This window comes from Erythrolamprus reginae, chromosome 2 (genome assembly GCF_031021105.1).
Source record: "Erythrolamprus reginae isolate rEryReg1 chromosome 2, rEryReg1.hap1, whole genome shotgun sequence".
NCBI classification, from domain to species: Eukaryota; Metazoa; Chordata; class Lepidosauria; order Squamata; family Dipsadidae; genus Erythrolamprus; species Erythrolamprus reginae.
In genome coordinates this window covers 275464349-275536437 of record NC_091951.1, presented here as the reverse complement: position 1 = coordinate 275536437, position 72089 = coordinate 275464349, and positions in this window count along the sequence as shown.

Sequence of the window (72089 nt, the reverse complement as noted above, 5' to 3'; positions counted from 1 at the left end):
CATCCTCCCCCAGGCTTTTATATTTTATGTTTGGTATGTATGTGCTGTATGGTTTTAATTGCTGGGTTTTTATATATGTTTTTTAATATTGGATTTGTTTTACTGCTATATTGTTTTATTATTGTTGTGAGCTGCCCCGAGTCTTCAGAGAGGGGCGGCATACAAGTCCAATAAATTATTATTATATATAGAATTGAAAAATAGAAAGTCTATTCTAACTCAATGTTATTATGAAATTTCCCACTGACATGACTGTAACTTCCAAGTCTGTATTTTAATTTCTCATGTGGCTATGTGAAGTATCAATTCATATTTATATTTAGCTTATCTTTTTACTTCTAATTGACTTCAGCTAACTGAATAAATAAATAAAGGAGAGCTAGTATTATGCTTACAAAATACGTTATTTTAAAATGCATATTTTAATTTTTCCTGGTTTTTTAAAAAATAAATGCACTTGGCTTATTTCATATAATTCTGTTTCCCACATAACAGTATTTAATAAAGAAACTTTGGATTACTGGTCTGATTCTATATTTTTGGATTTTGTGGTTAGATTATGCAATCTTCATAAATGACTTTCTCTTTTACACTCCATGATGATTAATTCCTTTTATTTGGTTTAGTTTGAAACACTATGTGAAAAATTTCAGTTTGAATATATCACTATAACAAAATAATTTTCTTGTAAAAAGAGAACTGGTTTTCAACTCCATTCAGCAACATGACAAGATGTTTAGACCATTTTGCCTGAGATTGTAGTGACTTGTTTTCTTCTAAAATTAAAAAGGACTTTAAAAAAAAAGCTGCAATAGAATTGTAATATTTGGGCATTGTTAATTCTAAAGTAGCAATGCTATGCACAACTCTTTGGAAGTAAAGGAAATTGAAAAAAAAAACAGTACATTTCCCCAAATAATGCACCCATGATTGTTCCATGGCAAGTTTGGACAGACAATGACTCTTTTATTACTTCTTGGATACTTTATGTGGCTTGTGTGGTACCAGTATGCCTAATGTTGTCCCTGTTGTTGCCCACTTCTTTTAATTATAAAATAATTGCTTTTAACTTATCTTTTTACTTCCGAAAAGGGCACAATCTGAACTTAGTTGGGGGAAAGATCAGAAGTAATGTGAGAAAATATTATTTTACTGAAAGAGTAGTAGATGCTTGGAAAAACTTCCAGCAGACGTAGTTGTTAAATCCACAGTAACTGAACTTAAACATGCCTGGGATAAACATATATCCATCATAAGATAAAATACAGGAAATAGTATAACGGCAGACTAGATGGACTTTGAGGTCTTTTTCTGCCGTCAATCTTCTATGTCTCTATGTAGCTAACACCCAGCAGAGCAAAGCACAGGATCCACTATTTGCAGTCAAAGGTTTGTGTTCCAAATAAACTCAGGTGCATTCTTAGAAAATAAAATAACAGATGGCTGCAGGCCAGTACTTTAGCAATATGCCCAGAATTTTCCTGGGAAAGAAAAAAAATACAAAGGTAAACTAGGAGATAGAGAAATTCCTGGAAAGTTAGAGAAGGCTGCAGAGAGCAGTCTCACCAGTTTATGTTCAGATAAATGTTATTGAAACTTGAAATCATAGCAGAAATTTTATTGGCATGCCTGTAGCATGTCTTCAAAACCCCAATTCTCTTCACCAGTTTTCCCGAACATAGGGACTTGTTTTTTCCCCCCAAGAAGCAATTAGATTTCTGATTTGTTCTTTGTAGATGTTTCACATCTCATCCAAGAAACTTCTTCAGTTCTGAATGGAAGGATTTATAGTTGTTGTAGACAGCTGGTCATTTGCATTCTTTTAGCAAGTTGTTAAGGCCACTTGGAGGCTTATCTCTCTCATTAGGGTCACCTGAGTGGTGCAAGTAGATGTGGGGCCTTTTTGGAACTGTTGAAAGGACTTTGTTGTAGACTAGAGATAGATGACCTTGTATTCCTTCCCCACTATATATAGAGAGAGAGCTGTTCAATTTATCCTTCTGAACTGGTAGATTTTAAAGAGAAGAGCTATTTGTAGTTTGATGAAAAGCTGAAAGCCTTGTTGAATCTTTTTTAAAAAATTACTGTCTGGCAATATTTCTATCATTACGCTACATTTTTTTATTATACTCTGCAGTATTCCTAGCAATTGGATGTATTTTCTGCTTGCAAATAGTGAGACTACCATATCACTGCACTTGTGGCAATAGTATCGGACTAAAATATATTTATTGTGGATTGATTTTATAATAGAATAGCTGTCTTTCCTGGATAAGGTAAGGTTAGTTTTATTTACCCATTAAACAAAGAAATCTTCCTGAGTTCGGTAACAGAGTGAAGAACGGAAAATATATTAAGTCAGCTCCTCAGCCTCTGACTTTTCTTTAATGGCATGATCATTATTCTTGACCTAATCAAGCAATGTCATATTTTAAGAGTTCTATTTTGTCTGAATGAGTATGCTTTTCAGGCTAGAAATGATCTACAGTGGTACCTCGTCTTACGAACGTCTCTTCTAATGAACTTTTCGAGATACGAACCCATATTTAAGATTTTTTTGCCTCTTCTACCTAACTATTTTCATCTTACAAAACCAAGCCACTGCCACTGAGATGCCCTGCCTCTGGACTTCCATGTTCTTGCGCTGCTTGAATTTCCCTGAGGCTCCCCTCTCTGGGAAACCCCACCTACGGACTTCCGTTGCCAGCTGAAGTGCCCGTTCTTGTGCTACTGGGATTTCCCTGAGGCTCCCCTTGCTTGAATTCCCTTCATTTTTGCCGGCATGCTTTGAATCCCAGCGAGGGGAGGCTCAGGGAAATCCTAGCAGCGCAAAAACAGGCGCTTCGGATGGCAACATAAGTCCGGAGGTGGGGATTCCCAGCGGCGCAAGGCAAAAGGGGTGAGTTTTGGGCTTGCACACATTATTTGCTTTTACATTGATTCCTATGGGAAGCATTGTTTCATCTTATGAACTTTTCACCTTACGAACCTCATCACGGAACGAATTAAGTTCGTAAGACGAGGTACCACTGTACTAGGAAATAAATATAAGGCATTAAAGGCCAAAACCATTTTTTTACAAACCAAGAATATATTGTAAACAATGTGCCCATTGTAGTCTACTTTGTACTAAGTTTAATAGTCGTATAGAAATATAAATAGAGTAGAACAGAAGCACCAAGGGGGATTTTAACAAATTTTAGTAAGAAAAAGTTTTGCTCCAGGATACAGTCAAGTTGTGTCAATATGTTATTAGAGAGTTTTTCCATCGACCCAAATCTAGCAGAGGAAATAAGAAACACTAATCATTAAGTGGATCAGTTATAGTAGAAATGTGAGAGCAATTAGTCATGATGCTGAGCTATGAGATAACTGGATGCTGGAGGGGCAGAAGCAATAAGCAAAACCTAGTCAGGAAGAAGGGACTAAGGCAGTTGTTCTCAACCTTTCTAATGCTGCAATCCCTTAATACAGTTTCTCATGTGGTGACCCCTCAACCATAAGTCTAGCACCAATTCTCCCAACAGAGCTTTGATCTGATTGGCCAGAAGGTTAAGGATACACCCCCACTATAAACATCTGATTGGTCGGATTGTAAAAATATGTTCCAAGGCATCAGAATAGAAGCTTTAGTTCCTAACACCATGGGAAATTTGTCTTTTGCCATGGTCTTAGGTGACCCCTGTGAAACGGTGGTTCAACCCCCAAAGGGGACCCAATGCCCAGGTTGAGAACCACCGGAGTAAGAAAAGGGAGGGGGAAGCAGCAAGAATACTGGTACGTACTCTATTTTGTATATATTGATCTCTACATAAGTCTTTTATTGATTGCAGGAAAAGGGAGAAACTAGCCAGAACAACAAATCAATTCCAGGAAAGGGGAAAGTTCAGGGCTACTTTGGCTGGAAAATCATTGCTCTAAAATCATGGTCCATTGACAAGGTTGGAAGGGTCCCAGTTAATTATGTTGTCCATTACCTACCCAGGCAGGTATCGGCTCTCCAGCATCCTGACAGATCACCTGATTCTATTTAAATATCTGTAGCAAAGGAGAATCCACCACTGCCAAAGACACTGTTAAACTAAACAACTCTTTTGGCTAAAAAACCACCACCTTTCCTGGAAACCAAGGCAAATCTTTTTTCTTGTAATTTAAACCTGTTGTTTTGTCTCCTGCTTCTTCCTCATCTTCTATAAACAGTCCTTGAAATGACTCCATGATATTTATCTATCTATCTATCTATCTATCTATCTATCTATCTATCTATCTATCTATCTATCTATCTATTTATTGGATTTGTATGCCTCCCCTTTCCGTAGACTCGGGGCAGCTAACAACAATAGTAGAAAACATCATGTAAATCCAATGCTGAAAACTAATACTAAAACAATTAAAAAACCCTAATTTGTAAAACCAAACATACATACAAACAAACATACCATGCATAAATTGTAAAGGCCTTGGCGGGAAAGAATATCTCAGTTCCCCCATGCCTGACGGCAGAGGTGAGTTTTAAGGAGCTTACAAAAGGCGAGGAGGGTAGGGGCAATTCTAATCTCTGGGGGGAGTTGGTTCCAGAGGACTGGGGCCGCCACAGAGAAGGCTCTTCCCCTGGGGCCCACCAAACGACATTGTTTTGTTGAGGGGACCCGGAGGAGGCCCACTTTGTGGGACCTAACCGGTCGCTGGGATTCGTGCGGCAGAAGGTGGTCTCGTAGATACCCTGGTCCGGTGCTATGAAGTCCCCCTGAAATCTTTTCTTTTTCATGCTAACCTACCAATGCTTTCAACTGCTCCTTATAAGTTTTTCTTAGTCAGATCTTGATTGATTTCTTCTAGACCTGTCCAAATTTGTTTTGGCCTATAGTGAGCAGTACACACACAATATTTTATTTTTCATTTTCAAAAACAAAGATTAATAATAATAATAAATCCCACTCTGATTACAGGACAATTGGAGACAATTTTCGGTATTTTTCCCAATGTTTATGGATTGAAACTCTCTTCGGCAGGTATCAATTCTACAAAGAAATAAGTCAACTGTTTTTGTTCTGTTTCTGCTTTTATTTTGGGTTCCACTTCACAGGAGGGTTAATAGTAGCTTCTGGTGAAGGGGCAATTTTGATTGTGTCACGTTAATTTTGGCTCTAATCTACTGGGTAGTGTGTTTGTTTTGAGTCTGTTTAGTTGATATAAGATTTTGAGTATATGGTCTGGGGAAGAACCTTAAGTAGTTTTAGAAGTGGAGATGCATTTTCCTGTATATTTCTTTATACCGAGGCCATCACCTGTTCCACAGCTGGAAAATTAAATTGCTACAGTTCAGTTAGAAATCAAATTATAATCATAGAAATGTTTCAGTTATTCTGAGTGAAAACCAAAGAAGCAACCCTATAACTCAGCAATCCTTATTTAACTTCTTCAGCATACAAGTAGGCAAGGAGAGACACACAAATAGATACACATATGGGCATAAATGCAAAAAAATTAATGCACGATCACAAAGTCATACTTTGCTTTTGCATTCTTTAAATTTGTTATGTTTCCTCAATTCTTAGCATTTTATTGTAATAAAGAACAAGGAAAGAGGTAAATTAATATTATTAGTCAAAAGCTCCTTCCTTCCTCTCCTCTCTTCTCCTTTCCTCTCTTTCCCATCCTCATAAGATTACAATTTTATATTTTTCCTTTGAAAGATACATTTTGCAATGAATGCTTCATAGTGCCAAATAAAAAGTCATATTTTTCCATTGCAAAATAATCATATTTTGAAATGATAGATAGATAAATCATATCTATGATGTAATTTTTCTTATTCTTTAACACCATTGCACACAATTTTGCAGGGTTGGTCCTAAGATTTTGCAGCCTATTTTCAGATTGAGATAGGCATGAAGGAATCAAGCAGAAGCACTTGTGAGATTTTCACTTGTAGTTTTTAGTACCCTAATTTAAGGCTGGCCCTGCAAATTAAAGATTCTGCAGAGAAGCCAATATCAAAGAAAACCTTCAGCCGAGTGAAATTATAAGACACTGGAAGAATGTTAGTAAATGAAATGTTCCATATCTGGAACTCAGTTAGAATTTTTTGCTGCTCCAACAGAAAATATCTATTCTATATATTTCCTAGAGCTTGAGTATTTCAGGAAAGCTACACTTTTAGAAGAATGTACGTTTCATGTTTTTTTAACACTTCGTTTTTGCTTCTTTGGTGACAAAAGGGCAGAGCACCTGAGAGATCCTATGAAGAATGAAACTACATGTTACACATAATAACAGCGTCTAGAATCATTTTTGCTCAACAGTGGAAAAGTGGAAATATACCCATTGAAGAAGATTTAATAGAAAAAAAAATAAAAACCTGTGCAGAAATGGATAAATTAACAATGGAGATAAAAAATAAAGACGAATCAGAATATTATGAATGTTGAAATAGATTTTATTGTTGGTTGAAGAAAAGGGAAATATAAAGAGACATAGTCAAAAGAGAATGAAAATTTGGATTTAATAGAAAGATCAAGGTCAAAAAATAGGGATACCGAAATAATATCAATGTAGATATATTGTATATATTATGTATAATAATAGTTATGGTGGTAATACAGAATAAGCACAATAAGGAATTAAAGCAGGTACATCACACGCTGTCCAATGTTTTTAAATGTTTGTGTTTGTACATTTGTATTTAAATAAAGATATGTTTTTAATAATACTTTTTAAAAAAGAATGAAACAACAGATATGGAATTCCAAAAGCTTAAGCAGTTGGAAACAATATGTCTAGTAAGTTGCATTCAATCAGGCTCAAGTAGAGACAAAGAAGCAACTCTCAGAGAAACCAAGGACAAAGTTCAATAAAAGATATGGAAGAATGTAAGTTAGTGACCCAGCAGGAGGCAGCACTTGGCCAGCAAGACAATCCAGCCCAGGACATTCCAAGTTGGATGGATGAATGAAGCAGGATATCCTAAGCGCTTATAAAGATACACAACTTCATCATTTCAGAAAGACCTTAATTTCAGCTGAGACTGGGCTTTATTTCTAAAGCATTTTATTTATTGGTGTATAACTCTATGACCTTTTTTGTGTTTTATATTCTCAATAACAATCCTGTCAGGCAGGAAAATAGGGACAAAATTATGACATCCATTTTATGCAGGCTGGGCTACTGACATTACTAGCAGTTGATTCTGTCAGGTTCTGAAATGGCACATGGAAAAAACCCCTCCAAATAACTAAGTTGGCATAGAAGCCTTTATCTTAAGCTCAACATACAAACCAACAAACACCCAAGTGAAGCTTTTAAAGGTTCGCTCTGATCTCCCTTGACTCCACCCATAATACACCCTCCATCCCCAACCAGACAACATTAACCCCATGGTCTGCCCAGAGACTCTTAATTCCATGCAAGCCAATGTCCATGGCAAATGACTTTAAATCTCTGCTTGTTTGATAAACTGCCTTAAATCTCTTGTTCTGGCTTCTTCCACAACCACAACCCCCCATCCCACCACAAAGATGGCATTTGAAAGACAAAAATGCAATGTGAGGTAGGTCAAGGCAGGCATGGGGCTAACAGATTTATCATATTGGAGAAAGCAAACCAGGATACTAAACTTAATAAGGATTCTACAATGTGGATTTGGATTCCCAAATCATGTTCTGAAGACATGATACAGAATAAATTTAATAAACTATATGCATACTATAATTAAATATAGTTGTAATATCAATCACAACATTTGTTATGCTCAATATTTTTAGAGGTTTCTATTAGGGTTAGAATTAAATATTCTAAAATAGTTCTATCTGTGTTTGAGGTCAGTGAGATCATCAGGTTTATTTATGCTCAACTAGCTAAAAAAGACTTTGGTGATTCCTTAGCTGCTTCAGATGGTATATTACAACTTAAAAACAATTTAATGGGATTGTAAAAAGTTACTTTTGACTAATTATTCTTAGGAATTGTGCTAGAATTGGAACAAGAAAAATCTATAGCGTGACTCATTGGGTGTGTTTCTATTAATCATTCAAGTATAGTCCAAAGAAATGATCTTTTTCATCAAATTATAACCAGTTCAGAGGTACCGTATATACTCGAGTATAAGCCGACTCGAGTATAAGCCGACCCGAGTACAAGCCGAGGCACCATTTTTTGGCACAAAAACTGGGAAAACTTATTGACCCGAGTATAAGCCGAGGTTAGAAAATGTAGTGGCTACTGGTAACTTATAAAAATGGAAACCAATAAAATTACATTAATTGAGACATCAGTAGATTAAATGTTTTACAATATTTATTTTAAAGAGGGTAAACAATATTTATTTCAAAGTGGGTAAATAAAAGCAATCTGATATTTACAATAAATTAAATAAAATTAAATAAATTAAAAAGTAAAAAAAGTAGTTCAATCAGCAACCAAGCTAAAACCTATGAGTCAAAATCCCTCAAAACAGGATTCTTCCTCCTCATCTGTTTCTCCAAATAGAGCTTCAGCATTAGCTGCTGTGAGATTATCAGCATAATTTTTATATAAATTGAAATAATTGAACATGGGGGGGGGAGGCATACTTTTATGTGCAAAATAAACCAATATGCATCAATTTTTCCAGTTCAATTTTCATATTATGTTCAGAAATGTTCAAGCTACCAATCCCACACCAACTTTAGTAAAATAGAATGCATTTTGCAGGCAAAATTATCAATAAACCTAAAACAAATTCACAAAAACGGAAGGGGGGAGGCACATTTATGTGCAAAATAAACCAATAAGGATTAATTTTTTCAGTTCAATTTTCATTCCATTGTGCGCAGAAATGTTCAAACTTGTTTCCAGGTGAAAAGAACGTTCAAAAAGACCAAATGTAAGGTACCTAAAATGAGAGAGGAACAGACGATGGGAAGTCAGGGGGGAGGGGATTCCTGCTTCATGAGTCCCCCCCCACCTTCGCATCGTCTGTTCCTCTCTCGCACGCCGTCGGAGCAGTTGGCTGGCAACTTTGCTGGACCGGAGAAGGGAAGGCAGCTGCCTTACCCTTCCCACAGCCACGTCACTCGGAGCCCCCTTTTACTTCCTGCTTGGAGCTCCTGTCAGCACCTTGCAGCTACCTTCCCTTCTCCGGTCCAGCAAAGTTGCCAGCCAACTGCTCCGACGGCGTGCGAGAGAGGAACAGACAATGCGAAGGTGGGGGGGGGACCCATGAAGCAGGAATCCCCTCCCCCCTGACTTCCCATCGTCTGTTCCTGTCTCGCACGCCGTCGGAGCAGTTGGCTGGCAACTTTGCTGGACCGGAGAAGGGAAGGTAGCTGCAAGGCGCCGACAGGAGCTCCAAGCAGGAAGTAAAAGGGGGCTCCGAGTGATGCGGCTGTGGGAAGGGTAGGGCAGCTGCCGGGCTCCCGCGGTGCGCCCTCTTGTGGTCACCCGGCGCCCTCTTGTGGTCACCCGAGTATAAGCCGAGGTCGGGTTTTTCAGCCCATTTTTGGGGCTGAAAAACTCGGCTTATACTCGAGTATATACGGTACTTGGTTTTATAAAGTACTGAGTCTAACCCCAGGATAATTATTTTATAGGAAATTATATTTGACTGGATGATTCCTCTGTCTATCAAAGACAACATAGTCTGCACTGAAAGTCAATAGTGGTGTTTTCTTCGTCTGTAGAATAGAAGTAGCCAGTGTATATGCTTTAAAAATGTTTAACGTAGTATTTGATTTGGCCTCAGTCCTGAAGCAAAGCTCTTCTCTAAACAATAAAAAAGTTGAATTGTTACTGTAGTTCTACATGGCTGCTAATATAATACATCTAACATTTCAATGGGTAGAAATCATTTTAATTGGCTTCGGGCCTGACTATGGAGTGCTACTTTGGTAACCTTGACAGTGTTCTAAGCCAAAAAAGGCAAGAAGTGTAGTACTGTGTGACAAAAAATATGCTTATGTGTGGCAACGGAGACATGTTATAGGCATGTTTACATGGAGAAATGTATCTGCAATTTTGAATAGTTCAAGATGATGCCTATGCCAACTCTTTATTAGACATCACCATGAATTGCCAAAAGGCTGACTGAAAGGACTAAGATATAATGCATTTTTTTTCATTTTTGGTTTAATTTTATGCCTGAATTTAGTTTATTTCTTGCAAGGAAATACAGAAGCATGGAAACAGTTTTATATTAATATAAGACTTATATTAATAAAGGCTAGTGATTTAATATTGTCAGCAACTTTAACTCTGAACTTTCTAGTGAGTAATGAATATAAGCAGATCTGGAAATGCCTAGAGTTATGTAATTTTTATATTTGCCACCACAAATTAATGCAATTAAATTTGTATTCCAGGCATGCCGCTAGAATCCATTGACGTGATGAGGACATTTGATATGAAAAGCAGGCTGCAAACTATTTTTTGCTATACAATATCATGAATCAACTCATTTGTTTCTGGCTTTGCGTTTCTGGCTTTGTGTTTCAAAGTTTCCAATTTTGCAGAGGTTACAAGAAGGATTGAAACACTATTTATGTCTAGAATAATTAACAGCATCTGAGGTGGGCAGAGGAAAGACACACAAAGACATTGATGTATTCATCACAGAAGGTATAAATTAAATCCTGTGTTCATGCTTGAAAATGACTAGGAAGGAGCAACAGTTTCACCTTGCAGGAAGAAAAGAGTTTGCTACTTTGGGGAATCTATTCATTAAAGTTAATATGATTATAAAAGTAGCACCTTTTTCAGTCTCACGTGGAAACCTGAAAAAGTGCCTTCTTTAATGAACACCAGAAAAACAGAGGATGCAATGCTTAACTGAGGTGCAAAGCACTATTTCTGAAAGGTGTATAATCACCTAGTTAATTATGGTTAATGCCATTTCTTTTTATTCAAAATTTGCCATAAGTTCTTTGTAAGTGGAGACTCTACTAGAAGGGACTTTATTCATCTTGACCTTCAATTGACTTCAATAACTAGCCTCATATAACCAACGTAAACAAGAGCCAAAATGGAATTTAACTTGCTTCTGATATAATTTTTGTGCCCTTATCTCCTGATCTGCTATCTTGCATTTCCAGCAAGTGAAATTCTCAAATATAATAGAGACAATGTCATTGTCCAGCTGAAAATGATTTGCTTTGCTTACTAACTGATCCTTTCCATATGCAGAGATGTTTTCTTCGTATCCTAACACAAATCGGTGGATGGTCATATGGCCCTACTTGGACAGGGAGTTTCTGCTCACAGTCACTCAAGCCCTTATCACCCTGAGGTTCGACTACTGCAATGCTCTCTACATGGGGCTACCTTTGAAGAGTGTTCGGAAACTACAAATTGTGCAGAATGCAGCCATGCGAGCAGTCATGTGATTATCCAGACATGTTTACATCTCTCCAACACTCCACAGTCTACACTGGCTGCTAATTGGTTTTCGGACTCAATTCAAAGAGTTGGTTATGACTTATAAAGCCCTACATGGCATGGGACCAGATTACTTATGGGACAGCCTCCTTCCGCACGAATACCAGCAACCAGTTAGGTCCCACAGAGATGGCCTTCTCCAGTTCCCGCCAACTAGACAAGGACACTTGGCAGGTCCTAGGGGAAGAGCCTTCTCTGTGGGAGCCCCGGCCCTCTGGAATCGGGGGCAGCATGAAACTCCCCCCAGAGATTGGTGTTGCCTCCACCCTCCTCACCTTCTGTAAGAGTTTAAAGACTCACTTATGCCATCAAGCTTGGGGTCATTAGATTCTACCTCCTAGCCAATGAATATATAGTAAGTTTGTTGAATGGGATGTGTGCATGTTAATAGCTTTTTAGTTTCTTTTTAAAATGTAATTCTTAATTTTAACTTTAATTATTATCTTGATGTATACAGTTTTTTATATGTTGTGAGCCGCCCCTAGTCTTCGCAGAGGGCTGGCATATAAATTTAATAAATAATAATAAATAAATGAATAAATAAGTCAATCTGGAAAGGGTGCATGGTGGAATGTAGTCTGGAGTCACAGGAGGAGAGGGCTTCACTGATTGGATATGATTCCGGCTTCAGACTGATGGGAACTCATATGCTATCAGATATAAAACTTGAAACAAAGTATCTAATGATTGATGTTATGTCCCTGCCCAGCAGTCAATGCTTTGGGGTTCTGCCTAGAGACAGTCAGCATTGGTGGAAGGTCTGTAAGCTCCTCATTGGTTGTTACCACCTGGTTTAGTTACAGTTTAGGCGGGAAGGGTTCTGTTACTGGATTGTTTTATTTATTTATTTATTTATTTATTTATTTATTTATTTATTTATTTATTTATTTATTTATTTATTTATTTATTTATTTATTTATTTATTTATTTATTTATTTATTTATTTATTATTTATTTATTTATTTATTTATTTATTTATTTATTTATTTATTTATTTATTTATTTATTTATTTATTTATTTATTTATTTATTTATTTATTTATTTATTTATTTATTTATTTATTTATTTATTTATTTATTTATTTATTTATTTATTTATTTATTAGATTTGTATGCCACCCCTCTCCGAAGACTCGGGGCGGCTCACAACACGTGGAAACAAATCATAAATAATCTGACAATTTAAAATATTAAAGATTTTAAAAAACACCCCATATACTAACAGACATACACACAAGCATACCATATAGCTAGCTGGACCTATTTAAGGTCCTTCATGAAGCCAGCTGTCACCTTTTTGCTTGCTTTCAACTTGTTCCTTATTCCATCAATAAGAATAGAATAGAATAGAATAGATTTTTTTTATTGTCTTGGTGCAATAAAGCCTTGTTACAACTCCTGTCTTCCGACTTTTCAATTGATTCCATGAAATAAATATCAATGTTGTTAAAGGTAAAGTCTTTGTCTATATTATGACATTTATTTTCCTTTAGTGTAAGAGATTTTAAAAAACAGGTGCAAATATGATATATAGCACTTGTAGCAGTAGCCAGCAGCCAGAATGGTCAGGTGTTCCATCCCACTAGGAAAAACCAGGATGTAATTTTGCACCCCCAAGTCATGCCTGCATGTGCCCATGTGAGATTTGGCTTCTGCGCATGCACAGAAGCAAGAAATTAGCAAAAATGGCCAAAATCTCATATGCACAAAAATGGCCAAAATCTCATATACGCATGTGAGATTTGGCTTCAGGCACATGCAAAGAAGCTGAATCTTGCGTGGGTGACCCACCGTGCACACCGGATGTGCCCGCGCCCACTGCCGGGATTGCACTGATAGCGCCGGCGGCAGGCAGCCCTCCATTGACTTATAGGGTGTGTCAAATATTTCAACTTTCAATTTCCCAACATTAGGAGGGCTCAAAAGTTGTGAGATGCCTTGGGGATTTAAAAAATATTTTGGTTTCTTTAATATAATTTAGATATGCTTGGTAAGTAACTACATAAATACAATAACTTTTTAACACTTTATTTGTTTCATTTGAAATGAAACAAACAAAACAACACACACACAGCCCCAAAGAATATTAAAATGATGTTAGGAAAATGCCTTACGGTATTTGGAATCACACTTGTTGCCATTCTGGCTCAATACTACCTACTTATTGAGGATAGGAACAGGTTATCAAATTGTAAATACTGAGAATTAAATTCTGGAGAGGGGCGGCATACAAATCCAATAAATAATAATAATAATAATAATAATAATAATAATAATAATAATAATAATAATAAAAAAAAAAAAATTTGGGACCGCTGGCACATAAAATCTGCACCTTGCCACTTCTGTTCATCCTCATCTTTCTGATCTGGATAGGAACTAACCAGGATGTGGTTGGCCCATTTGTTTATTACAATGAAAAGCCTGTAGGCTGTGGTCAGGGTTTTCTCCCCTGCATTTTTCAAATTCTTTCTTATCTACAGAGATAAGCAAACAAGATGCAATCTGCAAAAGCATTTCATTTGCAGGCAACCCTTCCGGGACAAAAAGTGATTTGAGGCAAAAAAAATGACGAATTGTCTATCTTGTAAAATAAAGCTAATAAAAACTATTATGATCACATCCGTTTTTCTTTTGTAATTTTTAAAGGATGTTGTACAATTTAGCATGGAATCATGTCATCCTAGAGAATATTTATAAAACACCTTAGGAGAATAAATGAAAAAAAAGAAGAAAAAAATTAAGTTATACATCTAGAAACGTATTAACTGGATCATATTTATACACAGCATTAGGTACAGGTTTATTTCTCCTTAAAATGCAATTGGCATCTTAAAAAGTGTATCAGAAATACTAGCCATAGAAATAAGCCTATGAATTTATTAAAATAAATTAAAATAACAACAATAAACATAAATGGACTAAATATACCAAAGAAGAGAACACAAATATTTAGGAAATTAAGGAAATTAGATTCCAATGTGATGTTTGCAAGAAGTCCATATTTAAAAAGAAGATCATAAATTACTTGAAAATCCAAAATTGGGGAAATTCTATACAGTTTTAACAAAAAAAAGAGAGGAATAGACGTTTGTAAAAGAAACAATAACATTGGGTCTAATCTATACTGCTGAAAAAAATAAAGGGAACACTTAAACAACAGAATATAACTCCAAGTAAATCAAACCTATGTCAAATCAAACGGTCCACTTAGAAAGCAACACGGATTGACAATCAATTTCACATGTTGTTGTACAAATGGAATAGTTGTGCACATGAAATATTCAATGAGAATATTTCATTCATTCAGATCTAGGATGTGTTATTTGAGTGTTCCCGTTATTTTTTGAGCAGAATATAATGATGAAGAAGGTAGAATACTAATGTTTGAATTGGAAACAAGACAAAAATAAACTTTATTAATATTTTCTGCCAATAATAACAAATTGGAATTCTACAAAAAATACATGAAAAAATAATAGAACTGAGATATAAAAATATTTGCATAATTGGGGATTTTAATGAAATAGTAGACCACACAGTAGATTATAAGAGGGGAAAAAAGCAAAAGAAAAAGAAAAACATACTACCAAAATTATTTTGGGAAATGACAGCAGAATTTGGGTTCAAGGAGGTATGGAGAGAGGGGCATAAGACAAAAGAGCAATGTATATTTTTTTCAAACCCGCACCAATCCTGATCTAGGATCCTGACATGTTTGTGTAACCCCGGGATTGAGCAATGATGTACATAGACGCTAATATGTGGGCAGATCATAGCCTTTTAATAATAACCTGGAAAGGACAGAAAAAGAAAATCAGATGGACAATGAAACAATCTCTAGTGAAAGATAAGGACTACTGAGAAATGTTGGAAAAGGAGTTAGGAATATTTTTAAAAATAAATTTATTTATTTATTTATTTATTTATTTATTACTTAGATTTGTATGCCGCCCCTCTCCGAAGACTCGGGGCGGCTCACAACATGTAAAAAACAAATCATAAGCAATCAGACAAATTTAAAATATTTAAATATTTAAAAAACCCCATATGCTAACAGTCACACACACAGACATACCATGCATAAATATAAATATAAAAATATAAAAAAAGAAACCTTATTGCAAAATTTCTGGGACACTACAAAAGCCTACATATTCAGGTTAACAATAACTTTCTTGGCAAGGAAAAAATAAAAAGAGAAGGTTACAACAAGGAAGAATTTTTAAAAAATGGAAGCAGAATTGCAAAAAGATCCCCAAAATAAAAGTGTAAAAGAACAAAGAGATATAATAAAGCATAACATTAACTTGAATACTTAGGAAGAGTTGGCATAAAAAATTAGGATGGCTAAACAAAATTATTTTGAAAATGCAAATAAACCAAGCTATTGGTTGGCATATAAATTGAAAAACCAAAGAAGGGGAAAAAAAGAAACACCTTTCTCCCCCAAAACAGAAGGTGAAAATTTGGGTGCACCTTATACACTGAATGTAGCCCCGTCCAGCCTCTCAAACAGAGAGTGTGAATTTTTCCAGCTTCCAGCCTACCAATTATTCCTAATTTTTAAATAGGGCAAAGAGATTATAAATTCTCTTTACACTGAATTCAGTCCTAAATTCAAATATGTGTATAGAAACTTTGCAAACCTATCACTTATTTTGAAACAGGACTTACACCATAGTGAGAAAGCATAGGTATGATTTTAGAAGGTCTGATGCTGAATTTTCTCCACAGATACCTCCATTTTTCTGTTGCAATTTTATTCCACAAGCCTACCTAAAATAAGTTGTGTTGTGCTTAGATGCAGTACAAAAATAGGAAAGAATGTGCTCAAAATACATTTTTGAAGTGTGCAAATATAATATGTGTGCATCAAAATCAAGTGATAGCAAGGGATTCAATTCTACAAATCCCTCAATTCTGAAAGTATTCCAGGTACTAAGAAATAACAGCATTTGCACGACGAGCCTGAAAAATGTAGCAAATCTTAGCCAGTGCTGAGAATGTTTGATTCAAACAAAGCTTCAAGGACATTTTTAGTCTTTTCAGATGTTATTTTTCACCTCCCAAATTCTTTGATAGCCTGAGAACTCATATTTTCCTTTGATAGTGTTTGTTTATGATCTGAAGAACAGTATCAGGCCAGAAACTTTTGATGTTCAGCCCAGTGAATACCAAAAAAAAGGAGAGCTTTGAGAATTAAAAATTATGACACGGATGAAGTTCTCAAGGTTCTTTGCAGTGCCCAAGAAAAGAGAATGAAGCAAAGTAGTCTTCTAGGTTTAATTGTATTTCCCAAGTCTGAAACTAAGTTTGCTTGTTTGCTTGTTCAGAGGAAGGTGGGGAGGAACACGATGAGGCAGCCTAGGGTTCCTCAGATAGTTTGCCATTAGGAAAGAATGGGGGCAGGAGGACTTAGAGAGGGCAAACAATGGAAATGAAAGGAAGACAGATGGAGCTCAGGTGATGAGCAAGCACAGCCCCCTCCTAATCCCTGAGCATGGGGAGTGGAGAGAAGACAGGAACAGTGCAGGCGGACCTGACAACTTGGGAGGAGAGCACCCTGCTCTTCACAAGGCACACCTGGGGACTGAAATTTAAGTATTTAAGGAGACACTATGGGCAGGGTCGTTTGCCTGGAACAAGTCTGTTCCTGTTCCTCTCTGTCAAGTCCAGCTCCAGTTCATCCTCTTCGCAGATTCAGGCTCCGAGGTGTGGGAGTCTGACACCACGCAATTATCAGATGATTCTTTGAGTCTTCTCTTCTGCCTTTCATTTCACCCATCAATCTGATTTCCTACTTCAACCAATGATGATAGCACTTGAAGAAAAATGAATCCAGGTCTATTAAACAGGTGACTAAAAAATAATGTACAGTATTAATTGGATTTAGAAGTAGCTGAAAAGAGACAGAAATTTAGATTCTTCTGCTTGCCAAAACTCAGATCCAGTGAGTAGGAGCTGAGAAAATTTTAATTCTTGATATTGTCCTAGAATTTAGTCTAGCTCATTTTGATTTTTGTTATTGTACAGAAATATTAAAAGGAAGTTAATTAAAATGGAGCTTTTTTTCTGTGAATGTAAAATATTGTGAATGTTTAAATTAATATTAAGCACTAGATGTACCTGAAGATTATGCTATATAATACACCACATCACATACAATAGAGAGTCACACGCTATAATGAGAGCCAGTTTGATCTAGTGGTTAAGACACTAATCTACAAAGTGGGAACCATGAATTCAAGTCTCACCTTAGCTATGAGAGCCAGCTAGGTGACCTTGGATTGGTTACTGTCTCTCAGCCCAACCCACCTCCCAGGAAAAGGTGAAAAATAGGAGCATTAGAGAGCATTTCACTCTTGAGTTATTTGTAAAAATAAAGGTATAAACAAACAAACCAACAAACAGATTATATATATATATATATATATATATATATATATATATATATATATATATATATATTTTCATTATCAGCCCAAAGATGTTACACCCACCCACCCATCCACCCACACCCACACACGTGTCAAGTCACCCTGATATACCCAAACAAGGGAGGAACATACAGCTTCCTTTTTGCCTTTCGGTCCCACTAGGGGCCATATTGCAAGGCAGATAAACTTTTTTTTTAATAGTCGACAACTATAGTCTAAAAGTGTAATGTATTTTTGCTGATAATGAAAAAGAAGGTAGACTTGTATAGATCTATTTTGAGTTTATTTGCTCCCATGAGCTAGACATACCCTTACTGGGATTTGAACCTACAGCCTCAGCCTGTAGCCTTCCAGTAAGGGTATGGCTGACTGACGAGAGCAAATAAGCTCAAAGTAGATCTATACCAGTCTCCCTTCCTTTTCATTATCAGCAAAAATATGTTAGCACACACACACAATATATATATGTGTAGATTGTTCTGAGTTTGGGTTTTGCCCCATGTAATATTTTGAATGTCTATGCAACGTTTCGGTGAAATCACATTCACCATCATCAGGCTAAAGTTGTAAGCTTCGTGCTACTGTAAGCTTCGTGCTGCTTACAACTTCAGCCTGATGATGGTGAATGTGATTTCACCGAAATGTTGCATAGACATTCAAAATATTACATGGGCCAAAACCCGAACTCAGCACAATCTACATACATATACCCGTGAAAATCTACAGGTTCAAGTCCCATTGGGTATGGCTAGCTGATGAGGCCAAAATAAGGCCAAAATAGATCTATCCTGGTCTCCCTTAATTTTCAAATTCAGCAAAAAAAATATGTGATATATATATTTACAACAATTCCATTTACAACAACACAAAGATTGGAACTTCAGCCTGATGATGGTGAATGTGATTTCGCCGAAACGTCGCATAGACATGCAAAATATTACACAGGGCAAAACCCGAACTCAGAACAATCTACATATATATATATATATATATATATATATATATATATATATATATATATATATATATATATCTGTTTGTTTTCGTAGATTTTCACAGGTATATGTATGTAGATTGTTCTGAGTTCGGGTTTTGCCCCATGTAATATTTTGAGTATGCGACGTTTTGGTGAAATCACATTCACCATCATCAGGCTGAAGTTGTAAGCTTCGTGAATCAAACCATCAAACCACACCCAGCCACCAGTATTTATAGAAGGAAGGCAGCTCAGTTCTCGCTGTGTTCGCCCTAGAACAAGGACAGAAACACCAGCCTGAAGATGACGAGTGGAACCTCATCGAAACGTCGCCAGAAATTTCCAAATCCTACACGGGAAGAAACCCAAATATACCAAGACCGTCATACCTGTACCCGTGAAAATCTACGAAAACACACACACACACACACATATATATATATATACACACACACACACAAACAAACAAACAAAACACAAGAGTAGGCAGGCAGATGCTGTTTGCCCCTGGTTTAAAGAAAGGCTATGAATTTAATGATTAAATAAGATATATAACTGTAAGAAATAAAGGAGTTACAATAAAGGATTCAACTCCTGTATTAATTGTTTTTATAGCTGTTTCTCAATGTTGTGATTTGCTATAGATTCAAACACATTTGCGGTAATGCCTACTCTGTCATGGTGAATTTATGTGATTTATTTCTGTCTTTAAGCTTCATCAGTTAAAATCAATCTTGTTTACACATATTTTCCAGTTGGAAACTCCAAATAATGTTTGTTATATTTTATTAAGCAACATTATTCTGTGAACCACACCATTAAAACATCTAGCAGTTAAATTCTGCTCTCCAAGCAGCAAAGAGCAGTTAATCTGCCTCAGATCTTTTCAGTGGGAATGATGGGAACTGAGTTTGGGGTTTCCTGCAAGCAATTCACAATTCCTGTCCCTGAGTTCTATTCTTTCTCAGATATGTTGCTACTGACACCAATTATATAATTGGAAACATGGAGCTATTCCAGCAATGAAATCAGCAAAAAAATTTACTAGTTATGTGTTGTATTTTTTTTAAAAAAGTTTTTTTTTAAAAAAAATAATAAAATAAAAAAAATCACTCATTGGCAAGTTGGGTAGCAAACAGGCCTAATAAATAAACAAATAAACCATCCTTTTTGTGATTCAACTACATTACTTGCTAAATATTTATTCCTATGGTTCTTGTGTAATCAGACAGATGTGCTGAGATTTGATATTTTTATTCACCTATTGATTCCTTCTGGAAGACTTGGGATAGACAGATGTTGATGTTTAAAGGTGTTAGATATGTCATTGCAAGGTTTAGGTTGTTCCCAGTAAAGCTGCCTTTTGCAATTGATTGAAGGTGAATTGTCAATACCAATACTATTCAAGTGGAGCTCTAGTTGTTTTGGGATTGCAACAGGGTGGGCTACTTCCTGGATGGGGGGCATGCAGTGGGGTAGCTAAAATGGAGCTCCACCCCAGAGCCCCCAATTTGCACTGAAAGATGTTGAAAGAAAATGCAGGGCATCCTGCATAAGTCATGCCCACGGTGTGGTAGTAAAAATTTTGGTAGCCCTTCACTGGATTGCAATTACTATTGAGTACAATCCCAAAACAGTATTATTATTATTATTGTTGTTATTATTACTACCACATCAAAGCTGTGGGTGTGTTGCTAGACAAGAATGAATTAACTTTTCATCACCAGGTATCCTCTAGATCAGGGGTAGGCAAATGGACTTCAACTCCCAGAATTCCTGAGCTAGCGTGATTGGCTCAGGAATTCTGGGAGGTCAAGTCCACAAATCATAGAAGAGCCAACTTTGCCTGTCCGTTCTCTAAATACATTGGACTTCCTATAATATTGCTGTTGAAATCTGGTGGAAAAGACTGTTAGATATAGAAATATCCATTGCTGGAGAGACGGAGTAACGACACGGACACAAGAGCTGGATTTAAACTGGGTCATTTTTATTAACATAAATTTGCATAGTTTATTCATTACTTTGCATAAATTAGCATAATCAACTATGACCCGGAAATGGACCTGCAGGGTCAAACAAATACTTCCGGGGCGGAAATGACGTTATGCCAAAAACATTCCTGGGCAACTCATGGGCGTATCTCGATGCAAGTCCAGGTGAGGGGCCAGACCATCACCTGCGACCCTGCCATGCTGTGCATGAGGGGGGTCCCACCGGCTAACCCGAATCCGGGAATTAAAGGTGCAGGACCCAAAGACAGGTTCCCCCCAGCTGCTCAGGCAGACACTCCCTCCATGAGCTTGCGGAGAACCTGTCAATCATCCCCAAAGATGCCCAAGGGAGAACGCGCGGTTGCAAAACCACCCCAGTTTTCCGCCCCTAACCTGCCACAGGAGTGGGGGTCAGATCTCTATCTTGGCCCCCCGACTCCCCCCTCTAGCTGTGCCAGCTCACGCAGAGACCGCTGCAGGTCCTGTAAGAAAATGGCGTTCCCCCGTTCTGACAGGTGAATGCCATCGGCCCGGTAAAGCCATGGCCGGTCTATTGTGATAAGGGGATGGGCCACTACAACCCCACCTAGTTCCCTAACTGTTTTACCCATAGCCCTATTCACCCTTCGTCTAGCCCGGTGAATGGCCCTAAGGGAAGAGGCGTCCCTCCACACAATCCTAGGTAGTATTTCTGACCACACCACTTGCGTGGTGGGCCATACCTCACGAAGCCTTCGCAGGTCTTCACGTGCCTGGATGATCAGCGCCAGGCCTCCCAGCATGCACAGGTCATTGCCACCTAAGTGCAATACCAGCCACCTGGGTGCGGCCACAGGACGCTGCCCACCCAAACCCACCTGGGCACGACTCCAGGAGCCGCCCCCCATACTGCTGGGCGCAGCCACAGAATGCTGACCGCCCAGCAACGCCGGTAGGAGACCCTCCCACCGCATACCTCTCCGGCCCATCCAGGCAACCCTGACCCACTGCCCCAGGGACAGCTGGGTCCTGATGGCGCTCCTGGCTGCTGAGCGGCCGGCCCAAAAAATCATGCTGTGGCCACACAGCAGCGCCGTCGGTTTCATGTTAGCCTGGGGACCTGCAAGAGGACACACACAGAGAGGTTACCTAGCCTAAGCCCTGCCTAGGATCCTCAGTGGGCCTAACATAACCCAAATATGCCGCTGACCGCCAGCGGCCGATCTCCCGAATCCGATGGGCCGGGAAACCAGAAAGTGCCGCGCTAGTGGCGGCGCCGATACGGAACGAATGCGTTCCATAACCGGCGGGATCCATGCCTACCTGGGCCATTGCCCTGGATACTAACACCCAAAATTGGTAACGGGTCAGAGGGGTACCGTCCCAATGCCTAAACAGGTACCCCTGCCCTGACCCCCGCAGACCACAATAAAGCTGTAGGGCGGCCACCGGACACACCGACTGGTCGGCGGCCGCACTAAGTTGGATGGTAACCCCTCTGCGTAGCTGATCTGTCTTAGACCGCCTTACTACAAGGGACACCCCCCCTTGTCTAAAGGCCAGATCAGCATACTGGAAGGCTCGGAGCGAATTGTCAGCCTGAGACGAAGCCATGGCCTCGCTGACCCTAAGGGCCCCAAAAAACATGACACAAGTCGCTGCCCTAAAAAGACGGGCCTCGTACAATGAGGAACACAGACTGCCAAAAACCCCGTTAATTAAAGACAGCTGCTCCACCGTCAGAGCCTGACGAGTGTCACCAGGGGCCCCAGCTTGCTCCCTTAGCCAGCCTTCCAGCATCTTCTGGATGCGAAAGTCACCCGAAAAATCCGCAAACCCCCCCGCCTTGGACAGAAAGGCGAGGCCGGCTAACCTGGACCGGATCGTCCTAACTGACAGGCCACGCTGCCTAAGCTGGACGCAAAACTCGGCCAAGTGCTCTACAGGGACAGGCCAACTAAGCTGGTAACCCCTGCCCTGCCTGAAATCCCCAAACTCCTTACCTGCACGCTGGTATGCCCTGAGGGTGCCGGGCGCTACAGACAAGGAGATTGCCCGGGATGCCTCGTCTCTCCACCACTCTGGATCCCCCCCAGACTCCAGAGGTGGCCGGGGAACGCTTCTGGCAACTCTCGGGCCCACGGGGCCAGGGTCCGAAACCTGGACAACTGACCACGGGACAAGGCATCAGCGACCCCGTTATCCAACCCGGGGACATGCCTAGCCAAAAACAATGCGTTTAGAGACAAGGACCTGTGCACAAAATGGCGGACAAGCCGCATGACCCTGTCGCTCTTAGAGGACAGGGCATTCACCACATGGACAACCGCTAGGTTGTCACACCAAAAGTGCACTGTCTTGTCCCTAAACTGCTCCCCCCAAAGCTCTAAGGCCACTATTAAGGGGAAGAGCTCCAAAAACGTCAGGTCCTTAACCAACGAAGAGGCACTCCATTCCGGAGGCCATGCCGACCAGCACCACTGGTCACCTAACACTACCCCGAAACCACAAGTCCCCGCGGCATCAGAGCAGAGCTGCAACTCAGCTTCCAAAAGAAGCTCGTGCCTCCAAAAAGACAAACCATTAAACCTAACCAAGAAATCCCGCCACACGCCGAGGTCAGCCCTGACCCCTGCGCAGAGGCGGGTACGATGATGGGGCAAGCGGAGCCCCTTCATCGCATCATACAACCTCCTGGAAAAAGCCCTACCAGGAACAACTACCCGACAGGCAAAATTAAGAATGCCTGCCAATTCCTGAAGCTGTCGTAGGGTAACCTTCCGGCAGCCCAGCACCTCATCAAGCTTCCTTTTAATCTTGAGCAACTTCTCTAGGGGCAATCTAGAAGATTGCGCCATCGAGTCCAATTCAATACCCAGAAAGGTAATCCTGGTGGCGGGGCCTTCGGTCTTCTCAGAGGCTAAAGGCACCCCTAATTGAGCACAAAGGGCTTCGAAGTCCCGCATTAGAGCAAAGCATTGCTCCGAATGCGCAGGCCCCGCCAACAAGAAATCATCAAGGTAGTGAACGACAGTACCCCGACCACTTTGCCTCCTGAGCGCCCACTCCAAAAAGGTGCTAAAACTCTCAAAAAGAGAGCACGAGACAGAGCAACCCATAGGCAAGGCCCTGTCTACGTAATAGCCCCCCTCAAAATGGAAGCCCAACAGTTCAAAGTCATCTGGGTGAATGGGGAGGAGCCGGAATGCCGACTTAATGTCGCATTTACCCATAAGGGCTCCCACCCCACACTTCCTAACCATAGTCACGGCAGCATCAAAGGATGCATACCGGACTGAACAAAGCTCGTCAGGAATGAAATCATTCACTGACTCCCCTTTGGGAAAAGACAAATGGTGAATCAACCTAAATTCACCACTCGCCTTTTTGGGGACCACACCCAAAGGAGACACACGAAGATTCGGGAAGGGCGGCTCCGGGAAGGGCCCGAGGACCCTGCCCTCGGCCACCTCCTTCCGAATCTTCTCCCTAACAATGTCCTCATGACCCACAACCGACCTAAGGTTGTCAGACATGAAGGCCCTCCTAACACCCATGTAAGGGATCCGAAACCCCTCTGAGAAACCTAGCCAGAGAGCGTCCGCTCTCGGGCGAGGGTGGTAGTCACCCAACCAACCCTCAAGCACTCGCAAATTAATTGGGCTGGGCCCCTTTTCCCCCAACAGGTGGGGGAGGCTTTGGGGGACCCCGCCCTTCTTTTCAGCCCCCTTCTTGGGGCGGGGACACACGGCTGCGGAATGGTTCCCCCCACAACTCCCGCAGGCGTGACGAAACCTGCAAATGGGACAAAAACACGCCCCCTTTGCAGCGAACTCGTGGCACACCAAAGAGGCCCCTTTCCCGACGCCGCCCGCCACGGCCTTGGCCGGCGCGGGCGTCACGGGCTCCTCTTCCATAAAGTGACCGCTGTCGGTCCTATCGCAGCCCTCCTTCCCCGACATATGCGTGGCCTGGAACCAAAGGTCCGGAACCACCATATCCCAGGGCAAGTAGGGGTCATGGGCAATACGCATCCTGAACCCCTTATCGTAATGCCTCCATATTGTACCCCCATATTCAAAGTGGGCCCTCGCAATGAGGTCGATGTATTTCAGCAAGGCAGCGGCCCTACCCGGCTGCCTCTGAATTACCACCGACGCAAAGGTCAGAAAAGCGTACAGCCAAGAGCTGAAACACTTTGTGACCTTTGTTTTCTTAACCTTCTCCCCAGGCACCACCTCCTTGTCCTGTTTTGGGACCTCCCTGTTTAAAATGGAGAAAAGGTCGACATACTCCCCCCGCCATATTGCCTCCTTTACCGACGGGTGAAGATGATAACCTAAAGGCGTCGCGGGCAACCCACAAGGGATGGCCCCAGGCTTGATGCTGGCGAACGGGTCCCACACCGTGGTGGCCCCCGATCCCAGCACACCAAGCCCCGGTGGATACACAAAAGGGGGCGGTGGCATAATGGCCGACTGAGGAGGGATCCAACCCCCCACCCCCGCCCCAGGTGGGAAAGATACCCCTGGCGCCCCTACTGGCGGGGCCGGCGGGGACCAGACCTGTCCACAGGTGCCCGCAGCAGCCCCCATGAAGCTGTTGCCACTCCCCAATGCGGGCGGGATGAACCCGGGACCCTGCACGGGAAGGAGCGGTGAAGTGCCTACGTGTGGTGCGACCTCACCTGCCCCGTAAGGGGTAGAAGCCATCCACGGGGGACCCATCCTTGTTGGGCCCTGCAACGATGACCACTGCCCTGACTGGGCCATCTGCCCCGCCTGGGCCGTCTGCACAGTGTGTGCCAGCTGCGTGGTGTGGGCAACCTGCCCCTCCTGGGCCGGCTCCTCTTCAGGGTCGGTGCCCCATGCTGCGGCAGCAGTCATGGGAAGCCCCTCCGGGCCAGCACCCGACCGCCACCGCTCCAGTTCATCGAGCCGCTCCAGGACTCTGGCCCAAGAAAGAGAAGGGGAAACCTCGGGTTGAGGGACTGTGGGCATAAATCCCACCCCCCCCACCGCCGGGACCACCCCCGGGGGCCCCTCTGCCGCAGCCCGAGCCCGGGCAGACGGCCTGGCAGCCCTCCTAGGCCGCACCACTGGTTGGGCCGGGAGGGCCTGAGCTTGCCGCTTTTTAGGGGCCATGTGCTTATTTAATATGTTCTATTTTAACCAGAAGAAATAGCAAACAACAGGAAGAGGGCACCCTGTACCCACGAGGCAAGGCCTGCCCTATGCAGCAGGCCTCACCAATGCAACCACAAGGGGACGAACCTCCCCCCCACCAGCGGTGGCAGCAAGGCCTCACTGCCCACCGCTTGGCTCCTAGGCCCTTTATAGGCAGGGCCGCACCCTCCCAGGTACCCCTGCCGCCCAAGGGAAAGCCCCCCAAGACCCCCGACCACCGGGGAGACTAAGGCTCCAAACCGGAGCGGAGACCAGCCGATGCTGGCTCGCCTACACCCTGAGCTTCTCTGCAGCCCAAAGAAGCCCCTCGACGTCCAACGAAGCCTTCTCGCCCGACTCGGCCACAAAATAGCGGCCGCACACGAGGCCGCACTTAAAATGGCCGCCGCGAGCAAACGCAAGTGTCTGCTCGTGGCCTCTGCAGTCCGGGCGAAAACGGAGAGCCCCGGGCCTGCTCGCCCTTATATAGGGCAAGCAGGCCCCGCCCGGACCAATCAGAAGCCTGGCCAATCAGGCCCGACCTCCCGAGCGAAGTCTCGCATCGCGAGACTTCGCCCGGGATCCAAAATGGCGGCCGCCATGAGGGACCGTGTCTCCCGGTCCCTCCAGCAAAGCCTGCCGCCGGGTAAGTCCGGCGCTGCTATTATTATCACAATGATATTATGGTAACATATACTTCAAATAATAAGAAAATATAATAGCACAATCTGGTTATGAATTTATTCTGAGTACAATTGTGTTGCCTATTTAGGAAGTATTTTTAATTTTATTTTCTCCTTGGGATCCAGTTGACAGCACTTATTCTTAGCTAGAAAGAACTTAGACTTCGTTCAATTTGCAGTTTTTCATCTTTAAGAGGGATTTCATTCATTCTGTGAAATGATTTAAAAGTTGGAGCTATTTTGGAATTCCTTTCCAATTTGACCAAGGTTTAAAAATATTTGTTCTAAAGCTTGAAGATGGAAAAGCAAGCATAACATAATAAAACATCTTAAGATCTTCATGTGTGGTTTAATATATGTTCTCTTTAATCTCAGAGATGAATTAGCTTAGTACATTAAACAATTATTTTAACACATACATATTTACTGACTATCTCACTTCTTAATGTACACAGAGTTTTGAAATGTCATTTGTTCACATAATAGCCATATTAGGATAGTCCTTCCAGGGAAATTAATGTACATTTTGAAGGCAAGAATTGTGAAACATAACACCAGGTCATTTATTATCAGGAAAATCCCAGAATATCTACTGCGTTGGAACTAAAAACAGTGCAATATTCAGTGTACTCATTAGAAATATAATGACTCTAAATTAAGAAATGAACACAGTAACTATGATTGCTATTCCTGCAGTGCTCTAGTCATACTATCATTAGTAGAGATGACATTACTTGGAAATACTGTCACCGCTGGGAATCAATCAATAGAAAGCAGTAACTGAATACTCTTTATCTAATTTAACCCAGAGTACAACGTATCATCAGACTAGCTTGGAAATACTTAACTTCCCAGTTGAATTTAAGTCTAAGATAAGATAATGCCATCCATACCTCTAATTTTACACATCGATGTTGCTGGTTCTATGAGAAGAAATGGAATTTTCCAGAGAAAGAGAGAAGCTGTAACATCTGGTGCTACAAGCATTTTCTTAAATGTTTAATGAGCATTCTACTTATTTATTTACATTGTTTGCTGTACACAAATATTTTTATTCCTCAGTTTCCATCTTAAGTGAAACCTTTGGGATGTAAATGATAATAGCAGCCATTCAAATATGAACAAATTAAAATGGCACTAAAACAATAACACAAATATGAGTATAATACTTGCAATATGTAGTCCTACTAGGATTTGTTTGGAGTTCACTCTTGATGATATTTGAAAATTACCAAATTTTGCAAGTACTAAATCTCTTGACATAAAATAAAGGAAAAGGCTATTTTAAGGCATGATTTGCTTTATAGAATCACACAAACCCAATCTCAATAAGTACTCTTCCTGTGTGATGAAATGTTCATTATAACACTGGACTGTTAAGCATTGAAATAACTACTCAATTTATGAGCATATATTGTTATCTATCATGCTTAGTATATGATGCAAGGGTTGAATCTGGTGAAGTGTAAACCAGTATTTAGAGATAACAATTCCATTAATATGTCTGAGCTATCCAAGGCCATCAAGCAGACCAGTATATACCTGTTCTCAGAAAAGTGAACTGAAAATGTTTAAACTTTGTAGTACAAAGCACCTATATTATGGGTTTGACTTTCTAGGAAGAAATCAAATTGTTAGGCTTCACTCCACAGCTTAACAGTAAATCTTGAGTTTCCAACATTTAACTCCTTATTCAGCAATTGGCTTACTTGACTTTAAATTCTCAGACATAACTTGTCTAAATTTAGACCACCCATATCTTTACCTTCCAGAAACTAAATCATTGGTTCCTACTTCTCCAGCTTCAGTCTTTACATTGAGTAAAAGGATATTTGTCAGTTCTCTTGGATAACTCAAAAATGCTTATATATGGTCCTTTCTAGCCTGGTTACTGCTTCCCAAATTTAGAACTTACACACAATGTGTAAAGAATTTATATGTATTAGATAAACATATAAATAGTATATATATAGTATATATATAGTATATATATAGCTGTGATGTTCCTTCAATATACCAGGGTGATTCGACACAAAATGTAACCCTTCCCTGGTACAGAGCTGAAGGGATTGGATACTGTAGCCTAGAGGATAATTCTCTGCCTTACAAGGCAAAGGTTGCAGGTTCAAGTCCCAGTGGGTATGGCTAGCTGATGAGGCCAAAATAAGGCCGAAATAGATCTATCCTAGTCTCCCTTAATTTTCAAATTCAGCTTAAACATGTGACATATATATATATATATATATATATATATATATATATATATATATATAAATAAATAAATTATGATTAACAGATCTTCAGTTGTAATGATGATAGTAATGCAAGTTTGTATGTTGTCTATGTCTTTAAATTAAAAAAAGAGTAAAAATGTATTCAGTATATACTTCTACTTCAGAAAACAGCATCATTTACTGATATGTCTAATAATAAATTAATGGATTTAATTGAATATAGATCACATCCCTTTGAAACTTGATGCTAAGGCAATAATTTAGTTGTTACTGATTTTTATATATGTTAAAACTAAGATTTTGTCCACAAAAAATAAACAAACTAGTTAAAAGTTGCTAAAATTATAGGAAAAAAATATTTGGCTTTCTCCAGATCCCGTCGGCCAAACAATGTTGACTGGAGAGGATGCATGGGAGGGCCTTCTCTGTGGTGGCTCTGACTCACTTGAACCAGCTTCCCCCAGAGATCCATACTGCCCGTCCTGCTGGCTTTCCGGAAAGCCTTAAAAGCCTGGCTTTGCCAGCAGGTCTGGGGTCGTTGAGCAACAGCATCTAGCTCCGACCTAAAAGTGATGAATGTTTATAGGGCTTTTTAAATTGTTTTATATTGTTTTTAATTTTGTTGTATACTGCCTAGAGTCCCACAGGAGTTGGGCGGCTTATAAATTAAATTAAATAAGGTGTATGTGTGTGTACAGTACATATTTTTCTCACTATTTAGTATTTTGCTAGGAAAGATAACGTTAAGTGAGTAGCAGCCCTATGCATTTGATTTCATTGGCATTATGAGAGATTGTATTACACAAAAGTAATTTCTATTCTAAAAGTACCATAGCATGCAGAGAAAGCAAATGTGTAAAAACAAGGAAATAATCTTTTGCATTTTCCTCCAATTCAAGGTTCTGCTTTGGGACTTCAGAAGTTTGGCAGCCTTTTTTTCAACTGCAATTTTAACAATTATTTATGGACTAGAAATGCATAAGTTTCAAAAGCTGGGATTTTTTAATTTTTTAATGGCATGCTTAACATGAAAGTGCTCCCAGGACTTTGAATAATTCCAAAGACTGTGTCTATTTCTAACAAAAACAATTCTATTCCCTTTCTAGTTCCAATTTTGAAAACTGTTTAAACTAAGTCAAACTATAGTCTATACATAACTTTTATAGTCTATACATAACTTTTAAAACATTACATCACTCATTTATAGTTAACAACTCTATCACTTATTTATATTACTATTATCGTCCATTAGGAACACAGTCAACAAAAAATGAATTGAGACAGATGGGTAATAGATGGGTATTTGTTCATTTGTACCATTTTGTTGCAACTCATTATATACCTCAAAGGATCTTAATTACTCAAAAATTCACCTAGAAATGCATGGGCAAACCAATATCTTCCAAATATTCCTCTGTATTGTAATAATAAACAACATCTATTTTGCCATGAAAATTATGGCTCTTACATTTCTGTCCATACTCATATTTAATCAATGTCTTCAAATATCTTATGTAGTGTGAATTGCTATACTCTTCCTTTTAAAGTTATGTATGGTTTGAATGCTCAGCTCTGAAGCATGTAATGCAGAGTTGACCTAATGTCCATGAACTAGTAGCAACAATATTTGATAAATGAAACAAACATTCTGTTTTCCAATGAAGATTCATTCATTCATTCATTCATTCATTCATTCATTCACTCATTCATTCATTCACTCACTCATTCACTCATTCACTCATTTATTTGACCTTTATGCTGCCCCTCTCCAAGGACTCAGGGTGGCTTATAACATATAACAGAACAATATATAACATCGTAAATCCTCGGAGTCCTCGGAGAGGGGCGGCATACAAATCTAATAAATAAATAAAATCAAATTAATTAAATTTAAAATCTAAAAAATCCAGTCATTCCCATTCAGTCAACTTATTCTCAATACATTCATTGGCCAGGGCTCTAAGGTCTACTGGCCCCAATCCTGGCAACATAAATGAGTCTTAAGACTCTTGTGGAAGGCGAGGAGGGTGAGGGCAGTATGAATCTTTGCGGGCAGCTGACAAATAAATGCATAAAAACAGATGTTTTTTTTTTTGCTTTTTAAAATATGATAGGGTTTTATGTGCTTTTTAATATTAGATTTGTTTTCGCTGGAATATTGTTTTTATTATTGTTGTGAGCCGCCCCAAGTCTTCAGAGAGGGGAGGCATACAAATCTAATAAATAATAATAAATAATAATAATAATAATAATAATAATAATAATAATAATAATCGACATCGCAATCCCACGCAATCGCAATCCCAGGAGACAGCAGAATTGAGGAGAAGCAGCTAGAGAAATTAGTGAAATACGAAGATCTAAAAATCGAGCTGCAACGACTCTGGCATAAGTCAGTGAAAGTGGTCCCAGTAGTACTGGGCACAGTACCAAAGGATCTCAGCGGACATTGGAAAACCATCGGAATTGACAAAATCTCCATCTGTCAATTGCAAAAGGCCACTTTACTGGGATCGGCAAACATAATTTGCCACTACATCATGCAGTTCTAGGTGCTTGGGAAGCGCCCGACTGGTGATGAAATACGAAATCCAGCATAGTGATCTCGTTTGCTGTGTTTTACTGACATAATAATAATAAATTCTGTGCTGCACAGAAAGAAACTTAAAGGACTGAGAGAGGTTCCTTTTAATTTAAAGAGCAAAGGGCAAAGTTCATAGATAGAATTATGTGATATGGTCTTTTTGTCTGATGTTGCCATGGAATATAGTTTTCTGAATTAGGGAGATAAGTACTATTTAAAAGTGCCCAGGGTGAAATTGTAGTTCAAACTAGTGATTGCTAGAAGAAATCTTTCTAAATGCATGTAAAGAAGGACAAATATAGAGAGAAATTAATAATGAGATCATCCATTCTTCCTTCTTAATATCTTCTCTCTGCATGCAGTCAATTAAGGCAAATGCAAAGTGAGAGCCTAATAAGGTGGTTATAGTATCTCTAAAACAGCAAACTGTAATCCGTCTCTTGTTAACGCAAGGATTTCATTGCGGCAGCTCTGTAAATGTCTATGAAGGCTAGTAGCCTGTGATGAAGGAAAACAGACCCTGTACGAGGCAATCCATGCAAAATTTCCCCTATTTTCTACTAATATTTAATTGATATCTATTTTCATTTAATCTGAGCATAAAATCTATTGTTTGACCCTAAACCAGGTGCTATAAAGCAGTGTTTCCTAACCTTGGCAACTTGAAGATATCTGGACTTCAACTCCCAGAATTCCCCAGCTAGCATTATATAAGAGCCGGGGTGGTGCAGCTGGTAGAGTGCTGTACTGCAGGCACTGAAGCTGACTGTAGATCTGCAGGTCAGCGGTTCAAATCTCATCACCGGCTCAAGGTTGACTCAGCCTTCCATCTTTCCGAGGTGGGTAAAGTGAGGACCCGGATTGTGGGGGCAATAGGCAGGCTCTGTTAAAAAAAGTGCTATTGCTAACTTGTTGTAAGCCGCCCTGAGTCTAAGGAGAAGGGCGGCATAAAAATTGAATAAATGAATGAATGAATGAATGAATGAATGAATGAATGAATAAAATCTTCAAGTTGCCAGGTTGGGAAACACTGCTATAAAGGATAATGTCAGAATGTAAATTGGGATGAATCAGGATCATGAGCAATGCACGTATACAGACTCCTGCAGATTCCAGCTATTATGGAGACTACTAAATTGGCACATGTGCATTGTATGAAGTTTAGATTACATACCTTATTGTAGAGATGTAGCCAACAGACAAGTGAGATACATTACGGTAGTGCACAACTACTTAGATAGGGTAAACAAAATGTGCACTTCTGTCACAATGCAAATCAGTAGGGAAGGTAAGTAGGAGCCACTCCTGGTGAAGTAGTATACTGTATAAGTATAAGTCAGAGATGAGCTGCTAAAGTGGAACGGTGATGTGTGCTTGCCCCCGTGGCTCTGAGTGCTAGTGGGGTCCAGTGCAATTCTAGTACTGTAGCTGTGCAGGTAGCAGAATTGAGCGTGGAGACGCAGGTGTACCTGTATTTCGGTGCAATTTTTTGCTGCATGAAACATAGGCACATCTGCATCTCTATGTGCGATTCTGCTACTTGCAAAGCTGCAGTAGCAGAATTGCACTGGACTCTGCTAGCACTCAGAGCCAGGGGGCAAGCAAACACCCCTGTTCCACCTTAGCAGCCCACCTCTGACCTAAGTGCTATTGCTATTGCTATCTCTGCTGGCACTGGGCAGAATCCTTGTAGCCATCCTTAACTATCTGAACATTTAATTGCTTGCTTCTTATTTGCCTTAATGTTTATATGACTACTTTTTAAAGAAGCGTGCAATATGTGTTCACCCCCATAGCTTCTCATGAATAAGTGCATTCCTTTAGCCCAGTGCATTGCTAACCATTTTTCTGTACAGGTGTCATTGTGTTTGACATTTCCCCAGGGAAAAGAAATTCAACATGTGTACTGGTTTTGAGGTAGAACTCAATAAACTTGTTCTTTATTTTGGAGACATTAAAGGCCATGAACATTTGATAGAAAAATTGGTTTCATTGCAAACATACTACCAAAGAACTTCCCTACTCATAGTATTTGACCAGCCTCCTCTTATAACTGTTCTCATACTTGACTCATATCCTTCCATCAGGAAACAAAGAGGGTGTGTTCCAAAAGTAATGCAATTATTTTCTTGTAAAGTAATTTATTGAACAGATTTGCACAAACACTTAAAATTCTTCAAAGTACTGTCCTTGGGCATCTACACATTTTTCCCAGCGACTCTGCCATGACCGGTACACACCCTGGAAGGCGTCTTCAGGGACCTCTCGCAAGGTCTTCGACACGGCTGATTGGATCTCTTCTATGGACGAAAAATGGGTTCCTTTCAGGGCTGGGAAGAAAAAGAAGTCTGCTGGGGTGGACTATAGGGGGGTGGGCAGTGTTGGCACCTGGTGTTTGGCCAGGAACTCACAGACTCGTAGCGTGTTGTAGCAAGGTGCATTTTTCATCCATAGAATCAGCCATGACGAAGACCTTGCAAGAGGTCTCCAAAGACGCCTTCCAGGGTGCGTACCGGTCATAGCAGAGTCACTGGAAAAAATGTGTAGAGGCCCAAGGACAGTACTTTGAAAAAATTTAAGTGTTTGTGCAAATCTGTTCAATAAATTACTTTAAAAAAATGATTCCATTACTTTTGGAACACACCCTGTATTTTAAATTGAAAAATAGCTGCTTTTGCTCATCCTGGTATGGACAAACTACTATGCAATATTATTATTCATCCTGTCAGTCTTCTTTGACTACATCCAATATCTTTTTTTCTAGTAGTCTCACCTGAAAAAGGGGGAGGGAGGAAGGGAACAAAACAGCATAAATAATAATTCGTTTTTTTCCAAAGCTGTGGAGTTGCATTACAAACATCAGTCATCATCAGAGCATCTCACAATCTCATCATCTTCAGCTTTGGAGATGTTTTGGCAGCACCTGGGGCTGCGGCAATAGCATCACTATTAACTTGATTGATGCCGATCTTTCAACATCTCCCTGCTTGCAGACCTCTTTTGTTGCTCAGTGCCAGAATTAGCCCAGAGTGCTAAATAATTTCTCAGCAGGATCACATGGTCACGTTGTAGAATGTCAACAAGAGATCACTCTTTCTGGGTCCAAAGCTAAAAAGCATCAATTTTCCTAATCTTTTATCTCCTGATCTTTGGATTTTCTACTTGTTTTCCATACATTATTGGATAGTTGGCTGATTGGTGTTCTTGCCTTCTTTAATGAAAAACACTACAGGAGTAGATGGAAAACAAGAGGATAAATATAGACAGGGGATTGCAATTTTCTGGATGGTTTTATGTTGCTTAGGAACAATAACATTCGTTATAGTGATATCAAGATCAGTTGATATTATTACCTTATTTGAGATAACTTGAAGATACAAACAGATGAACATAATGAGAGTTTTAGTAGTATATGCAGAAGCACAGTTGAATTAAACAAATGAGATCTCCCCATAATGCAAACAATACATGAATAGAATAGAATAGAATTTTATTGGCCAAGTGTGATTGGACACACAAGGAATTTGTCTTGGTGCATGAAGTAATTGAACAACAGTTCAACTCAATACATCCTTCCTGCAAAATAATGTCATAGGAATCAGATCTCAAATTATGAGGCAAAATGAAGACTTTCAATCTCTTCAACTTTCAGAAGTGTAATGAGGACAATGCCTGAGTTCACAGATAGCAAGTGGAACATATTTGAACTACATTTCACCAAAGCTAAAGGAAATCTGGTTCTGGTAACAATTCTTGGTGATGCAGTCTAACACATCCGAAAGGCACCAAGATGGGAAAGTCTAATATAGACTTATGCTATCAAAGTCAGGATTCCAGAATCCATGGTTACACAGTATTAACTACCATAGTTTGCTCCATACATTACACTCCTTTGCCCTTAAGATTAGCACACTTGTATTCTGCCAAGTCCCTCGGCCTGCTGCGGACTCGTTCTGATCTTCACAAGACAATTCCTTGTTAACTCCCCATCATTCTGTACCGGTACCTCAGGAACCAGCTCAACAGGCTCTTGCAATAATGCCTGCTAATCAGTCAAAAATTGTCCCGGCACCTGTGATGGAGTGAGAGGCAAAGCCAGCTACTCTTCGGCATCTAAAGGCTGCTTCAAACTATCAAGGCCCCCTCGAGCTCCTTCTCTAATAATTACTCTTAATCGTAACTGATCAATATGTCTGTGCCACTCCCTCCCATTTTCGAGTGCCACGCTATATGAACATGGCCCCAGGACCGCTATTACAACTACTGGAAGCCAGAGGGACTCTCCTGCATAGTTCCAGGCATATACTGGGCTACCTATTGCTAACTCTCGCCCCAGCCTGGCAGAATCCACGGGGGTCTCATTAGCGTACTGTGGATGCACTCGATCAAGCCAGTTATGGAGGCACCTGCCCATTAAGAGTTCAGCTGGTGACTCATTAGTTGACACACAAGGAGTTGTATGTTGGGCCAACAAACGTCTGCAATCCTCTCCTGCCAGTTCCCCTTCTGGAGCTTGACTAGGGCCTCTTTTGCAGTTCGAACCATGTGTTCTCCTAACCCATTACCCGCCGGGCGCCAGAGAGCAATTAACCCCTGTCTAATCCCTTTATACATGATGAAGTTCTGGAAAGTATAGAAGTAGCACCATTCAACCAATGTTAGTCTTCATCCATTGATATGAATAAATTTATTGCACATTCCATTGTTTTCAGGACAATTAACTTTATGTTCTTAAATATGCTTTTCCATGGCATCCATAACGAACAACAATGATGACCTGGGCAGGGTGATGTCATTAAACACCCTGTCATTACACACCCCATCATTACGCTACTGTCCTGATGTACTTGTATCCTGCTGATTGAATCAAGTGTGTAGAAGGTGAAATTTGTTGAATGACATGATCACACTTGTTTGGAATACATACTCGCATGTGGAACAGCTCGTATTTAGAGGTACTACTGTAATAGAAAATCCTTTGACCAGTGTAACTTTTCATCCAAGTCCTGTTTTTTACACAAATACATGATAGTTATGTTGATCAGACTGAGAGGTTTGTACTGATCCCATTTTATCCAGGCATTTTCTACTTTTTGTAAGAACAAAAGAAGTGTTTGTTGAAACAGATGAGGAAAGTACTTTGTGTCTTATCAGTTCAGATATTTAAAACTTGGGTGTCATTCACACTTAATGCATATTTATCAAAAAACAATGCTTAAAAATCAGGATATCTTGGGCAATTATTGCCTTACAAAAACCCAAGTGATGTTAGTTCCTACTGATGTAACTGAAAACAGAAGAATGTTATGTTCTGGGCATCTGTGCTTAAAGTGATATCAAATGCTTTTCTTATTACAGAATTGTAGAATTATTAAGTTGGAAGGGACCACAATAATCATTTAGTCCAACCTCTCTTCTGAGAATTAGCTAACTCAGTTGTTTGATACGGCATATATATGCACAAATTTCATATGACAATGTAAGATAAATTTAAAATCAAACTCTGTTAATGTAACAACTTCTCATTTTCCATCCTTCTCTGTTGGAATGCTTTTAGTATTCTATGGTATTGGGAATAAAAACATACTATTTATTGTTATTAAAAAGAGATTTAGATACACAAGATTAATTATCAGAATGTTCAATGATACATGTAACTTTAGAGAACACCTTTGTCTCCATCTTGATTGTCAGAACTTCCAAATAAATAACATTTTTTTCTATTTGACCTTGTTCATGTTGATGATTCATATTAGAAATTTGATTTGATCTAAATATTAGCCCCCTCTAGTGGCAAATATATGTTGTATATATATTGTATGTGTACAAGATTGATATATCCACTTATAATGACTGTCAGAATATTTACTAATGCCATAAAGTTCACTTTCTTTTTCATATTACTTTCTATATTCATGTTAGAATAACCCGAGATTCAAAACCTGAATTATCAGGATTAATTTTTCAGATTAATAAATTTTGACAAAGAAAGATATTCTCATTTCCTTTATTCCAGTGTAGAAACACTTACTGAGCAGAAAAATAAAACCATATTAACCTTTAATATAACTTTTTCCTATTGGCAGTGTATTCCAACATAATGCCATACAAAGTTAAGGTAAGGAGAACATTGAGGGTTTATGGATCATTGAAACAACATTTTAACTTTAAAAACCTTTATTCATTTCCAGTTTTATAAGGCTAAAGGCAGAGTTTTCTTTGTATCCAGTATTAGTTAAATAAGTACCTGAATATTTTTTTTACTAAAGTTAGGTTAAATAGCTTAATTATCTAATAATTCCAATTTTTACAATTGGAATTATTAGGTGCTCTGATGTAGAAATAAATAAATTAAAAAGTGTGATGGTGGAAATTGTACTGTTTACATACTTGATTCAGCTAGCAGGATGCAAGTGCATGAGAACAATACTTGTGTAATGACACTACCGTGCCTACGTAGTTATTGTGATTTAATATGGATGCCATTGAATGGCATAAATTTACTGAAGAACTAACAAAAAGTTAGTACTTCTGAAAACAAAGAAATGTTGTAACAAATCAATTTGTATCAATGGCCGAAAGCTAACATTTTCTGAATAGTGCTACTTTTATAGAAGTCAGTCCCCCCCTCAATGAGAATTCTCTTTTCTTAGTTTTAATAATTACTAAATAGATATACATTTGAGCAAACTTCAGATCGTGCAGAATGCGGGCGCGAAAGCTATCATGGGCTTTCCTAAATATGCCCATGTCTCATCAACACTCTGCGGCCTGCACTGGCTGCCGATCAGTTTCCAGTCACAATTCAAAGTGTTGGTTATGACCTATGAAGCCCTACATGGCATCGGACCAGAATACCTTCAGGATCGCCTTCTGCCACACGAATCCCAGTGACCGTTCATGTCCCACAGAGTAGGCCTTCTCCGGGTTCCGTCAACAAAACAATGATGTCTGGCAGGCCTCAGGGTAAGCGCCTTCTCTGTGGCAGCCCTGGCCCTCTGGAATCAACTCCCCCCAGAGATCAGGACTGCCCCCACAATCCTTGCCTTTCGCAAACTACTGAAAACCCACCTATGCCGCCAGGCTTGGGGGACCTAATTGACCCTTACCTGTTTCATTTTATGCATGGTTTGTTTGGATATGGGTTTGGATAATGAGTTTTTATAATTGTTTTTAATATTAGATTTGTGCTTTGTATTTTGTTGTGAGCTGCTCCAAGTCTTCGTAGAGGGGCGGCATACAAGTCTAATAAATTATTATTATTATTATTATTATTATTATTATTATTATTATTATTATTATTATCAGTACAACACAGCAAATGAGATCGCTATGCTGGATTTTGTATTTCATCACCAGTCGGGCACTTCCCAAGCACCTAGTACTGTGTGATGTAGCGGCAAATTATGTTTGCCAATCCCAGTAAAGCGGCCTTTTGCAATTGACAGATGGAGATTTTGTCAATTCCGATGGTTTTCAAATGAGATCCTTTGGTACTGCGCCCAGGGACCACTGGGACCACTTTCACTGGCTTATGCCAGAGTCGTTGCAGCTCGATTTTTAGATCTTCGTATTTCACTAATTTCTCTAGCTGCTTCTCCTCAATTCTGCTGTCTCCTGGGATTGCAATGTCGATGATCCATACTTTCTTTTTCTCCACAATCACAATGTCTGGTGTGTTATGCTTCAGAATTTGGTCAATCTGAAGTCGGAAGTCCCACAGTAGTTTTGCTTGGTCATTTTCGACCACTTTTTTGGGCTTATGATCCCACCAGTTCTTTGCCACTAGTAAATGGTAGTTCCGGCACAAGTTCCAGTGGATCATCTGTGCCACAGCATCATTTCTATGCTTGTAGTCAGTCTGTGCGATCTTTTTGCAGCAGCTGAGTATGTGATCGATTGTTTCATCTGTTTCTTTTATTATTATTATTATTATTATTATTATTATTATTATTATTAATGAGAAGAATAATGGCATATAATTTAGTAAGAATGGTTAATTTTAGCAAAGGGATAGGATTCAGAAAGCACTCCACACATTCAAGGCATGGGCCATTTAGACAATTATTCTCCCACTGATGTGTCTGGTGGAAAAGATTATATTCATGTCTACATGAGAAGGAGATGAAACAGCTCTGTGGCCATAGAAATATAGAAAGTGTGCGTGCAACAGATATATTGATCTAAACAGGCTCCCTCTTATGGAGGCAGCCTTAGATAATGTGAAGCGGCATAAGTCCAGTATGCTGCAGGCAGGGGAACAAGGCTAGACTGTCCATGCTGGAATGTGTAGAGGAATGATTTGATTATTCTCCTTATTTTATCCCACTAACCTATTTTAAAAATAACCATACTTCTCAGGTTTAAAATTCTGAGACGACCTCATGTACAATGTGCGATCTATTAATTGTCCAATGCAGGGGTGGGTTCCACTTACGTTCACCACCAATTCGCATCGTGACATTTCGCGCATACCCTCAGGCAATTCTGCTTCTGTGCATGCTCAGTATTATTATTATTATTATTATTATTATTATTATTATTATTATTATTATTATTATTATTACTACTTATTGGATTTATATGCCACCCCTCTCCGAAGACTCAGGGTGGCTAACAGCAATCATAAAACAGCGTACAATAATAATCCAATACTAAAAATGATTAAAAACCCATTAATATAAAAAACCAAACATACATACAGACATACCATGCATAAAATTGTAAAGGACTAGGGGGAAAGGGAATCTCAATTCCCACATGCCTGGCGGCAGAGGTGGGTTTTAAGTAGCTTACAAAAGGCAAGGAGGGTGGGAGCAATTCTAATCTCTGGGGGGAGTTGGTTCCAGAGGGCCGGGGCTGCCACAGAGAAGGCTCTTCCCCTGGGTCCCGCCAAGCGGCATTGTTTAGTTGATGGGACCCGGAGAAGACCCACTCTGTGGGACCTAACTGGTCGCTGGGATTCGTGCAGCAGAAGGCGGTCCCTGAGATAATCTGGTCCGGTGCCATGAAGGGCTTTATAGGTCATAACCAACACTTTGAATTGTGACCGGAAACTGATCGGCAACCAATGCAGACTGTGGAGTGTTGGTGTAACATGGGCATATTTGGAAAAGCCCATGATTGCTCTTGCAGCTGCATTCTGCATGATCTGAAGTTTCCGAACATTTTTCAAAGGTAGCCCCATGTAGAGCGCGTTACAGTAGTCAAGCCTTGAGGTGATGAGGGCATGAGTGACTGTGAGCAGTGACTCCCAGTCCAAATAGGGTCGCAACTGGTGCACCAGGCGAACCTGGGCGAATGCCCCCCTCGCCACAGCTGAAAGATGTTTCTCTAATGTGAGCTGTGGATCGAGGAGGATGCCCAAGTTGCGAACCCTCTCTGAGGGGGTTAATGATTCTCCCCCCAGGGTAATGGATGGACAGATGGAATTGTCCTTGGGAGGCAAGACCCACAGCCACTCCGGTCTTGTCTGGGTTGAGTTTGAGTTTGTTGACACCCATCCAGGCCCCAACAGCCTCCAGGCACCGGCACATCACTTCCACTGCTTCGCTGACTGGACATGGGGTGGAGATGTATAGCTGGGTATCATCGGCATATTGATGATACCTCACCCCATGCCCTTGGATGATCTCACCCAGCGGTTTCATGTAGATATTAAATAGCAGGGGGGGAGAGGACCGACCCCTGAGGCACCCCACCAGGGAGAGACCTAGAGGTCGACCTCTGACCCCCCACTAACACCGACTATGACTGACCGGAGAGATAGGAGGAGAGCCACTGAAGAACAGTGCCTCCCACTCCCAACCCCTCCAGCCAGCGCAGAAGGATGCCATGGTCGATGGTATCGAAAGCCATTGAGATGTCAAGAAGCACCAGGACAGAGGACAAGCCCCTGTCCCGGGCCCGCCAGAGATCATCCATCAGTGCGACCAAAGCAGTTTCCGTGCTGTAGCTGGGCCTGAATCCAGACTGCTGTGGACCTAGATAATCGGTTTCTTCCAAGGACCGCTGGAGTTGAAGCGCCACCACCTTCTCAACAACCTTCCCCATAAAGGGAAGGTTGGAGACTGGACAGTAGTTATTGAGCACGGCTGGGTCCAGGGAAGGCTTCTTGAGGAGGGGACGCACAAGTGCCTCCTTATAAAGGGCCGGAAAGGACCCCCACCCCAAGGAGGCGTTGACAATCTCCTGGACCCAGCTCTGTGTCACCCCTCGACTGGCAGAAACCAACCAAGAGGGACACGGATCCAGTAGACAGGTGGCGGAACTCACAGCTCCAATGGCCTTGTCCACTTCATCAGGTGTCACCAAGTCAAACTCCCCCCAGATAGATGGACAAAGACATTTATCCCCAGTCACCTCGACTGACTAATTGTCAGTCGACTCTGTTTTACAATTGGAGTCAAGGTCTACTTGGATCGGAGCGATTTTATCAGCGAAAAACGTGTTAAAATCCTCGGCACTACTCTGCAAGGGCTCCCCAACTCTCCCCTGGTTAAGAAGGGAGCTTTCTAAATATGCCCATGTCACAACAGCTATAATTGTAACTATAATTGTCCTGAAACACAGCTGAGGAGCTGATCAGCTGTGCTTCAGTGGAAGGAATAAACCTGGAGGTGGGTAGGAAGGCTTTTTTTCAAGCAGCAGCAGAGGGAAAAAATTTCCAAACAGTAAAAAAAGAAAGAAAATAATATAATATCCAACAGAACTGGATCCTTGACACCATCATGATGTCAAAGCCGGTTTGGGTGATTAGATCTGAATTGGGAGGAACCCACCCCTGGTCCAATGGCAAAAGAATAACAACATCTTGAATTAGAGTGTGCAATGTCCAACTTGCCTAAGACTAAATTGAGAGATTTCACTTAATATATTTTGTCTGCAATGTTGTATCATATACAGTATTTGACATTCTTTATTCAACAAAGTCATTTAAAAAAGGGAAAAGGTTAGATGTGAGAATTAGATAGAAACATTCCTGTCACTGATGGCTTGAACTACATTAGTTCCAGTGTTTGACAGAACTGACCTTGGAGAAAAGCCACCAGAGGTTGGTCAGATGGCTGTTTTCTCTCTTTTGTTCTGCTTGAAGGTTCAAAGCATTATGATTCTTCCCGTGTTTTGTCAGACAAGAGCATTGCCTGTGTTTGAAAGCTCTAGGACTAATGAAGGCAAAGAACGAGGCAAATGATTTTAGCAGGTGTCTCCTAATGAACAATTATTTGAGAGAAAGTCATAGGTTCAGATCCTTTTATATCTTTGTTCTCACCTTCTTTCTCAAAGTAAAACTACTTAATGACCAAGGTGAGACACCTGCATGTTCCATCAGCTCATAATCATTGTTTGTGTATATTTATTCTTTATTCCAGATTCACGGCAGTGACTTTATTATCCCAAAACTTTTTTTCTTCCTACCCATTTTGTCTAAGTATTTGTATTTAAAACCAAATCTTTCTGATTCAAAGCAAAACAGAACAAAATGAAACAAAACAAAAGGCAGCAAGCATCAGGAGAAATTTTACTCCTACATATTATTTATAAAGTAGTATTTATGTTACTTTTAAAATTATTTTCAGTGAAAAAACATAGTTTGGTAGTTGAAAATTGCAAGACCAAAGAACCTCTAAACATATATGCAACTAAAAAAATAAAATATTTAAAGTTTTATACTGTGTGTAAGTTAACTTATATAATAAAATGTATAGAAACCATAACAAACACCCATGGAATATAAGGACTATTTTATATATGGTGTCCATAACAATGGCCCTTATGGACATTGGTGTCCTCACAGATATTTTCCACCACATCAGTCAGGATCTTTATTTTTACAAATTATTTTAATTTAGAGAAGGAAAACTGAGTATGCTACAAAGCAAAATGTCAACTTGTAGTATCATCTTGATTTACTTCTGGACCCGAATAAAAATGGTGGCTATCCTTAGCTCAGTGATTTATTTGTAGTATAAATATATAGCTCATCTGTTTCTATATTTAGATGTATAGTATGCTACACTTATCATCCCAGACATGTTGATGACATTTGAATGGTATTAGCCACAGGTGAGTTCTAACTTACCTTGCTCCCAGTTTACTTCCTCCCACACCGCATGGCCACACCTCGTAAGCGCACACACAGGTGCAGTGGCAAAAAAAGAATTGAAAACAAGATGGTGATGGAAGGAACCCACCTCTTGTATCAGCAAATTTGGATCTCCCCATAGCTATAAATTTTGACTTCCTGAACCTCAATTACTTTATGTCTGGAACAGAAAAAAAATTGAATTCCATTCCTCTCTTTTCAGTCAATTGGTAGGGTTTTCTTGGTCGTTAGAGATTTCAAAGCAGCAATGTGGACAATGTAAACGAGTAATGGTCAATTTACAAGGAAGTGTGAGATACCCAAAGCCAATTTATTGTTACATATTGTAGCTGCCATAGCATAATGTTAGGATAGGATTTGATATCTGGACTTCTGACATAAATGCCTCATACAATCCGACTTCATTAGCCGGAACAGGACTGTACATAAAGGTCACATAGTGAACCTGCATTTCTGGTAAAATCTGTTTAGGAAGTGACTGGCCATAAAACGATTCAGTGGCTCTCCTCAGATAACAAGAAACCATCAACAGGATGAGAACTGTGTGATCAAAAGACACAATTTACATTCCCTGGGGTAAACAGGACAAAGGCTGTGATAAAAGACCTTGCTTTGTGGTAAACAGGGGATAGCCATATTAACAACAAAAGGTCCCAGGAAATTGGCCATGACAGACATTGTGCAGTAGAAACTGGTTACGTGCCATATGTAGATAGGAAGGACTCGGAAGTTGTGTCATATCTTAGAGTTACATTATTGGATGTTTGTATATCACTTGACATGTACGTGTAATCAATCCCATTTGCATATTCCCCCCAATAAAAGGAGATGCACAGCTCAATACTGTGTCATTTCACCCGGAGAGAAATGTGTCCAAGTTTTCTTTCTAGGATTCGTGTTCGTGAGTGACCCCCCCCCCCATGGCTGGGGTTGCCCTTAGTCCCTCTGAAGACATTGTCTTGATCAGGGACTTTGCGGCATACTCAACATATAAGAAAAAAAATGCAAAAAGAGCCTTACGCTTCCACTCCATTAATTCTCATAACTTTCTCTGCTTCACAATGACACAACATTGTCCTGTGGTATCTGCAAAGGAGAGTAGAATAAGGGTTAGATCTACCAGCACCATTGTTGTGTAACAATGCAATGAAATACAAATTTTATGTGTTGTGAAATCACATGCACATCCAAAAGAGGCAGAGTTTGCAGGGTGACATTGCTGATTTCATCATTCTGATAAAGGCAGTTGAGAGCCGTCTGATACTGCTGACATTGTCCTATCATGTCAGTCAGCCTTATTGTGAGTTTCTCAAGCATTATAAAGAAACAATTAGGTATCTGTGCAATCCGAACTGCAAATGAAGACTAATTAAAAATAACCAATTACTGCATTTATCACTATACCATACTTAAAGCAATGTGGGTATGCATACACAGTCAAGTTGGGGCTAGAAGATTTTAAAGTAATTGCAGAGCCTGAAAAAAGATTTTCAAAATATAAGTGCTTAATACGTTTTTTTCACATGTTCTAAAGAACCTTGTTTTTAAAAATTCATAGTAAAGCTTAATAGTGTTTAGTAGTGATAATAGTAGTGTATTTTTTTCTTTCCCTTTATCTCTCCCTCTCTTTCTCTCTTGCTCAATTGTCACAGACTGCTTGAACAAGTCCCTGAAGTTTTATTTACAGGATTTTAGAAGTGATTTGCCATTGTCTCCTTCCTAGGACTGAAAGAGATTGAATGGTCTAAGTCATCCAACTGGCTTTGGGCCTAAAGTGGGGCTATAACTTAGTCTCCTAGTTTATAGTTCGGTGTTTTTAACCAGTAAAGCAAATTGGCCCTTAGTAGTATATATGTTCCCAAAGTCAGGCCCATAGGATAATCTCAATGTATTTTATTAATTTTATTAATGCTTTTCAGAATATATTAATGAACTCAGAATGTTCAAATGTCATATGACTAAGGATGAACTTAAATGATAATGGCATCCAATTCAAAATTTAATTTAATTTATATAACAAATTGTCTATGAGGACTGACTCTCAAAGTACCCTGTATGTTAGTATTTTATAAAGCCACCAGACAAAATATTAAAACACAGGATTTTCTTTTTCCTCTAACATCTGGTTTCTCTGCCACTTGCTTTCCAAACCTTTGTACTTAAATATACGTATATTTCTATGTGTGTTTACGTGTGTGAAATATGTTCCTTTTACTCTATACTATTCACTTCCTTTTGGCAAAATACTTTGTCTGTGTCAGAAACATATGCCTCTCTCTCCTCTCTCGTTTGCACCAACACACCACTTGTTGTAGTAAATCTTGTGTGTGTGTGTGAAGATTGTCTTCTATCTGAATAAAAATAAACAGAGGGCCTGACACTTGCACTAATGTCAGAGGTGAAAGATCAATGCTTGCTCCATTAAGTTGTCCAAATCAAGCCCCATGATTTGTTTATCCCTCCTTTCTAAGAATGCTTTCAAAGGCCAGGAAACCACTCTCATACTATTGAGGTCACAGCCTGAAATGCAAGCCACCGCAAGATTTCTGAGGTTTCCTCCAAATGCCAGAGGTAGGTGGTCCAAAATTGGCTACTTCGTAGTATCTGGCTTAATATTTGATACTCTACTACAGAGTATCTAGAGGAGAATGAGAGTTCCTGATTTGGGGCAAATTACTTCGCAGCAGGCTGCCTAAACAACCTAGAGTAACAAATTTGACTGGGGATTTGCGTCTTAATCCAGATGTGCACTACAACCACAAAATGCCAGAAACATCTGTGTGTGAATTAGGCCAGACAGCTTGTTGTTTTGACTAGTCTTTTCTCCAAAGAAAATGTGAACTTCTGAGTTGTATTGGCATGCTGCGACCAAAAGTTTTGCCTGCCCCCCACCAGATAAAAATGAAATTGCATAGTATGCTTTATACTGAAAGCTTTGTTTTCTTTCCAACTTCTTTTATCATTTTCATAAATAAAATAAGGCTGCAGGCTGAGCAATGGATATATAAATATGTAACTAAAAACACCACAGAATTGCATTGCATCTTAATGTTTGGGTATTTTTAATAATAGATAATTTCCAGTTCTCAAATGTACTGTCTGAATTTTTCTATTTACCACAAGTGTGATTTTCTTACTCTTTAACAGTGCTTCAGATGCACAGAGAGAAAGATACGATTTACATCTCACTTTTCCTCCAGAGAGATTCCTTCTGCCTTCCAGTTTCTCCACAACAAACATCCTACAGGCTGACAGAGAATTGCAGTCCTAGTGAGTTTAATGGCTGAATTAGATCTCGTGTCTTTCTCTTCCAAAAGCAACCAAATTCTTCTCATTTTGCAATTTTTATGACATCATTTATGATGGTTAGAAGGCAAAACAAGTGGCTTTCAATGACAATGTTCTAGTAAGCCTAAATGTAAACCTCTTAGAAATAGATTAACTAATATATCGTGAAAGATAAAAAGAATCATAGGATGAAGAATGATTTCATTTTCTTTCTATTTTGGGAGGAGTGGACTAAATATACAAGAAAAAGAAATGAGTTACAAATACAAATGGATATTTCAATAGAATGATTGGTTCTTGGGGTAGCTGCTCTTTTTGTGGAGTATTGGGACGTCCTCCCCACTTTTTAAACTGGACATGGACATCTGGCCCATGGGCCGCGAGTTTGACAGACCTGGTCTAGATCATCTTGTAGCCAGTACTATAATAGGAAATCCGACAGCGATTGGGCTTAGCAGGATTTTGTAAATTTGATGAACTGTTTCAAAAAACTCTATTGATTACAGGTAGTCCTTTACTTAATAACCATTCATTTAGTGACTGTTTAAAGTTACAGTAGCACTGAAAAAAGTGACTTATGCTCTTTTTCACACTTAAAGCTCTTGCAGAATTCCCATCAAAATTTAAACGCTTGGCAATTGGCATGCATTCATGATACTTGCAGTGTGTTGGGGTCATGTGATCACTTTTTGCAACCTTCTTACAAGCAAAGTTAATGGAGAAGGCAGATTCACTTAACAACCATATTATTGAACTGTGGCAAAAGGTCCTAAATAAGTTAAACTTATTTAACAGCTGTCTTGCTTTACCAATGGAAATTTTGGATTCAATTGTGGTCATAAGTTGAGGACCACTTGTATTTCCTAGTAGACAGTGGCTTTTACTTTGCTTGAAGTTAATGATTTGTTTTGGATTATGTAAAGTCTAGTCCAATTCAGACTTAACTGACGAAATCTTGAACACATTAATATAGCTTTTCCTGGCAAACAATGCAAAAGCAGTTTGCCATTTCTTTTCCAGGGATATTTTGAGGGTTTTTTTTAGTTCCAAGTCTATCCCGCAGCCCACATTTTTTTTTTTGTAACTGGTAAATAGCCTCCCTTTCGTTAGATTTCAAGCTCAGACAAAATTAGCCAGGTGTTTTCACCTGGTGAGATGCTTAGGATTAGTGTTCCAAAAATTATAATACTGATCAAAAGTTCATCATGGATTTTTTTTTAAAAAGAAACAGCTGGATTATAAAATCTGAAAAAAAATGAGTCAGAACATAAATTGTCTCACAAGTATTTTGTTCTCTCTATTTTATTTTATTTTAATTTGTTTGCCTGTGCACGATACATCTCAGTATATTTGAAGCTGGTGTCTATCAGATGTATTATGATCGTCTGGAAACCAGATGTTCTTAGTATTTCTAGCCAGCATGACCAACACATGTCAGTGATGAAGCTTATGTTCTGAAAATATCCTACTCAAAAAACAAGTGGTAAAAGAACCCAAATGGTGACATCTGGGTGGGTGGGAGGGGCCTTACACTCCCTTCATGACCGGCTCCTCAATGACTGACAGGCACAAGCGAACTGGGAGTATTTCACCCCTGTTTTGTAGCTTCTTAATGAATGTTTCCCCTCGAACCATGAGTGTATGTAGAGGGGACAAGAAAGGGTGAGCATTGTGTGGCTTGCGTGCTTGTGTCATATGCTGTGATATAAGTACAGTGGAACCCCTACTTAAGAACTTAATTCATTACGTGGGCAGGTTCTTAAGTAGAAAAGTTCTTAAGTAGAAGCAATTTTTCCCATAGGAATCAATATAAAAACAAATAATGCATGCAAACCCATTAGGAAAGAAATAAAAGCTCCGAATTTGGGTGGGAAGAGGAGGAGGAAGAAGAGGAGGAGAACGAGGAGTAGTAAGAAGAAGGTGAGGTAAGGTGAATCAAAAAAATTCAAAACTTTAAGGCTTAAAAAAAGAGGGACTCTGAGGTGGCGAGGGGAAACACACGCATCCCTCTGTTCTCTCTGGGCTGCCAAAGCCTCCTTAAGCACCACCGACAGGCTCCTCTGGCAGCCCAGAAAAGCCCGAGATGGCCGGGATTAAAGGGGAAATGGCAGGAAACTGGCTGGGAAATTTTTCCGGGCTTGGGTTCTTAAGTAGAAAATGGTTCTTAAGTAGAGGCAAAAAAATCTTGAACAGCCGGTTCTTATCTAGAAAAGTTCTTAAGTAGAGGCGTTCTTAAGTAGAGGTACCACTGTATTGATTTTTTGTCCTGTGTGAAATATTGTGATGCAAGTGACTCCTTTTAACACCAGTGCAGCTTTTTTCAGATCGCTGAGTTATAAATCCATATTGAACAGCAATGGAACGACCTGGGCTAACCTATCAGTTCAAAAGTTTACTTGTTGATTTGCTTTACTGTAATGAGTTTGATATTATTTTACTGTGCTTTTAAATATTTGCTGTTTTTAAGCTTACTGAACAGGCCTATTATCCCTTCAATGTTGTAAGTGAATTTAAAGTCAACGTTAATGATGGGAACTCTAGCATTTTGAAAGCTCTGCTTTGACACACTGAGAAGACAGAAATGGGGAAGAAAAATATTTGCACTTTCCCTCCCATTCTGAGCCATTAAAAAGAAAAGAGAGAGAGAGAGAGAGAGAGAGAGAGAGAGAGAGAGATTGTCCTCAGAGTACAAACATTGCAAATATTTATTTACTCAAGCACTTTGAGGTAATTTGCTTCATAATACACAGAAATTGAAAACTTTTTTAGAACTGAACTTTCTTCTTTAGTCATCAGCTGAGCATGAGATAAACAGTACTAGGAAACATTATTTCCTAATGCTGAATGGAGACTTTTTTTTAATACCAAAGAAGGGAAAATGTAAGAGTCCTTCATCCTTCATGGATTGGTTTTCTCACCATGCAGGGATATATATCCGTTAGTACTCCTTGCCTCTCCCCTATGCAGAGAAAAAGAATCTGAAAGAAGTGGAATTGGCTCAGGAAATTCAGCTGAAAGAGAAAGAAAGGGTTTCCATCCTCCTGAATGGATGTTATCTGTTTCATCAGCAAAGGGAGGATAATGTAACATTTTCAATTGTATTCTGTTCTAGTTAACATTAATTTTTCCACCGTTGTACAACTTTATAACACAGTGCTTTATTAGGGATTCATCTAGAATCCCTGAGAATGAGACTGCTTTTGAAATTTTAAATAAAGTGCTCCAAGTGCAACATAGCAATGCAGGTACTTCAAAAATTAAGGTCCAGGGGAAGGTTGCTAAGGCAACCAGTACAAAAGAAGTGTGCAACTTTGGACAACAAAAACCATGCTAGGATTTATCTGCCATATCAGGAGCCGTGCCTCAAATTGGGGTGGGCCATGTGTGAAGGGGGAATTCCAAAGTTTTAAAAGGCAACTGGATGACCTAAGCCTCTGCCATTTTCTCTCCAAGGGTGTAAAAAGGCATGTATAAAATTGTGGTTTCTAGACTATATGTGCTCCCTAGGTTTTGCACCACTGCAGTAGATATTATTAAATGCTTGACACCTAGTATCCAACCTAGTATCCTTCAAAACTAACTATTTTAGAATGTCCCCAATTCCCATCTTCATAGAAACTTTAGTATGTAAAAATGTTAAAGCTACTATTCTAAGTTGTTCTGTCTGGGTTCCCCCAGACCTCAACACCAACTGGAAAAAACAGCCAGACACTCTGGTAAAAGCCAAAAGTAGTTTATAACTGGAAAAAATAAGCACAGAGGAAAACCTGTTCTTCCCAACAGACAGGATATAATACGGTACAGCAGGGTCCTGATGTCCAGACAATACAGCAAGCTTCTTGCTGGCACCCCCCCCCCCCAAGGTTTCAATAGTCAAAGGCACAAACCAGGATTCCAAGACGCCAAAGTTCACAGTCAGGTCCCACGACTCTCAAAGATAAAACTCCACAAGCCAGGAAGGGTGGGTCTGCCTTTTAGCCTTTCCCAAGAGCACCACACCCAAACCCAGCTGCTGCCACTTTAATGCTGAAAGTATTTAGCCAATTGACTCCGTCTCTGATTAGCTCTTCGTTGTCGCAGATCAATTATGGCTTGTGCACTTTCCTCTAAGGAATCCAGGCTGCTTGCTGAGGAGAGCTCCCCCTGGTGGGACTCTGGCTGTCCTCCCTCTTCTTCAGCCTGGGATTCCTCCTCGTCTGTCTGCACCTCCTGTTCCTCAGCCTCTCCCTCTGAGCTGGAAACCGACAGAAGGTCAGCCGTTCCCGGAGGGGCCTCAGACGGAACCACAACATAAGTGAAATTACACTATGAAATAAAAGATAATTCTAAGCCAAGAAATATTCACAAATATGATTAAAACATTTACTATAAAATGGCATGTTCTTGATATTTCAGAGTAAATAATCATATAATTAAATATAAGAAGAAGAATGTAATTATGCTTAAGCATATAATATATGCTAAGAATATAATTATAAAGCCTGCTTGATAATTTGGCAGGTTAATTTTGGCTTAGTCTCAGATATTATCACAAAACTTTGCAGGGTTTGAATAACTGTATCAATATTTTTAGATACAATTATCCATTTAAAATACTGTGAAATCATCCCTTTTCACTAATACTAAGGAATACCAAAGAAAGTGCAAAAAGAAGAGATAAATTTTATTAAAATTTATGAATGTTATAAAAAGATAATTTTGCCTTCTGTGAATGGTAAACTTTTGGTTTTTTTAATAAAACTAATAATTGTACGAGTAGATTCAAAAGAGCTAAGGAAGATTATTTGATCCATCAGTTCTTTTTCTTTTTTACTGGTGTGTAATTTATTATTTATTTATTATTTGAATTTATAAGCCACCCTTCTTCAGTGGACTCAGGGCGATGATGAATAAATGAAGAGGAAATTGATGAAAGGATTCCAGTTTACGTAGGATTGGCAGATTTTGAAAATAATATTTATATTAGAAAAGGAAACCTTTCAAAATCATTTACCCTAAACTAATACTGAGTTCCAAATGCTTGATAGACGGTTGTGGGAGACTTGGTGGCAAAGTGATTATAGTTTCAGAATTATAGGCAAACTCTGCTCACAGCCTGAAGTTTGATCCTAACAGGCTCAAGGTTGATTCAGCCTTCCATCGTTTTGAGGTCAGTAAAATGAGGATTGAGATTATTGGGAGCAATGTGTTGACATTCTAAACGTCCCAGAGAGTGTTACAAAGCATCATAGAGGGGTATTTAAATCTAAGGGCTATTGCTATTTTTAATGTTAGTAATTATTCTAATAGAAAATTTCAATTTGTAATTTATTAATCAATGCAAAAGGAGCATATTAAAGAGACTATGTGGGGAAGAAAAAGAAACAGATTTGTCATTATTCTATTTTTTTGTTTAAAAAAAACCCTTCTTAAATTCAATATTGATGATACATATTCATTAATATTTTGTGGTGAACCATGAGAACTCCTAGCTTTACAGTCTAACAGCCTTGGTATTCATAAAGCATTTGTGAAGTGGCTACACTTTGCCTCAGTGAGATTAATATACGGTAAGGAGCTGTTTGGTTCATGGCATCATTTGCATTACCTCTGAAGGCCGCCTCCAGCAATTCCACTAATTCTTTCCAATTGCTGAATATGCTGTAGAAGGCTTTAGAAACAAATGGCAAGTTCGTTCAACATTTCAGAGGCATTTTATGTGTGAAAATATGTCACAATGAGGCTATTTAAATGTAAAGGTATCAGAGGACTGAAATTTCTGGTGGCAATCATTTCTAAAAGTGCATTTGTTTATGGATCTTAAATAGTATTATCCAAAGATGGGCTTCAAAAAATTTAGCAAGGGGTTCTCTGCCTGATTTCTGGGTGGGCATAGCCATGGTGGACATGGCCTAGTCCAGGGGTAGGCAAACTTGGCTCTTCTATGACTTGTGGACTTCAACTCCCAGAATTGCTTAGTCAATCATGCTAGCTCAGGAATTCTGGGAGTTGAAGTCCACATGTCATAGAAGAGCCAACTTTGCTGACCCCTGGCCTAGTCAGTCTCCTGAACCATGGTGGAGATGGCATTTTTGCCTTCCCCAGACTCCAGAGACTTTCCTCGAGCCTCCTGGAGGGCGAAAATGGCCTCCCCAGCCTCCTGAGACACTCTGGAAATAGGTCCATTTCTGGCCTTCCCAAACTCGCCAAGCCTCTGTATCTGCCCTACACTTACCTGCATCCAAAAAGGGCCACATGGAAACTCCTGTGAGGGAGTGGGGCAGGATGGGACCAGCCAGGGGTGGGATTTGGGGGTTCTCTGAACTGCACAGAATTTTAGCTAGAGATTCTTCCAAAACCATGCAAATCCCTAGCAGCCCTATCCCTGGTGTTATCAGTTTACACAAAGGAAAAGTTTGTGTCCTAAATATTATAAATAGAATTTTATATAACTGCAACTTAGTACTACATAAAATTAATCATACATACATAAACACACACACACACACACACACACACACACACTGTATAAAATAGTTTGAGAACCATGATAATATTTACCTCATTTATTTTATCTCAGAACATCTCGTTTTTGTTATTCATGCTTTTCCTTTCCATTTTTTTAATTCTATTTTTTGCCAATGTTGTCTTATTTTCATTTTGTCTCTACATTTTATCCTTGCTTTGTGTCATTTGTCTTCCATTCATATCTTCATTGCTTACTTATTTCTTTTCCAAGAATTGCATACGAAAAAGGAAAGAAACATTCATTTTCATTACTGCCTCAATTTCTATCTTTTTTTATTTCTATCTTTTAAAATTAACTATATACAAGTATATATACCAGTATATAAAAAGAGAGCAAACCCCATTACCTTCTAGCACTGACGATGCTATCATGTTTTCTTGAAAATAAGATGCTCTCTTATATTTTTTTGAACCCCAAAATAAGCGGTTTGGCCTTATTTTTGGAGAGGTCTTATTATTTGGGGACACATGGAGCAAGGATAGAGCTCCTATTGCTGTTTTACCTAATTTCCAGCTTTGGCTCTCTAACCAGAGGAAATGATGGGGACTGGCTGCTTGTGCGGTTAAATATTTTCGAGGAGGGCTTATTTTGGGGAGAGGGCTTATTTTGGGAGAAGGGCTTATTTTCAGAGGAGGCCTTATTTTTGGGGATGTCTTATTTTTAGGGAAACACGATATCTAGTTTGGTAAAGAAGTATCTGCAAGAAAACAACCAACTCAGAAACCACCAGGGATGCCACAAAATCATACATTTGGTGAAAAGATTTAGTTTTGAAAAGCTTTGATAATGTTTCTGTTCTGTTATGTGGTTTAAAAGAGCTGCGGTGGCACAGTGGTTAGAGTGCAGTACTGCAGGCTACTTCTGCTGATTACCGGCTGCCAGAATTTTGGCAGATCGAATCTCACCAGGTTTAAAGTTGACTCAACCTTTCATTCTTCTGAGGTGGGTAAAATGATGACCCAAATTGTTGGGAACAATATGTTGACTCTGTAAACCGCTTAGAGAGGGCTGTAAAGCACTATGAAGCGGTATTAGGAAAGTGAATCCAAGAACAAGGGGACACAATCTGAAGTTAGTTGGGGGAAAGATCAAAAGCAACATGAGAAAATATTATTTTACTGAAAGAGTAGTAGATCCTTGGAACAAACTTCCAGCAGACGTGGTTGGTAAATCTACAGTAACTGAATTTAAACATGCCTGGATAAACATATATCCATCCTAAGATAAAATACAGGAAATGGTATAAGGGCAGACTAGATGGACTATGAGGTCTTTTTCTGCCATCAATCTTCTATGTTTCTATGTTTCTAGGTATATAAAGTCTAAGTGCTATTGTTATTAATAAAATACTTTAAAACAGAGTTCATCCAGATATATTGAAGTTAGAATATCCAATCTAAGTCTGTACTGAATTATAGTTCACCATTTGGAAGATAGTAGGCTCTTGGTGGCTTCAATATTCTATACTTCACACTGGTTCGGATATGTGAATGTAGTGCTAACCCTCGTAAGGATCTCTGGAGTCTGGGTTTTCCTGGCCCTCTTAGTATGGTGGCCAGTCTACACTGGTCCCTCTCTGATTCACTTCCACTTGCCAAGGTCATGTGATGGAGTGGTGGTCAGCCTTCTCTTCAGCAGGCGGGTCATGTGATAGGGTGGTATTCAGGTGGATGGTTGGACCTTCTTCTTCCTTCACTCTCTCTTTAACTGCCTTCCTTCCTTCTCTCCCCTTCTACAGCCTCTGGTCTTTTGTTGACTCCTCTGCTTGCCTCCTTTCACTCAAACTCTTCTCTTCTTCAAGCTTTCTCCACAGAGGCCTCTGATATCCTATCCCTTATTTCCTGCACGCTTGGTCCACAGAAGCCTCTGCTATCCTATTCCCTTTGGCCTCCTTTTTCCCAGGCATCCTTTCCTATCCTTACCTTCCCACCTCTCCTTCCTCATCTTGTCTCCTCCCCTTCCTGCCAAAACCTCCTTTTATTCCCTTCTCCCCCTGCTACACGAAATAGGCAGAACCTGCTATTGAGAGGATAACTGTTTTTCTTCTAGATAAAAAAAGAACATTTATAAAGCACCTGCATGCTTTATAGGGAATTGTGAGGTTTATGTCTTCAGACAGCAGTTACCTCTAAGAGCCTTGGTGGTGCAGTGGTTAGAGTAAAGCACTGCAAGCTACTTCTGCTGATCACTGGCTGCCAGCAGTTTGGAAGATCAAATCTCAGTAGGCTCAAGATTGAGTCAACCTTCCATCCTTCTAAGGTGGGTAAAAGGAGGACCCAGATTGTTAGGGGCAAGATGCTTACTCTCTGTAAACTGCTTAGAGAGGGCTGTAAAGCACTATGAAGTGGTATTTAAGTCTAAATGCTAAATGCTATTGCTACCTAGGAAATTAAAATACCCTCCCTTCCTTCCTCCCTTCCTCCTTTTCTCCCTTCTATAGTAATGTATTCTAGACATTTAGTTTCACTTTGGTAAAATACCCTCTGGCCTTAAATTAAGTAAGCTGAAGAAAGTGGAAATGTTTTTTTTAGAAGTTTCACTTAGACTTGTTTTTTTGTACAATTTATTTCTCATTTAAAAACAAAAACAAAACTAAGCCCCATTTTAAACATTTCCAGTCATTGTATATGCCATTTTAATCTGGTTTTTATATTACCTGCTTTGGCAAGAGTACTATTAAAAACAAGTCAGCTGAATGTTTTGTAGAGTTTTCTTTTACTTGTCTTCAGTGATAATATTATTGTAAATTTCATGCAAATGAATAACATATTCCCAAGGGTAACTCTGAAATAAGATCTGCTAGCATGTGATCCATACTAAAACAAATGAACTTTGCAGAATGCTGATGAAGTAAATCACAGCGGGTGGCACCCAAAACAACTCAGCTTTGACATTTTTCCTGAACTGTGATTGGAGAGCCCAATTTCATGGATGAATTCATGATGCTTCCTTACCATATGGATTGGGTACATTGAACTGTTGACTTTTTTTCACCACCCTATTCATTAATTTATAATTCGTGTGATGCTCTGTCTTTTCCCCCCACAATTTTTTAATTTGTATTTAAAACATTAAAAAGCAGACCTCAAAATATATATAAACAAAACACAATAAAACAAGAGTACACAAAAAACACTGCATAAAATTAAAAAAACAAAACAGATACAAAACAAAATAGATATATCTATAAATTCTCCAAAAAGTATCTGTGATATTTAAATGCCAGCTGTTAATGTTATCAATTGCTTCCTTTTTATACTTTCTGCAGTAAAATCAATATCAGTTTAATTGCTAAGCAATCATCTACTCTAAAATAGACCTCAGCTTTCCATCTTTCTGAGTTCTGTAAACTGATGACCCAGATTGTTGAGGGCAATATGCTGACCAGTAGTGGGTTCAAATTCCTGTCACTACCGGGGCATGCGTGTGCTTGTGCATGCATGTGCCGCTTCTCTGCATGCAGAGAAGCGTCCCGGGTAGGTGGGTGGAGCCTCACCTGCCCCCCCCCGCACTGATTCGCTGAACTGGGTCAAATTGGGAACAACCCACTACTGATGCTGACTCTATAAACTGCTTAGGGCTGCACTATGAAGGGTTTTGCTATCTCTTTCTTTTTCTCTGGCATGCAAGGATAATCATTTTTTCCCCTAAATTCACCATAATAAGTTGGATATTAATAGGAGTGCGTGCGCATGGAGGTGCACCAGAAATTAGAAGAGCAGCTCCCCGGCATGCATGTGCAGTATTGCCAGAAACAGGAAGAACAGTACCCCAGAGAGCATGCATGTACCAGGACACTGAGCTTCCAGTTTCCTGTGTGCGCAGGTGCATGCGTGCCAATCAGTGAAGGGCTGCCTGTTGCCAGCGCTCCTGGTGTGCTCCCAGCAGTAGGTGTAGGTGCGTGAAGCTGAATCTCGCATGAGGATGCTCATGCACGTGTAATTTTGCCAATTTCCAGCATTTTTTGCTTCCGCCCATGCATAGAAGCAAAAAAAAGAGAGGCAAAAATCAGCAAAAAAATGGCTGCCGCTATTGCTGCTCAGAGGGTGAAGGGAGCAGAAGAGTCCCTCCATTGAACGAGATTTTGAGTACAGTGATACCTCTACTGACTAACTTTTTGAGATACAACCCCGGTGTTTAAGGGTTTTTTTGCCTCTACTTCCAAACCATTTTCCCCTTATGAACCCGAGCTGCCGCCTCTGGACTTCTGTTGCCAGTTGAAGCACCTGTCCTTGCACTGCTGAGATTTTCCTGAGCCTCCCCTCGCTGGGAATCACTGCCTCCGGACTTCCATTGCCACCCGAAGCGCCCGTTCTTGCGCTGCTGAGATTCCCCTGAGCCTTCCCTCGCTGGGAATCCCCACCTCCGGACTTCCGTTGCCATCTGAAGCACCTGTTCTTGTGCTGCTTGGAATTCCCTGAGCCTTCCCTTGCTGGGATTTCCAAGTCCAGAGGCGGGGATTCCCAGCGAGGGAAGGCTCAGGGGAATCCCAGTAGCGTAAGAACAGGACTTCAGGTGGCAACGGAAGTCCGGAGGCAGGGATTCTCAGCGGCGCAAGCCAAAAGGGGTAACTTTTGGGATGGGTTTGCACACATTATTTGCTTTTACATTGATTCCTATGGGGGAAATTGTTTCTACTTACGAACTTTTCTACTTATGAATCTAGTCACAGAACAAATTAAGTTCATAAGTAGAGGTACCATGGTAGTTCAGAAAACTGGTAGCAGAAATTTTGAGTAGTTCGGAGAACCGGTAAATGCCATCTCACCCCATCTATTCTCTGCCTCCCAAGTCCCAGGTGATCAGGAGGAAATTGAGATTTTGCGGTATCTTTGCCCTGGAGTGAGGTGATAATGAAGATACCCTCTATAACCCTCATTGTGTATTATTGTGTATTGGACAAAACAAAAAAAACCCAAATAAATAAATAAATTTTACAGTTTCCTTCCCCTGCCATGCCCACCAACCCATACTACTCAAAATCTCCGCTACTGGTTCTCCAGAACTGGTCAGAACCTGCTGAAACCAACCTCTGGTTATAAGGTTATAGCTTTAGTCTGGCAAGAGTCAGTCTACTAGTGTAAACAAATAAAGAATTGGACTCAAGATATTACTATGTCATCTCTGGGTTTAGGCATGACAATCTCCTTCTGTTTTGTGAGGTTAGCATTAGAAGTTGCATTCCTACAAAACTGGAGGGGCATTAGGCTGGTTTCATTCTTTTAACTCTTCAAAACCAACATGTTGGATATGAAATGGGACTTGTTCCCTTCTCACATCACCAGTACACAATGCTATAACAGTTTATTCCTAGTACTGTATTTTGCTTTCTTAAAAATGTCAAACATTATGCTGTTTGACACTGATTGGAAAACTGCTGGTCCAAGCCACGTCTGCTCAATTACTCATAAGTTTGGAATAGCTTCATAATCTAAAGAAATAGCCATGAATTTGGATTGTAAATCTAGTTTCATAGGGTGTTCTGTTATGGGTAGAGGAGTGAAGAGCTCTTTTGGTGAAGTATCTCTGGACATTTTTGAAGGTATTAATGTCATAAATGCAGTGTGGGTTCCAAACAGATGAGCTATATTCTAGGATGGGTCTGGTGAAAGTTTTATAAACTCTGGTAAGTAGTGTGAGATTGCCAGAGCGGAAGCTACATAGGATTAGATTAACAACTCTTAAAGCCTTCTTGGCGATGTTGTTGCAATGGGCTTTGGCACTTAAGTCTTTAGTTATTCTGAGGTCCTTGACCAAGTGTGGATTATCTGTGATAATTTGTTGATTCAGTTTGTATTTGGAGTTTTGATTCGATCTGACAGCTTTCACACACATATTTAATCCTTCTACATTTGAAAGGTAAACTTGAATCAACTATCAGAAGTTTAGATTAGATAACAAAACTTCAGCAAGTGTTTTATTTATTGAGGTACTTTTGCTTGTTACTCCATAAAGTTATATTGTATATCAATTGGCAACATGAAAACTGGAAGAACAAAGCAATATCAAAAGTCATTTTTACTACATTACCTGATAATAGAAACTGGTCACAGTTAATGTATCTATTGTTACCATATTATTCATTCTCCATTTATTGTTACATATCACATTTCAGCATTGCTTTTTTATCATAATTTTAAGTGTTTATAACAGTTATTTTTGTCACTGTCGTTACATCTGAAATAAGGTGCAACTTTATATTTGCTCTTTCTATTCTTTGGGTTATGCAATGAATCAAATGCTATAAAAGCACCTGTAACAAATGGCAAGACAATCATAGATAAGAAAATTGAGAAAACTATGAAGCAGAAAATTGGTATACTTGTACTGAATGCATAAGATAGTAAATTTGATAGAAATGGTTTTACTAGCTACAGAAGTACTAACCAACTAAGCAATGTCGTTTGGTGGAACCCAGGAGAAGAGCCTTCTCTGTGGCGGCCCCGACCCTCTGGAACCAGCTCCCCCCAGATATCAGAGTTGCCCCCAGCCTCCTTGCCTTTCGCAAGCTTCTTAAAACCCTCCTCTGTCGTCAGGCATGGGAGAATTGAAATTTCACTTCCCCCTAGGCTTATAGAATTTATACATGGTATGCTTGTATGTATGAGTGGTTCTTTAAATTGGGGTTTTTTAGATTATTTTTAATATTAGATTTGTTTTCATTGTCTTTTCATTGTTGTTAGCCGCCCCGAGTCTTCGGAGAGGGGCAGCATACAAATCTAATAAGTAAGTAAGTAAGTAAGTAAGTAAGTAAGTAAGTAAGTAAACAAACAAACAAACAAACAAACAAACAAACTGAACTAGTAACCAAAAAACACCCCAACCCCTAATGAGTAGGTTATGTGTTTCCCTGATCAAAAGGATTTTTCTTATTTCATCCACATCTAAAAATTATATTTTTCATTTGACATCACACAATTTCTTAAATGATACCATAAGGATGGTAAATAACAATGAAAGTTTTAAATCACTTTCAGCTTCAATCAGCTGAGTGCCGGGAGGCAGATAATCAGTGGCTTGTGCTAAGCAGGTTCTGTTGCTTCTTTTGATGCAAGGAGGTAAATTGCTGTCAGGCAGAGACCAAAGAGTGAGGGTGGCTGGGTGGGTGGGGCATATGTGTGTGCATGGGTATACCAGGTGACTCGACAGAAAAACATTTAATCTTTCCCCTGGCTCAGCTAACAAGAGAGGAGAGCTTGTGACTTAGAGGGAAAAAGCTCTGCCAAGCAAGATAGGCAGCCCAACTTTGAATCCTAGAGGGATATGGCTAGGTGATGAGAGCTAAATAGCTTGGAAATCTGAACTGCAAATCTGAACTTCCCCTCTCTTCTAATCATTCTGTGAATTAGAGAGGTGTCTGTGATTTTGTAGTTTCTGTCTGTTATAAATGTAAGCTATGTTTCATCTCAGCATTGTTTTGGTAACAGAAGTTACTGCATCTCCCTCAAGGTCATCTTATTGATTTTCTAAAATCACTGAGTTATAATACAATACTGTAAAATTTTACTTAGGAAAAACAGTTTACTTATTTGGTAGCTATAGTAAACATGAACTGAAACGAACTGGGGTCGTTTGTTAGTGTGGCGATTAGATTTACAGTCCAGCTCCATTAGTGATATATTTAATCAATCAAAATTAGTTAACCAGACATTTATAGTATAATGAATTGCCATTTTTAATATGAATAGTATTTCTTTCAAAATTCCTCTTTGATAATTACATCAAACACAGATTTTCCATTTATTATGACCTTAGCATTGTGGACAACCTGTTGAAAATGTCCTATAAACCTTCAAATCAATTTTTTGGTGGGGGCAATCCCAAATAATTAATCGACTCTCCCTAATTTATGGTGAGAGGGACACAGTGGCTCAGTGGCTAAGATGTTAAGCTTGTCAATTAGTTCAAAAGTGTTGGTGGTTCAGCGTTAGCTCCCATTATTGTCCCAACTTCTGCCAACCTAGCAGTTCGAAAGCATGCAAAAATGCAAGTAGAAAAATAGGGACCACCTTTGGTGGGAAGGCAACAGCGTTCAGTGTGCTTTCTACATTTAGTCATGCTGCCCACATGACCACGGGGATGTCTTTGGACAGCGCTGACCCTTCAGCTTTGAAACAGAGATGAGCATCATCCCCTAGAGTTGGGAACGACTAGAACATATGTACCTTTAATTTATGGTTCATTGATTAGTTCTTGGGACTATTTAATAAATCCCTCTTAAGAGTCACATTTTGGGAGATGAATTGCCATATAAATTTTATAAATAAACGAATAAATTTATTTGTTTGTTTGTTTGTTTGTTTGTTTGTTTGTTTGTTTGTTTGTTTGTTTATTTATTTATTTACTTACTTACTTACTTACTTACTTACTTACTTACTTACTTACTTACTTACTTACTTACTTACTTACTTACTTATTTATTTATTTATTTATTTATTGGATTTGTATGCCACCCCTCTCCGTGGACTTGGGGAGGCTAACAACAGTGGCAAAAACAGCATGTGACAATCCAATACTAAAACAGCTAAAAACCTTTGTTATAAAACCAATCATACATACAAACATACCATACATAAATTGTAGAAGCCTAGGGGGAGAGAATATCTCAGTTCCCCCATGCCTGACGGCAGAGGTGGGTTTTAAGAAGCTTACAAAAGGCAAGGAGCGTGGGGCTATTCTAATCTCTGGGGGGAGTTGATTCCAGAGGGCCGGGGCTGCCACAGAGAAGGCTCTTCCCCTGGGTCCCGCCAAATGACATTGTTTAGCTGACGGGTCGCTGGGATTCGTGCGGCAGAAGGCGGTCCCAGAGATAATCTGGTCCAGTGCTATGAAGGGCTTTATAGGTCATAACCAACACTTTGAATTGTGACCAGAAACTGATCGGCAACCAATGCAGACTGCGTAGTGTTGGTGTGACATGGGCATATTTAGGGAAGCCCATGATTGCTCTCCCAGCTGCATTCTGCACGATCTGACGTTTCCGAACACTTTTCAAAGGTAGCCCCATGTAGAGAGGGTTACAGTAGTCGAGCCTCGAGGTGATGGGGGCGTGAGTGACTCCCGATCCAGATAGGGCCGCAACTGGTCTCCTGTCCTTCTCAACTTTTCAACAAATCTCCTGGCCTTCTCAACTTTAGGGGCACCAATGTCCTGATGTTGCTTTCTGATGTTACTTATGTTATTTTGGTGTCTTAGTAACTGAACCCTTTCGGATGGAATTCTGTTATTGTCCAGCTGAAGACTAGTAATATCCTAATGAGCTTCTGTTGTGAACCAGGCATTTGCCTCATCGTTGATTTGAGACAGAATATGAGGGCAGAAAAATAAATATGAGGGGCAATGCCTTTATGTTGGATGAAGAATTTTGGAGAACTTGAAAACATAAATATTGTAATATTTGCGACCTCTCCGTGGCGCTAGACCCCGTAAAGCCCCATGGTTCAACGAGGAGCTCCGGGAGTTGAAACGCCAAAAGAGACGTCTACAGCAGCGATGGAGGAAGAGTCTGAATCTGATCGAACACTTGTAAGAGCTTTTATTAAGACTTACAAAGTGGCGCTCAAGGCGGCAAGATACGCGTACCATGCCGCCTTGATTGCATCAGCGGAATCCCGCCCGACCGCTCTGTTTAGGGTGACCCACTCCCTTCTTAACCAGGGGGGAGTTGGGGAGCCCTTGCAGAGCTGTGCCGAGGATTTTAACACATTTTTCGCTGATAAAGTCGCTCAGATCCGGGCCAATCTCGACTCCAATTGTAAAACAGGGTCGACTGACAACGAGTCAGTCGAGGTGACTGGGGCACGTACTTGTCCACCTGTCTGGGAAGAGTTTGATCTGGTGACACCTGATGAAGTGGACAAGGCCATTGGAGCTGTGAGTTCCGCCACCTGTTTACTGGATCCGTGTCCCTCCTGGTTGGTCTCGGCCAGCAGGGAGGTGACACGGAGCTGGGCCCAGGAGATTACCAACGCTTCCTTGGGAAGGGGAGTCTTTCCAACACTCTATAAAGAAGCGCTTGTGCACCCCCTCCTCAAGAAGCCTTCCCTGGACCCAGCCGTACTTAATAACTATCGTCCAGTCTCCAACCTTCCCTTTATGGGGAAGGTGGTTGAGAAGGTAGTGGCAATCCAGCTCCAACGGTCCTTGGAAGAAGCCGATTATCTAGGTCCCCAGCAGTCGGGGTTCAGGCCCGGTTACAGCACGGAAACTGCTTTGGTCACGTTGATGGATGATCTCTGTTCTCCAGTGGTTCTCCTCCTACCTCTCTGGCCGGTCACAGTCGGTGTTAGTGGGGGGTCAGAGGTCGGCTCCGAGGGCTCTCCCTTGTGGGGTGCCTCAGGGGTCGGTCCTCTCCCCCCTGCTATTTAATATCTACATGAAACCGCTGGGTGAGATCATCCAAGGACATGGGGTGAGGTATCATCAATATGCTGATGATACCCAGCTTTACATCTCCACCCCATGTCCAGTCAATGAAGCGGTGGAAGTGATGTGCCGGTGCCTGGAGGCTGTTGGGGCCTGGATGGGTGACAACAGACTCAAACTCAACCCAGATAAGACGGAGTGGCTGTGGGTTTTGCCTCCCAAGGACAATCCCATCTGTCCATCCATTACCCTGGGGGGGGGAATTATTGACCCCCTCAGAGAGGGTCCGCAACTTGGGCATCCTCCTCGATCCACAGCTCACATTAGAGAACCATCTTTCAGCTGTGGCGAGGGGGGCGTTTGCCCAGGTTCGCCTGGTGCACCAGTTGCGGCCCTATCTGGACCGGGACTCATTGCTCACAGTCACTCATGCCCTCATTACCTCAAGGTTCGACTACTGTAATACTCTCTACATGGGGCTACCTCTGAAAAGTGTTCGGAAACTTCAGATCGTGCAGAATGCAGCTGCGAGAGCAGTCATGGGATTACCTAGGTAGGCCATGTTTCACCAGCACTCCGCAGTCTGCATTGGCTGCCGATCAATTTCCGGTCACATTTCAAAGTGTTGGTTATGACCTTTAAAGCCCTTCATGGCACTGGACCAGAATATCTCCGAGACCGCCTCCTGCCGCACGAATCCCAGCGACCGATTAGGTCCCACAGAGTGGGCCTTCTCCGGGTCCCGTCAACTAAACAATGTCGGTTGGCGGGCCCCAGGGGAAGAGCCTTCTCTGTGGCAGCACCGGCTCTCTGGAAACAACTCCCCCCAGAGATTAGAACTGCCCCTACTCTTCCTGCCTTCCGTAAACTCCTTAAAACCCACCTTTGCCGTCAGGCATGGGGAAATTGAAACACCTCCCCCGGGCATGTTCAATTTTATACATGGTATGCTTGTGTGTGTGTCTGTTAGTATATGGGGTTCTTTTAAATCTTTAAATATTTTAAAGTTATTTGGATTATTTATGATTTGTTCTATCTTGTTGTGAGCCGCCCCGAGTCTTCGGAGAGGGGCGGCACACAAATCTAAATAATAAATAAATAAATAAATAAATATGTATGTATGTATGTCAAGGTTTTATTTATTTATTAGTATTTATTGACTGCCCAACTCAGGTACACCCAAGCCTCTTTTTGATTAAATACAGTACATCGGTTTTTAATGAATATATTTACAGCATAGTTAAATGTGTTTTGCAATTAAAATAGAAAGAAATAATCACTATTTGATTAATAGACATTTTCCAGCCTTGGAAGTTGGCCCACCAAATTGTGTCTCTGACTTAACTTCGCATTATTATTTCTATAATTGATAAATAAATATATATTGGAAAGTTATGGTGTATTTCTAGTGCTTTATCATTAAAATAAAATGCTCAAATTTCCCACCAGCAAAGGACATGACCATTAACATTTTTTTATTCAATAGTAATAATATAAATTATTCAGATGTGGATGAGCATTAGCTAATGTAAACATTATACAGAAATCCTAGTCCAATTCATTATGTAGTTGTTTTCTGGCATTAACCCTCTTGCTTCTCAGATGGATTTCTGTAGGGTTGTACAAACAAATATCAGTCTTTCAAATTCCCAAGAATCTACCTGCAAAGCAATAGGAGAAAACACCAAACATTTCAATTTTTCCCCTTTCCCTGAAAATATTTATGGACCCCTCGCATCCTGGACATAAATTGTTTCAACTCCTACCCTAAAATCGTCACTATAGAGCACTGCACACCAAGACAACTAGACATAAGAACAGTTTTTCCCTGAATGCTGTCATTCTGCTAATCAAATAATTCCCTCCATCACCACTGTCAAACTATTCACTAAGGCTGCCTTACTACTACGATTAGTGTTTCTCTTCATTCCTATCACCCATTTCCTCCAACCTATGACTGCATGACTGTAACTTGTTTCTTGTATCCTTACGATTTATATTAATATTGATTGTTTCCTGACTGCTTATTTGTACCCTATGACAATCATTAAGTGTTGTACCTCATGATTCTTGACAAATGTATTTCTTTTATGTACATTGAGAGCATATGAGTCCTTGGAGAGGGGCGGAATACAAATCTAAATAATAATAATAATAATAATAATAATAATAATAATAATAATAATAATGACATTGTTGTTGTTGTTGTTGTTGTTGTTGTTGTTATTATTATTATTATTATTATTATTATTATTATTATTATTATTATGTCAGTACAACACAGCAAACGAGATCACTATGCTGGATTTCGTATTTCATCACCAGTTGGGCACTTCCCAAGCACTTAGGACTGTGTGATTTAGCGGCGAATTATGTTTGCCGATCCCAGTAAAGTGGCCTTTTGCAATTGACAGATGGGGATTTTGTCAATTCCAATGGTTTTCAAATGTCCGCTGAGATCCTTTGGTACTGCGCCCAGCGTGCCAAGTACCACTGGGACCACTTTCACGGGCTTATGCCAGAGTCGTTGTAGCTTGATTTTTAGATCTTCGTATTTCACTAATTTCTCTAGCTGCTTCTCCTCAATTCTGCTGTCTCCTGGGATTGCGATGTCGATGATCCATACTTTCTTTTTCTCCATGATCACAATGTCTGGTGTGTTATGCTTCAGAATTTGGTCAGTCTGAGTCAGAAGTCCCACAGTAGTTTTGCTTGCTCATTTTCAACCACTTTTTCGGGCTTATGATCCCACCAGTTCTTTGCCACTGGTAAATGGTAGTTCCAGCACAAGTTCCAGTGGATCATCTGTGCCACAGCATCATTTCTATGCTTGTAGTCAATCTGTGCGATCTTTTTGCAGCAGCTGAGTATGTGATCGATTGTTTCATCTGTTTCTTTGCAGAGTCTGCACTTTGGATCGTCTGTTGATTTTTCAATTCTGGCTTTGACAGCATTTGTTCTAATGGCCTGTTCTTGTGCCGCCAGTATTAGTCCTTCTCTCTCCTTTTTGAGTGTTCCACTTGTAAGCCATGACCAGGTCTTTTCTTTATCCACTTTGCCTTCAATCTTCTCCAAGAACTGTCCATGCAATGCTTTGTTCCGCCAACTGTCCATACGACATTGAGTTACATTTTTTCTGTACTGGTCCTTAGTTTGCTTCACCTTGAGAAGCTTCCTATTTTTGATCTCCATTATTATTATTATTATTATTATTATTATTATTATTATTATTATTATTATTATTATTATTATTATATGCACCAAAGACAAATTCCTACTGTGTCCAATTACAGTTGGCCACAAGTGTGATTGGCCAATAAAGAATTCTATTCTAATCTATTCTGTTCCGTTCCGTTCCATTCCATTCTGAAATGAAATGAATTTTTTTTTTTTGAGCCCTGGCATCAACAGGCATTTCTTGAAGTATTTACCCTTTTGGAAGATTTCTACCCCAAATATAGCATAAAAGTTTCCGGAGAAAGAAAACCAATATCATTGCAAACTTTGAAAGCACCATCAAGTTTGAAAACTTTACAGACCAAGATGTCATATCCAAAGAATGGAGACGTAAAGTAAACTTTGCTATCTGAATATTCTCTCCTATTGGAATAACAGCCAGGGACATCTTCAGGCGACAAAATGATGGATGCAAATGGGATGAAAAGCCTTGTCCCTTTTTGTGTACATGAGATGCTTGTGATGTATATGAAAAAGAAAAGGAGGACTTCAATTACCCAGTCATGCTTGCAATTTGGCACTGTGGAAGAGCAGGCTGCTTAGAAAAATTGCAGACATCTGTGCTGTTTCCACCCCTCTTTTTTGAGCCTTCTGCCTAGCAGCAGCCAAAAGCATTTGACACAGGTGTGGAAGGAGATGGGAAAAAGAGAAGATTCCTGTTTTGGAAGCTCTGCAGCTATCAGCACATAAAACAGCTAATAAAAAAATGGGATTACTTCCTGCCCCCCCCCCCTTGAGAATAGATTGGCCAGAGGAAAACCAAGAAGCCTATCAAGTCAAAGCACATTGTGGGAAGGGGCATGGACTGGCTATTAATATAGAAGAGGAAAAAAATAGAAAAAAATCCCGGAGAGAGGAATGAATTAAATTAGAACAGTGTTTGTAAGAGATACTAGCTTGCCCTTCCAGTGTTGGTAGAGTATGTTTTTTCTTCTTTGTAGTTCCTTGATTAGGGTAATATTTTATGCTTATTTCAATCCTGAAACCAACACCAGCAGGACAAACAGAGAGCCAGTGATGGGCTACCAAAATTTTTACTACCACACTGTGGCCGTGGCTTATGCATTTTGTTTCAACATCTTTCAGTGGAAATTGGGTGCTCTGGGACGGAGCTCCAAATTTTGCTACCGGAACTGCGTTCCTGACCATTCCCGCAGGAGCCCATCATGCAGAGAGCAAACCCCACTCCCTTCTAGCTCTGATAATGTTACTTAGGTGGATAATGAAATATCTGCAACAAACAACCAAGTGCAGGGGTGGGCTTCAAAGATTTTAGCAAGGAGTTTTCTGCCCAGTTGCTTAGTAGGTGTGGCCATGGTAGGTGTCATAGTTCCCTCTAAGCTGAGCAGTGAGCAATTGCTCACTTAAAAATCATCATCAACTCAGAGTTTTCCAAACCTGCCCAGAAGCCGAGAGGGAAAGAGTGAGAGGGAAGGAAAGAGAGAGGGAGAGAGGAAGAGAGAGAAACAGATAGAAAAAAGAGAGGAAGGAAAAGAGAAAGAAAATGAATGGGAGTAAGGAAGAGAGAAAGAAAATCAAAATCTAGTTTGAAACTAGCTCAACTATTTAAGTGGCATTTTGATATTGATAGAGTTGCCCTATTACGAGCTCACTGTTATAGACACACAGTACAGTATTTTATTTTGAAATTCTCTGAGGCAAAACAGGGTGGGTTTTTTAATTTGTTTGTTTGTTTGTTTGTTTGTTTATTATTTATTATTTATTTATTTATTTATTTATTTATTTATTTATTTATTTATTTATTTATTTATTTATTTATTTATTTATTTATTTATTTATTTATTTATTTATTTATTTATTTATTTATTTATTTATTTATTCTGTGCCGCCCAGTCCCAAAGGGACTGCCGCTCAGACACTATACTTTTCCGCCCACCCCCCCAAAAAAATTAGAGGGAACACTGGTAGGTGTGGCCTAATTCAAGAGTAGGGTCTTCTAAAACGTGGCTCTTCTATGACTTTTGGGCTTCAACTCCCAGCATCATTGGCTCAGGAATTCTGGGAGTTGAAGCCCACAAGTCATAGAAGAGTCAACTTTGCCTACCCCTGGCCTAATCAGTCTCCTTCACCATGGTGTGTGTGTGGGGGAGTTTTTACTCCAGAGGCTTTCCTTGAGCCTCTGGGAGGATGAAAATGGCCGACCAAGGCACCAGAAACAGGCCCAAACTTCTGGTAGGCCTGAGCCTCCGTGCATGTCTGCATTTACCTGCATCCAAACTTCTGGTTGGGCCACTGGCATGGGGACTTCTGGGAGGGGTGAGTGGAGTGGGGCCAGCCAGAAGCGGGATTTGGGGTTTCTGCAAACTGCACAAAACGTTAGCTAGAGGTTCTCCCAAACCCCTGCGAACTCCCAGCAGCCGACCTCTTGTACCAAGTACTCCACAGTTCAATCTAGAGCCACGTATATTCTCCTCTGTCGATACATTTGATATTTGAATGTCACTTTTCTACAGTAAAGTCCATGCTTTATAACTACTCGAATATGCTATAATTATTACATATTTAACAATGAAAAGAAACATTGAAGTTTTAGCCATGCTTGTATTAAATATTTGATATCAATATAACAATCCCTAAATCCACTAACATTTATTGCCCCCCCCCAAAGTGAACCTGTTTATTACTCATTCATAGACTAACACATAACTAGGAAAGTTAAATTGTTCAAAAACTCAGTTAATGAATTTAAGAAGTGATTGTAAGCTACTGCAATTCTCGGTGCAGTGTGCTCCACAGTAATAATCCAAATTGTCTGTGACTTATGATTATATTTGGCAACAACTTTGAGCTCCCACTGTAGTGTGAAATTAACACCACAGACTGTAGCGATGTTATTCATTGAACACAAGGGAATAGATTAGAGCTTCATAAATTCAAAGGCAACCCCTACTATTATTTAATTAGAATCAGTAGCTATGGCTAAGTTAACAGTGGCATTTGATAAGGATTCCTACAGGAAAAAAACCACCAGGATCCTCGGGATATAATTTATAGAGCCCCAACTTTTGATAGGCAAATTCACAACTGCTTATTAGAAATAGACTGATGTGTTTGAAAAATAATAATAATAATACTAAGAGCTTTTTTTTCCTTAGGAACTTGAATAGCTGCCTTGAAAATTAAATGAGTTATTCCAACTCAGTGCAATGAGCTTAGTTTTTAGATATATTTAATTATGTATTTGATTATTTCCTCTCACCCAAACACTATACTTCTTATCTTGTACACCAGAGATAAGATTGCCCAGCCAATGGCAAAACATTCTAGTTGGATTTCCCTTGTCCCACCCACCCCACCAAAATCTGTGAAAGGAATTGTTTGCCTACTTCTCTCCTACACAATTTATTTTTTATCATTTCAATTATCATTTCATTTATTTCATTTTTTGCTTATGTGAACACTGAGGACAGCTTGAATCAATTAAAATAATGCAGTGGAAGAGAATTAGTTGTGTAAGGTCAACATAATGGAATATATTTCATAAATCATTGTTGTCCTTCATTTATTTATTTATTGCCTGAATCATTGCTGCCATTTATTTATTGCGTTTGTAGGCTATCGCGTTCCAGACCACTTTGAGTGGTTTTACAGAATGAAGCAGCTGAAAATGCAAGGTAGCTCCAAGCATACAACAGCTTCTATTTAAGGAGCAATGCCATCACTCCCTGCCTCTCCCCGCTTTCAAATTCCTTACAACTTCAAAAGCCTTTCTATCTAATATTCAAAGGTCCACAAGGAACCATATGAAAAATGATAGTACAAGAAAGCCAAAAACAACTATCAGACAATGATTTGCTCATGACAGATAGTAATATTCTCTACCTCCAGGCAGTGTTCCCTCTAATTTTTTGGGGGGTATAGTGTCTGAGCGGCAGTCCCTTCGGGACTGGGTGGCACACAAATAATAAATAAATAAACAAACAAACAAACAAACAAACAAACAAAAAACCCACCCTGTTTTGCCTCAGAGAATTTCAAAATAAAATACTGTACTGTGTGTCTATAACAGTGAGCTCATAATAGGGCAACTCTATCAATATCAAAATGCCACTTAAATAGTTGAGCTAGTTTCAAACTAGATTTTGATTTTCTTTCTCTCTTCCTTACTCCCATTCTTTTTCTTTCTCTTTTTCTTCCTCTCTTTTTTCTGTTTCTCTCTCTTCCTCTCTCTCTCCTTCCCTCTCACTCTTTCCCTCTCGGCTTCTGGGCAGGTTTGGAAAACTCTGAGTTGATGATGATTTTTAAGTGAGCGATTGCTCGCTGCTCAACTTAGAGGGAACTATGCCTCCAGGTCATGCTCCATGAGAAAAACTGAGATCTGATATGAAACTTCTGGGAAGCTTTAGGTTCTCGATAATTTAAGACAGATCCATGATGGCATGAACTCTTGATCTACCTCAGACTCAAATCCTTGGCATATCTTACTTTGATCATGCTGCCTATTCAATTACTGTATTTTTTTTCTTTGGTGCTAGTTTTAGCAAAGGCAAATTATATGATTCTCCCACCTTTTTTTCTGTTGAAGGGTATCCCAAATATATAATTTCTGTACTGTGATCCTAACTTGCTTTACTATGGTAATGGGTACAATACATGTTTCTGAAAACTTCCAAGAAAATATATAGTCTTTATAGGAACCATAAAATAACCTTTGTGATTTAAACTTTTTTTAATGCAAGCATCATTGTATTATTCATAGTCTCTTTTTCTTTCTAATATTTTTAAATCATTTGTTACTTTAAAAATAATACCATGCTGGTTGTTCAGAAGAAAGTCTATCAAAGACCAGTGTTAGAAGGTGGCTGCTGTTAAAATAGATTCCATCTGCCCATTTCATATATCTGCTATGTTTTAGTTGAATAATATTTCTACCAGTGCTCTGTTGATTAGGAAAATTCCCACTGGTGTAATTTAGATGTCCACAAATATAAATACATCTTCGTGGATCTTCACAGAAGTATAGAGCCTAAGATCAAATCAATGTCCATCCAGCATTTTTAAGAATGAGCAAGTGTATTATATATTATTTATATGAGGAGGAATGAAAAACCTCAGGCTTAAGCAAAGATTTACCACTACCCTATTTATAAAGCAATCTTG